This window comes from Stegodyphus dumicola, chromosome X1 (assembly GCF_044657685.1).
Source record: "Stegodyphus dumicola isolate Sdum_Otavi_A_Nest chromosome X1, ASM4465768v1".
NCBI classification, from domain to species: Eukaryota; Metazoa; Arthropoda; class Arachnida; order Araneae; family Eresidae; genus Stegodyphus; species Stegodyphus dumicola.
The window spans coordinates 15,314,685-15,386,773 of NC_140780.1; positions in this window are offsets into that span (position 1 = coordinate 15,314,685).

A 72,089-nucleotide genomic window follows, 5' to 3' on the forward strand; every position below is an offset into this window, starting at 1 on the left:
AAGTTCAACAGTTAGGAAGGAAATTTTTGCCCTGACCATTGCACGTAGTATGGAGATCTTGGGTGACCTCCATTTGTGCTTGATTTCTCAGTAATTTATATATAAAGGCTCTTTTATTGTATAATTTCTTTTAATACCATTAATTATTGCTCTTGTTTATTTCAGTTTTTTGTGTTACTTTTTATTAAGAAACTAAGAAAAACTGCATCCTTTCTCTCTCTTTTTTTATTTAATATTTTTTAATGGCATTGCAGGGATGAAACAAATAAAAATTGGAAAGGAAAAAAAAATTAGAAACTTAGATAATTGAGAGAAAGATTGAAAAATTTAAACTTAATATTAGGGGACTCAAATATCATGTAAAATAAATGTGGGAAATGAGCCAATGTGCTGCCTAAAGTGTATGGTATTTTTTAAAGAAAAAGAACACGAATTCATTAGATTAAGAACGACGAAGATTTTTAGTCAGTAAATTCAAAAAGATATCTTTGAATTGGTAGATTTTGAAAATATCAGTCATCATAAATTATTTTTGAATTGGTAGATTTTGAAAATATCTGTCTTCATAAGTTTAATTTAGAAAGTGAATAACAGAATTTTTTTAAGGCTTATGAATCACTTTTGCAGTACTTTTTGTAGATCGAGGCTTTCATTATGCAGTTATTGTTTTTATGTTTGTGTTTTCTGTGATTAGTGAAATATTAAATTAGATGAATTAAAGATTTCATGACAAGCAATGTACATAAATGTCATCCCAATTTATGGCTTAATTCAGTACTTAATATTGAAAATTTTTTGTCTGTTGCTTATCAGTAATTAATCTATAATGTATATTTAACTAAAAGTACTAATAACTTTTGCCGAAGTAGTGGGCGAATCATTAAGACAACTGAATACTGGGATTTCGAGGGGAATTTGAATCTTAGGCAAATGGAGGGACAGGTCTGGCTTCTATGTGAAATATGAGTGTGAGTCAATTTCCATATTAATCATTCATAAAGGCATATCAGAATAATTTGCAACAGTTTCAAGTTTTCTGTTCAATCTTCATATTGATGTAAATGGAGTATAATTTCTTAAAAAACAAGTGCACTTTAGATATTCTTATTCCAATACATATCTTAATCCATGTTCTACCGTTACTCAGAAAACAGATTCATGTACATTGTCATTGAGCAAAATTAGTAATATATTTGTGTTATGTACTTTTCCTTATATATATATTGATGAAAACAGGTTCATCACAAAACTGTAATTTTTGTAAAGAAAAAATTATGAAATAATTTTTCAAATTTCTGAAATGTATTTAAATATAAGTCCATTTGAGATTTGACAAGTTAGCAATGCAATTGAGATGAACTGAGAAAATAAGACTCTCAGATTTCTTTTTTTATCATGAAATAGATCATCTTTAAGACACAATAATACGCGGAATAAATACTAATTCAGAAGTCAAACAACAAAAATCAGCGTTATCTTTTCAAAGTTTTCGCAGTAATTAAGACACTATAACACGCCGAATAAATACTAATTGAGAAGTCAAACAACAAAAATCAGCGTTATATTTTCAAAGTTTTTGCAGTAAATAAGACACAATAACACGCCGAATAAATTTTAATTCAGAAGTGAAGCAACAGAAATCAGCATTATTTTCAAAATTTTCGCAGTAATTAAGATACAATAACACGCCGAATAAATACTGATTCAGAAGTCAAACAAGAGAAATCGTTATATTTTCAAAATTTTCGCAAAAATAAATTTTAAAAATATAACGCTGATTTTTGTTGTTGACTTCTGAATTAGATCATCTTTCCCAAAATATCATCATTGATCCTTATTGACACATATTTCTCGTATGTGATAATTAATTTAATCCATTTGGATTTTTTCAAAATTTTCGCAAAAATAAATTTTAAAAATATACTAATTCAGAAGTACTGCTTTTGATGTATAATCCATGTGGACTTTTAAAGTTGTAAATTATAAAGAATGTTCTCTAATTTAATTTAATAGCCCTAATGTTAAAGAAATTTCATAAAATTAAAAATGGCAAAAGTTTCGTAAAATTAAAAAGCAAAAATTTCATAAAAATATATTGATGAAAATAGGTTCATCACAAAACTGCAATTTTTGTCAAGAAAAAATTATGAAATAATTTTTCAAATTTCTGAAATGTATTTAAATATAAGTCCATTTGAGATTTGACAAGTTAGCAATGCAATTGAGATGAACTGAGAAAATAAGACTCTCAGATTTCTTTTTTTATCATGAAATAGATCATCTTTAAGACACAATAATACGCGGAATAAATACTAATTCAGAAGTCAAACAACAAAAATCAGCGTTATCTTTTCAAAGTTTTCGCAGTAATTAAGACACTATAACACGCCAAATAAATACTAATTGAGAAGTCAAACAACAAAAATCAGCGTTATATTTTCAAAGTTTTTGCAGTAAATAAGACACAATAACACGCCAAATAAATTTTAATTCAGAAGTGAAGCAACAGAAATCAGCGTTATTTTCAAAATTTTCGCAGTAATTAAGATACAATAACACGCCGAATAAATACTGATTCAGAAGTCAAACAAGAGAAATCGTTATATTTTCAAAATTTTCGCAAAAATAAATTTTAAAAATATAACGCTGATTTTTGTTGTTGACTTCTGAATTAGATCATCTTTCCCAAAATATCATCATTGATCCTTATTGACACATATTTCTCGTATGTGATAATTAATTTAATCCATTTGGATTTTAAGTACTGCTTTTGATGTATAATCCATGTGGACTTTTAAAGTTGTAAATTATAAAGAATGTTCTCTAATTTAATTTAATAGCCCTAATGTTAAAGAAATTTCATAAAATTAAAAATGGCAAAAGTTTCGTAAAATTAAAAAGCAAAAATTTCATAAAAATATATTGATGAAAATAGGTTCATCACAAAACTGCAATTTTTGTCAAGAAAAAATTATGAAATAATTTTTCAAATTTCTGAGATGTATTTAATTATAAGTGCAATTGAGTTTTGACAAGTTAGCAATGCAATTGAGATGAACTGAGAAAATAAGGCTCTCAGATTTCGTTTTTTATCATAAAATACATCATCTTTCCCAAAATATCATCATTGACCCTTATTGACACATATTTCTCGTATGTGATAATTATTAACATAGTTTATTTCATGCGGGTTCAAGGTTATGAAACGTAAAAACACTGCTTTATAATCCATTTGGACTTTTAAAGTTGTAAATTACTAAAAATGTTCACAGATTTAAATTATCCATAAATTCATTTTCCTGTAGCAAAATAGCCCTAGTTAAAAGAAATCTAGTAACCTAGTTAACCTAGTAACAGGTAAGAGGGAAATTTTTAGGTAGGAGGGAAAGGATGTGTATGAAGTAAGATCACTAAGAAACTTTAGTTATTTATAAACTGTAAGTACATAAGTTGGAAATCGTCATTCCAACAACAATAGAATGACAATTTTAAAATAGAGGAATACAAGTACTCACGAGTTTCAGTTAGAAATTCCTCATTAAGGCTGCCTCCAAGAAAATTGGTAGGCCTTGAATTCTGTGTCATAATTACAGTTTAACTGATAGAATAAGGATCTCAGATGCATTTTTTTTTTCATGTGAAAATCGATTTCAAGACGCAGGTATGCTCATCATTGATCCTTATCTACATATACTGTGTGTGTATATAGTTCATGTGAGCTCCTTCGTGATTGGTTATTTCATTTATTAAACCAACTTAAAGTTGAACAGATAGGAAGGAAATTTTTGCCCTGACTATTGCGCGTATCGTGGAGATCTTGGGCGACCTCCATTTGTGCTGGATTTCTCAGTAATTTACATATAAAGCCTCTTTAATTTAATTGTATGATTTCTTTTAATACCATTAATTATTGCTCTTGTTTCTTTCAGTTTTTTCTGTTACTTTTTATTCAGTTAAGAAACTAAGAAAAACTGCATCCTTCCTGTATTTGTCTTTATTTAATATTTTTAATGGCATTGCAGGGATGAAACAAATAGAAATTGGAAAGAAAAAAAATTATAATAATAATTTTAAAATCGAGGAATACAAGTACTCACTAGTTTCTTTTAGAAATTCCTCTGTGTGTTGTGAAAAAATTATGAAGTAATTTTTCAAATTTCTGAGATGTATTTAAATATAAGTCCAATTGAGATTTGACAAGTTAGCAATGCAATTGAGATGAACTGAGAAAATAAGACTCTCAGATTTCTTTTTTATCATGAAAAAATCTTCTTTAAGACACAATAATACGCTTAATAAATACTAATTCAGAAGTCAAACAACAAAAATCAGCGTTATATTTTCAAAATTTTCGCAGTAATTAAGACACAATAACACGTCGAATAAATAGTAACTGAGAAGTCAAACAACAAAAATCAGCGTTTTATTTTCAAAGTTTTTGCAGTAATTAAGACACAATAACACGCTGAATAAATACTAATTCAGAAGTGAAACAACAGAAATCAGCGTTATTTTCAAAATTTTCGCAGTAATTAAGACACAATATCACGCCGAATAAATACTGATTCAGAAGTCAAACAACAGAAATCAACGTTAACGCTGATTTCTGTTGTTTGACTTCTGAATTAGATCAACTTTCCCAAAATATCATCATTGATCCTTATTGACACATATTTGTCGTATGTGATAATTAATTTAATCCATTTGGATTTTAAGTACTGCTTTTGATGTATAATCCATGTGGACTTTTAAAGTTGTAAATTATAAAGAATGTTCACAAATTTAATTTACTAGCCCTAATGTTAAAGAAATTTCATAAAATTAAAAATGGCAAAAGTTTCGTAAAATTAAAAAGCAAAAATTTCATAAAAATATATTGATGAAAATAGGTTCATCACAAAACTGCAATTTTTGTCAAGAAAAAATTATGAAATAATTTTTCAAATTTCTGAGATGTATTTAATTATAAGTGCAATTGAGTTTTGACAAGTTAGCAATGCAATTGAGATGAACTGAGAAAATAAGGCTCTCAGATTTCGTTTTTTATCATAAAATACATCATCTTTCCCAAAATATCATCATTGACCCTTATTGACACATATTTCTCGTATGTGATAATTATTAACATAGTTTATTTCATGCGGGTTCAAGGTTATGAAACGTAAAAACACTGCTTTATAATCCATTTGGACTTTTAAAGTTGTAAATTACTAAAAATGTTCACACATTTAAATTATCCATAAATTCATTTTCCTGTAGCAAAATAGCCCTAGTGTTAAAGAAATCTAGTAACCTAGTTAACCTAGTAACAGGTAAGAGGGAAATTTTTAGGTAGGAGGGAAAGGATGTGGTTGAAGTAAGATCACTAACGAACTTTAGTTATTTATAAACTGTAAGTACATAAGTTGGAAATCTTCATTCCAACAACAATAGAATGACAAATTTAAAATAGAGGAATACAAGTACTCGCGAGTTTCAGTTAGAAATTCTTCTTTAAGCCTGCCTCCAAGAAAATTGGTAGGCCTTGAATTCTGTGTCATAATTACAGTTTAACTGATAGAATAAGGATCTCAGATGCATTTTTGTTTTCATGTGAAAATCGATTTCAAAACTCAGGTATGCTCATCATTGATCCTTATCTACATATACTGTGTGTGTATATAGTTAATGTGAGCTCCTTCGTGATTGGTTATTTCATTTATTAAACCAACTTAAAGTTGAACAGATAGGAAGGAAATTTTTGCCCTGACTATTGCACGTATCGTGGAGATCTTGGGCGACCTCCATTTGTGCTGGATTTCTCAGTAATTTATATATAAAGCCTCTTTAATTGTATGATTTCTTTTAATACCATTAATTATTGCTCTTGTTTCTTTCAGTTTTTTCTGTTACTTTTTATTCAGTTAAGAAACTAAGAAAAACTGCATCCTTCCTGTATTTGTCTTTATTTAATATTTTTTAATGACATTGCAGGGATGAAACAAATAGAAATTGGAAAGAAAAAAAATTATAATAATAATTTTAAAATCAAGGAATGCAAGTATTCACTAGTTTCTTTTAGAAATTCCTCTGTGTGTTGTAATTACACTTTAACTGATAGAATAAGGATCTCAGATGCAGTTTTATTTTCATCACAAATTCTTAAATCGTAACCACAGGGTGCTCATCATTGATCCTTATCTGCATATACTGTTTGTGCATACTTCGTGTGAGCTCCTTCATGATTCATCATTTATTTCTTTTATTAAACCAGCTTAAAGTTCAACAGTTAGGAAGGAAATTTTTGCCCTGACCATTGCACGTAGTATGGAGATCTTGGGTGACCTCCATTTGTGCTTGATTTCTCAGTAATTTATATATAAAGGCTCTTTTATTGTATAATTTCTTTTAATACCATTAATTATTGCTCTTGTTTATTTCAGTTTTTTGTGTTACTTTTTATTAAGAAACTAAGAAAAACTGCATCCTTTCTCTCTCTTTTTTTATTTAATATTTTTTAATGGCATTGCAGGGATGAAACAAATAAAAATTGGAAAGGAAAAAAAAATTAGAAACTTAGATAATTGAGAGAAAGATTGAAAAATTTAAACTTAATATTAGGGGACTCAAATATCATGTAAAATAAATGTGGGAAATGAGCCAATGTGCTGCCTAAAGTGTATGGTATTTTTTAAAGAAAAAGAACACGAATTCATTAGATTAAGAACGACGAAGATTTTTAGTCAGTAAATTCAAAAAGATATCTTTGAATTGGTAGATTTTGAAAATATCAGTCATCATAAATTATTTTTGAATTGGTAGATTTTGAAAATATCTGTCTTCATAAGTTTAATTTAGAAAGTGAATAACAGAATTTTTTTAAGGCTTATGAATCACTTTTGCAGTACTTTTTGTAGATCGAGGCTTTCATTATGCAGTTATTGTTTTTATGTTTGTGTTTTCTGTGATTAGTGAAATATTAAATTAGATGAATTAAAGATTTCATGACAAGCAATGTACATAAATGTCATCCCAATTTATGGCTTAATTCAGTACTTAATATTGAAAATTTTTTGTCTGTTGCTTATCAGTAATTAATCTATAATGTATATTTAACTAAAAGTACTAATAACTTTTGCCGAAGTAGTGGGCGAATCATTAAGACAACTGAATACTGGGATTTCGAGGGGAATTTGAATCTTAGGCAAATGGAGGGACAGGTCTGGCTTCTATGTGAAATATGAGTGTGAGTCAATTTCCATATTAATCATTCATAAAGGCATATCAGAATAATTTGCAACAGTTTCAAGTTTTCTGTTCAATCTTCATATTGATGTAAATGGAGTATAATTTCTTAAAAAACAAGTGCACTTTAGATATTCTTATTCCAATACATATCTTAATCCATGTTCTACCGTTACTCAGAAAACAGATTCATGTACATTGTCATTGAGCAAAATTAGTAATATATTTGTGTTATGTACTTTTCCTTATATATATATTGATGAAAACAGGTTCATCACAAAACTGTAATTTTTGTAAAGAAAAAATTATGAAATAATTTTTCAAATTTCTGAAATGTATTTAAATATAAGTCCATTTGAGATTTGACAAGTTAGCAATGCAATTGAGATGAACTGAGAAAATAAGACTCTCAGATTTCTTTTTTTATCATGAAATAGATCATCTTTAAGACACAATAATACGCGGAATAAATACTAATTCAGAAGTCAAACAACAAAAATCAGCGTTATCTTTTCAAAGTTTTCGCAGTAATTAAGACACTATAACACGCCGAATAAATACTAATTGAGAAGTCAAACAACAAAAATCAGCGTTATATTTTCAAAGTTTTTGCAGTAAATAAGACACAATAACACGCCGAATAAATTTTAATTCAGAAGTGAAGCAACAGAAATCAGCATTATTTTCAAAATTTTCGCAGTAATTAAGATACAATAACACGCCGAATAAATACTGATTCAGAAGTCAAACAAGAGAAATCGTTATATTTTCAAAATTTTCGCAAAAATAAATTTTAAAAATATAACGCTGATTTTTGTTGTTGACTTCTGAATTAGATCATCTTTCCCAAAATATCATCATTGATCCTTATTGACACATATTTCTCGTATGTGATAATTAATTTAATCCATTTGGATTTTTTCAAAATTTTCGCAAAAATAAATTTTAAAAATATACTAATTCAGAAGTACTGCTTTTGATGTATAATCCATGTGGACTTTTAAAGTTGTAAATTATAAAGAATGTTCTCTAATTTAATTTAATAGCCCTAATGTTAAAGAAATTTCATAAAATTAAAAATGGCAAAAGTTTCGTAAAATTAAAAAGCAAAAATTTCATAAAAATATATTGATGAAAATAGGTTCATCACAAAACTGCAATTTTTGTCAAGAAAAAATTATGAAATAATTTTTCAAATTTCTGAAATGTATTTAAATATAAGTCCATTTGAGATTTGACAAGTTAGCAATGCAATTGAGATGAACTGAGAAAATAAGACTCTCAGATTTCTTTTTTTATCATGAAATAGATCATCTTTAAGACACAATAATACGCGGAATAAATACTAATTCAGAAGTCAAACAACAAAAATCAGCGTTATCTTTTCAAAGTTTTCGCAGTAATTAAGACACTATAACACGCCAAATAAATACTAATTGAGAAGTCAAACAACAAAAATCAGCGTTATATTTTCAAAGTTTTTGCAGTAAATAAGACACAATAACACGCCAAATAAATTTTAATTCAGAAGTGAAGCAACAGAAATCAGCGTTATTTTCAAAATTTTCGCAGTAATTAAGATACAATAACACGCCGAATAAATACTGATTCAGAAGTCAAACAAGAGAAATCGTTATATTTTCAAAATTTTCGCAAAAATAAATTTTAAAAATATAACGCTGATTTTTGTTGTTGACTTCTGAATTAGATCATCTTTCCCAAAATATCATCATTGATCCTTATTGACACATATTTCTCGTATGTGATAATTAATTTAATCCATTTGGATTTTAAGTACTGCTTTTGATGTATAATCCATGTGGACTTTTAAAGTTGTAAATTATAAAGAATGTTCTCTAATTTAATTTAATAGCCCTAATGTTAAAGAAATTTCATAAAATTAAAAATGGCAAAAGTTTCGTAAAATTAAAAAGCAAAAATTTCATAAAAATATATTGATGAAAATAGGTTCATCACAAAACTGCAATTTTTGTCAAGAAAAAATTATGAAATAATTTTTCAAATTTCTGAGATGTATTTAATTATAAGTGCAATTGAGTTTTGACAAGTTAGCAATGCAATTGAGATGAACTGAGAAAATAAGGCTCTCAGATTTCGTTTTTTATCATAAAATACATCATCTTTCCCAAAATATCATCATTGACCCTTATTGACACATATTTCTCGTATGTGATAATTATTAACATAGTTTATTTCATGCGGGTTCAAGGTTATGAAACGTAAAAACACTGCTTTATAATCCATTTGGACTTTTAAAGTTGTAAATTACTAAAAATGTTCACAGATTTAAATTATCCATAAATTCATTTTCCTGTAGCAAAATAGCCCTAGTTAAAAGAAATCTAGTAACCTAGTTAACCTAGTAACAGGTAAGAGGGAAATTTTTAGGTAGGAGGGAAAGGATGTGTATGAAGTAAGATCACTAAGAAACTTTAGTTATTTATAAACTGTAAGTACATAAGTTGGAAATCGTCATTCCAACAACAATAGAATGACAATTTTAAAATAGAGGAATACAAGTACTCACGAGTTTCAGTTAGAAATTCCTCATTAAGGCTGCCTCCAAGAAAATTGGTAGGCCTTGAATTCTGTGTCATAATTACAGTTTAACTGATAGAATAAGGATCTCAGATGCATTTTTTTTTTCATGTGAAAATCGATTTCAAGACGCAGGTATGCTCATCATTGATCCTTATCTACATATACTGTGTGTGTATATAGTTCATGTGAGCTCCTTCGTGATTGGTTATTTCATTTATTAAACCAACTTAAAGTTGAACAGATAGGAAGGAAATTTTTGCCCTGACTATTGCGCGTATCGTGGAGATCTTGGGCGACCTCCATTTGTGCTGGATTTCTCAGTAATTTACATATAAAGCCTCTTTAATTTAATTGTATGATTTCTTTTAATACCATTAATTATTGCTCTTGTTTCTTTCAGTTTTTTCTGTTACTTTTTATTCAGTTAAGAAACTAAGAAAAACTGCATCCTTCCTGTATTTGTCTTTATTTAATATTTTTAATGGCATTGCAGGGATGAAACAAATAGAAATTGGAAAGAAAAAAAATTATAATAATAATTTTAAAATCGAGGAATACAAGTACTCACTAGTTTCTTTTAGAAATTCCTCTGTGTGTTGTGAAAAAATTATGAAGTAATTTTTCAAATTTCTGAGATGTATTTAAATATAAGTCCAATTGAGATTTGACAAGTTAGCAATGCAATTGAGATGAACTGAGAAAATAAGACTCTCAGATTTCTTTTTTATCATGAAAAAATCTTCTTTAAGACACAATAATACGCTTAATAAATACTAATTCAGAAGTCAAACAACAAAAATCAGCGTTATATTTTCAAAATTTTCGCAGTAATTAAGACACAATAACACGTCGAATAAATAGTAACTGAGAAGTCAAACAACAAAAATCAGCGTTTTATTTTCAAAGTTTTTGCAGTAATTAAGACACAATAACACGCTGAATAAATACTAATTCAGAAGTGAAACAACAGAAATCAGCGTTATTTTCAAAATTTTCGCAGTAATTAAGACACAATATCACGCCGAATAAATACTGATTCAGAAGTCAAACAACAGAAATCAACGTTAACGCTGATTTCTGTTGTTTGACTTCTGAATTAGATCAACTTTCCCAAAATATCATCATTGATCCTTATTGACACATATTTGTCGTATGTGATAATTAATTTAATCCATTTGGATTTTAAGTACTGCTTTTGATGTATAATCCATGTGGACTTTTAAAGTTGTAAATTATAAAGAATGTTCACAAATTTAATTTACTAGCCCTAATGTTAAAGAAATTTCATAAAATTAAAAATGGCAAAAGTTTCGTAAAATTAAAAAGCAAAAATTTCATAAAAATATATTGATGAAAATAGGTTCATCACAAAACTGCAATTTTTGTCAAGAAAAAATTATGAAATAATTTTTCAAATTTCTGAGATGTATTTAATTATAAGTGCAATTGAGTTTTGACAAGTTAGCAATGCAATTGAGATGAACTGAGAAAATAAGGCTCTCAGATTTCGTTTTTTATCATAAAATACATCATCTTTCCCAAAATATCATCATTGACCCTTATTGACACATATTTCTCGTATGTGATAATTATTAACATAGTTTATTTCATGCGGGTTCAAGGTTATGAAACGTAAAAACACTGCTTTATAATCCATTTGGACTTTTAAAGTTGTAAATTACTAAAAATGTTCACACATTTAAATTATCCATAAATTCATTTTCCTGTAGCAAAATAGCCCTAGTGTTAAAGAAATCTAGTAACCTAGTTAACCTAGTAACAGGTAAGAGGGAAATTTTTAGGTAGGAGGGAAAGGATGTGGTTGAAGTAAGATCACTAACGAACTTTAGTTATTTATAAACTGTAAGTACATAAGTTGGAAATCTTCATTCCAACAACAATAGAATGACAAATTTAAAATAGAGGAATACAAGTACTCGCGAGTTTCAGTTAGAAATTCTTCTTTAAGCCTGCCTCCAAGAAAATTGGTAGGCCTTGAATTCTGTGTCATAATTACAGTTTAACTGATAGAATAAGGATCTCAGATGCATTTTTGTTTTCATGTGAAAATCGATTTCAAAACTCAGGTATGCTCATCATTGATCCTTATCTACATATACTGTGTGTGTATATAGTTAATGTGAGCTCCTTCGTGATTGGTTATTTCATTTATTAAACCAACTTAAAGTTGAACAGATAGGAAGGAAATTTTTGCCCTGACTATTGCACGTATCGTGGAGATCTTGGGCGACCTCCATTTGTGCTGGATTTCTCAGTAATTTATATATAAAGCCTCTTTAATTGTATGATTTCTTTTAATACCATTAATTATTGCTCTTGTTTCTTTCAGTTTTTTCTGTTACTTTTTATTCAGTTAAGAAACTAAGAAAAACTGCATCCTTCCTGTATTTGTCTTTATTTAATATTTTTTAATGACATTGCAGGGATGAAACAAATAGAAATTGGAAAGAAAAAAAATTATAATAATAATTTTAAAATCAAGGAATGCAAGTATTCACTAGTTTCTTTTAGAAATTCCTCTGTGTGTTGTAATTACACTTTAACTGATAGAATAAGGATCTCAGATGCAGTTTTATTTTCATCACAAATTCTTAAATCGTAACCACAGGGTGCTCATCATTGATCCTTATCTGCATATACTGTTTGTGCATACTTCGTGTGAGCTCCTTCATGATTCATCATTTATTTCTTTTATTAAACCAGCTTAAAGTTCAACAGTTAGGAAGGAAATTTTTGCCCTGACCATTGCACGTAGTATGGAGATCTTGGGTGACCTCCATTTGTGCTTGATTTCTCAGTAATTTATATATAAAGGCTCTTTTATTGTATAATTTCTTTTAATACCATTAATTATTGCTCTTGTTTATTTCAGTTTTTTGTGTTACTTTTTATTAAGAAACTAAGAAAAACTGCATCCTTTCTCTCTCTTTTTTTATTTAATATTTTTTAATGGCATTGCAGGGATGAAACAAATAAAAATTGGAAAGGAAAAAAAAATTAGAAACTTAGATAATTGAGAGAAAGATTGAAAAATTTAAACTCAATATTAGGGGACTCAAATATCATGTAAAATAAATGTGGGAAATGAGCCAATGTGCTGCCTAAAGTGTATGGTATTTTTTAAAGAAAAAGAACACGAATTCATTAGATTAAGAATGACGAAGATTTTTAGTCAGTAAATTCAAAAAGATATCTTTGAGTTGGTAGATTTTGAAAATATCAGTCTTCATAAATTATCTTTGAATTGGTAGATTTTGAAAATATCAGTCTTCATAAGTTTAATTTAGAAAGTGAATAACAGAATTTTTTTAAGGCTTATGATTCACTTTTGCAGTACTTTTTGTAGATCGAGGCTTTCATTATGCAGTTATTGTTTTTATGTTTGTGTTTTCTGTGATTAGTGAAATATTAAATTAGATGAATTAAGATTTCATGACAAGCAATGTACATAAATGTCATCCCAATTTATGGCTTAATTCAGTACTTAATATTGAAAATTTTTTGTCTGTTGCTTATCAGTAATTAATCTATAATGTATATTTAACTAGGAGTAAGTCAAACAACAAAAATCAGCGTTATATTTTCAAAGTTTTTGCAGTAAATAAGACACAATAACACGCCGAATAAATTTTAATTCAAAAGTGAAGCAACAGAAATCAGCGTTATTTCAAAATTTTCGCAGTAATTAAGACACACTAACACACCGAATGAATACTCATTCAGAAGTCAAACAAGAGAAATCAACGTTATAAACGCTGATTTTTGTTGTTTGACTTCTGAATTAGATCATCTTTCCCAAAATATCATCATTGATCCTTATTGATACATATTTCTCGTATGTGATAAATTAATTTAATCCATTTGGATTTTAAGTACTGCTTTTGATGTATAATGCATGTGGACTTTTAAAGTTGTAAATTATAAAGAATGTTCACAAATTTAATTTAATAGCCCTAGTTAAGACACAGTAACACGGCGAACAATTACCAATTCAGAAGTCAAACAACAAAAATCAGCGTTATATTTACAAAATTTTCACAGGACTAGTTTCGATGGTTTTACCGAACCACCATCTTCAGCTGCAAAACCGTAAATGAACAAGATAGGAAATAATGATTAGATAAGATAAGAAAGCCTGGACAAGAATAAGCAAGTGGCGCCATCTGTTGGTAAAACCAGAACTAAAACATTTGTTTAAAGGCCGAAGGCAAATTTGGATTGGAATTAGGATCGTTAACTAGAACAGAAAGATTTTTATGAATGTGAAATGCCTCTAGAAAATCCAGTTCTCCAATGGAAGATGTTTTTTGAATAATTTTGGCAGCAGAAAAACTGAAAGTGTGGTTTTCGGACCAACAATGTTGAGCAACAGAAGACTTCTGTGTTTCCTTTTTTCTAACATATGCCTCATGTTCCTTGACGCGAAATTTTAAGGCTCTCTTAGTTTGGCCAATGTAAATTGAACCACACTGGCAAGGAATCCTATAAATACCCCAGGAATTCATATCCGGAATGGGGTCCTTGAGTATGGAACTCGGAATTTTATTGATGGGAGAATAAACAACCCGAAAGTTAAATTTCTGCAAAATATGTGCAACTTTATAGCTAATTGATGGAAAGAAGGGAATGAAAACAGAATTTTTATAATCTCCTAAAACAAGATTGTGCCTTTTAGTGTGTTGAGATGAGAATTTTTTAACTGCTTGATTAATAATGTTGGGTGGAAAGCCCCTGTCAATAGCTATTGCTTTTAAATACTATAGTTCTTCATCAAGGGCTAGTTTGGAGGAGCAAACTTGAAGAGCACGGAAAACATAGGAATAAAATGAAGCTAACTTTTGTTTAGTCGGATGACATGATTTAAAGTGTGGTGGAAGGCAAACCGATGAAGGTTTATGGTAAACCGTAGTACTGAAGTTGGATGTGTTACGTGTGACCAGAATGTCGAGAAACGGAAGAGAATTGCAAGTCTCAAGTTCAAAAGTGAACTGAATAGCAGGATCAATAGAATTCATTGTTGAAAGAACTTTATTTAAATCATCTTTATTACCTTCAAACAGAGTAAAAGTATCGTCTACGTAGCGGAACCATGCCGAGAAGTTTAAAGTTTCAAACAATTTTGATTCATAATAATGCATGTAGATATCAGCCAGGATGGGACTGAGGGGGCTTCCCATGGCTAATCCCTCAGTTTGCTTGTAATATTTATTTTGGAAAACAAAATGTGTTTGTTTCAAACAGAGTTGAGTGAGAGAAATTAGCTCATCAATTTCGATGCAAGAGAAATGAAATTCGCGAAGTCTGGTTTCTAGACATCTTAATGCACCCTCCACTGGGACATTGGCGAATAATGATTTTACATCAAAAGAAACCATGAGTAAATTACTAGGAGAAATGTTTTTAACTTTTTTTACAAACTCTATTGAATTTTTTATGGTGTAAATGTTATTGTCTAATAGAGTTGAAAATCTAGAAACTAAATATTTAGCTAATGGATTTGAGGCAGTACCTAAATTTGATACAATAGGGCGGAAAGGAATACCACTTTTATGAATTTTGGGAAGAGCATATAATCTGGCACAATTCGCAACAGATGGGATAAGTGAATGTTTTAAGTTGGCTGAAATGATTTGTGAAGATTTGATCGCAGTTTTTATTTTTGACAAATCCGAAGGTGAAGGATCTTTAGGGATCTGATTATATGGTCCTTCGTTTAAGAGTTTAATGACACCATCGATGTAAGTGTTCCTATCCATGACGACTATCTGGCCACCTTTGTCGGCCTTTGAAATAATAATATCCGGGTTAGAATGAATTTCACGCAATGTAGCTCTTTCTCTCGCAGTTAGATTTGGTTTCAAAGGTTTATTATTGAATTTCACATTATGAGCGATAAGATGCCTAATCATTTCTTTCTGTGAATCTGAAACTTTACTGAACTTGAAAGCTTTTTCGATAGGAGCTAAAATCTTTGGAATCGAGGGTTTACGGGTTTGTGAGAAGTTAAAATTATATTTTAGAATTCTCTCTTGTTCTTCTGAAAGACTAACATTAGAAATATTAACTATTGGCTTGATGTTTACAACGGGAAGATATTTTGAACTACTTGAACTGGAAGATTGTAAAAGAAGTTTTTCGAATTTAACTGCAAGGGTGTTTTTATGACGGTTAACTGCATTCTCCGTTCTAGACCAAGACTTTTGTTCAAGGGCAGTGAATTTTGGATATGATTTAGCGAGTTCCAGATGAAGTTTATAGAGTTCACGTTCAATTTTGGACAATTGTTGACGTGTATCCCTTATGACGGACCGAAGTAAGGCAAGCTTGCAATTTAACAGAATTCTTGAAACGCGACTCGAAGATTTTTGATTAGATTTGATTTGAATAAAATTGGGGATCAATTTTCTACATTTACATTTAAGTAAAAAGTCAAGATGATTCAGGAATTTTTGCCGTTTCAGGCGTAATTTAGTGAAACGATTAACGGATGAAGGCATGATAAACAATACAGAAAATCAAACTAAATTAACTAAACAATAATAAAGCACACACAAAACAGCAGAAAAATCCCTCACTGAAATTAATAGAAAACAAAACGTTTGTAAGCAAAATGCATGAAATCAGACAAGCAAAGCACAATATCCAAATATACAAAATATAAACATAACTTGAAAATTGCAAAAAAGTACTTACCGAAACTCATGCAATCACAAAATGGCGGCCACACCACTGATTTTTGTTGTTTGACTTCTGAATTGGTAATAGCCCTAGTGTTAAAGAAATTTCATAAAATTAAAAATGGCAAAAGTTTCGTAAAATTAAAAAGCAAAAATTTCATAAAAATATATTGATGAAAATAGGTTCATCACAAAACTGCAATTTTTGTCAAGAAAAAATTATGAATAATTTTTCAAATTTCTGAGATGTATTTAAATATAAGTGCAATTGAGATTTGACAAGTTAGCAATGCAATTGAGATGAACTGAGAAAATAAGGCTCGCAGATTTCGTTTTTTATCATAAAATACATCATCTTTCCCAAAATATCATCATTGACCCTTATTGACACATATTTCTCGTATGTGATAATTATTAACATAGTTTATTTCATGCGTGTTCAAGGTTATGAAACGTAAAAACACTGCTTTATAATCCATTTGGACTTTTAAAGTTGTAAATTACTAAAAATGTTCACAGATTTAAATTATCCATAAATTCATTTTCCTGTAGCAAAATAGCCCTAGTGTTAAAGAAATCTAGTAACCTAGTTAACCTAGTAACAGGTAAGAGGGAAATTTTTAGGTAGGAGGGAAAGGATGTGTATGAAGTAAGATCACTAACAAACTTTAGTTACTGTAAGTACATAAGTTGGAAATCTTCATTCCAACAACAATAGAATGACAAATTTAAAATAGAGGAATACAAGTACTCGCGAGTTTCAGTTAGAAATTCCTCTTTAAGCCTGCCTCCAAGAAAATTGGTAGGCCTTGAATTCTGTGTCATAATTACAGTTTAACTGATAGAATAAGGATCTCAGATGCATTTTTGTTTTCATGTGAAAATCGATTTCAAAACGCAGGTATGCTCATCATTGATCCTTATCTACATATACTGTGTGTGTATATAGTTCATGTGAGCTGCTTCGTGATTGGTTATTTCATTTATTAAACCAACTTTTGAACAGATAGGAAGGAAATTTTTGCCCTGACTATTGCACGTATCGTTGAGATCTTGGGCGACCTCCATTTGTGCTGGATTTCTCAGTAATTTATATATAAAGCCTCTTTAATTGTATGATTTCTTTTAATACCATTAATTATTGCTCTTGTTTCTTTCAGTTTTTTCTGTTACTTTTTATTCAGTTAAGAAACTAAGAAAAACTGCATCCTTCCTGTATTTGTCTTTATTTAATATTTTTTAATGGCATTGCAGGGATGAAACAAATAGAAATTGGAAAGAAAAAAAAATTATAATAATAATTTTAAAATCAAGGAATGCAAGTATTCACTAGTTTCTTTTAGAAATTCCTCTGTGTGTTGTAATTACACTTTAACTGATAGAATAAGGATCTCAGATGCAGTTTTATTTTCATCACAAATTCTTAAATCATAACCACAGGATGCTCATCATTGATCCTTATCTGCATATACTGTTTGTGCATACTTTGTGTGAGCTCCTTCATGATTCATCATTTCTTTTATTAAACCAGCTTAAAGTTCAACAGTTAGGAAGGAAATTTTTGCCCTGACCATTGCACGTAGTATGGAGATCTTGGGTGACCTCCATTTGTGCTTGATTTCTCAGTAATTTATATATAAAGGCTCTTTTATTGTATAATTTCTTTTAATACCATTAATTATTGCTCTTGTTTATTTCAGTTTTTTGTGTTACTTTTTATTAAGAAACTAAGAAAAACTGCATCCTTTCTCTTTCCTTTTTAGTTTTAATATTTTTTAATGGCATTGCAGGGATAAAACAAATAAAAATTGGAAAGGAAAAAAAAATTAGAAACTTAGATAATTGAGAGAAAGATTGAAAAATTTAAACTCAATATTAGGGGACTCAAATATCATGTAAAATAAATGTGGGAAATGAGCCAATGTGCTGCCTAAAGTGTATGGTATTTTTTAAAGAAAAAGAACACGAATTCATTAGATTAAGAATGACGAAGATTTTTAGTCAGTAAATTCAAAAAGATATCTTTGAATTGGTAGATTTTGAAAATATCAGTCATCATAAATTATCTTTGAATTGGTAGATTTTGAAAATATCAGTCTTCATAAGTTTAATTTAGAAAGTGAATAACAGAATTTTTTTAAGGCTTATGAATCATTTTTGCAGTACTTTTTGTAGATCGAGGCTTTCATTATGCAGTTATTGTTTTTATGTTTGTGTTTTCTGTGATTAGTGAAATATTAAATTAGATGAATTAAGATTTCATGACAAGCAATGTACATAAATGTCATCCCAATTTATGGCTTAATTCAGTACTTAATATTGAAAATTTTTTGTCTGTTGCTTATCAGTAATTAATCTATAATGTATATTTAACTAGGAGTAAGTCAAACAACAAAAATCAGCGTTATATTTTCAAAGTTTTTGCAGTAAATAAGACACAATAATACGCCGAATAAATTTTAATTCAGAAGTGAAGCAACAGAAATCAGCGTTATTTCAAAATTTTCGCAGTAATTAAGACACAATAACACGCCGAATGAATACTGATTCAGAGGTCAAACAAGAGAAATCAACGTTATAAACGCTGATTTTTGTTGTTTGACTTCTGAATTAGATCATCTTTCCCAAAATATCATCATTGATCCTTATTGATACATATTTCTCGTATGTGATAATTAATTTAATCCATTTGGATTTTAAGTACTGCTTTTGATGTATAATGCATGTGGACTTTTAAAGTTGTAAATTAAAAAGAATGTTCACAAATTTAATTTAATAGCCCTATTGTTAAAGAAATTTCATAAAATTAAAAATGGCAAAAGTTTTGTAAAATTAAAAAGCAAAAATTTCATAAAAATATATTGATGAAAATAGGTTCATCACAAAACTGCAATTTTTGTCAAGAAAAAATTATGAATAATTTTTCAAATTTCTGAGATGTATTTAAATATAAGTGCAATTGAGATTTGACAAGTTAGCAATGCAATTGAGATGAACTGAGAAAATAAGGCTCGCAGATTTCGTTTTTTATCATAAAATACATCATCTTTCCCAAAATATCATCATTGACCCTTATTGACACATATTTCTCGTATGTGATAATTATTAACATAGTTTATTTCATGCGTGTTCAAGGTTATGAAACGTAAAAACACTGCTTTATAATCCATTTGGACTTTTAAAGTTGTAAATTACTAAAAATGTTCACAGATTTAAATTATCCATAAATTCATTTTCCTGTAGCAAAATAGCCCTAGTGTTTGGTTATTTCATTTATTAAACCAACTTAAAGTTGAACAGATAGGAAGGAAATTTTTGCCCTGACTATTGCACGTATCGTGGAGATCTTGGGCGACCTCCATTTGTGCTGGATTTCTCAGTAATTTATATATAAAGCCTTTTTAATTGTATGATTTCTTTTAATACCATTAATTATTGCTCTTGTTTCTTTCAGTTTTTTCTGTTACTTTTTATTCAGTTAAGAAAGTAAGAAAAACTGCATCCTTCCTGTATTTGTCTTTATTTAATATTTTTTAATGGCATTGCAGGGATGAAACAAATAGAAATTGGAAAGAAAAAAAAATTATAATAATAATTTTAAAATCAAGGAATGCAAGTATTCACTAGTTTCTTTTAGAAATTCCTCTGTGTGTTGTAATTACACTTTAACTGATAGAATAAGGATCTCAGATGCAGTTTTATTTTCATCACAAATTCTTAAATCATAACCACAGGATGCTCATCATTGATCCTTATCTGCATATACTGTTTGTGCATACTTTGTGTGAGCTCCTTCATGATTCATCATTTCTTTTATTAAACCAGCTTAAAGTTCAACAGTTAGGAAGGAAATTTTTGCCCTGACCATTGCACGTAGTATGGAGATCTTGGGTGACCTCCATTTGTGCTTGATTTCTCAGTAATTTATATATAAAGGCTCTTTTATTGTATAATTTCTTTTAATACCATTAATTATTGCTCTTGTTTATTTCAGTTTTTTGTGTTACTTTTTATTAAGAAACTAAGAAAAACTGCATCCTTTCTCTCTCTTTTTTTATTTAATATTTTTTAATGGCATTGCAGGGATGAAACAAATAAAAATTGGAAAGGAAAAAAAAATTAGAAACTTAGATAATTGAGAGAAAGATTGAAAAATTTAAACTTAATATTAGGGGACTCAAATATCATGTAAAATAAATGTGGGAAATGAGCCAATGTGCTGCCTAAAGTGTATGGTATTTTTTAAAGAAAAAGAACACGGATTCATTAGATTAAGAACGACGAAGATTTTTAGTCAGTAAATTCAAAAAGATATCTTTGAATTGGTAGATTTTGAAAATATCAGTCATCATAAATTATTTTTGAATTGGTAGATTTTGAAAATATCTGTCTTCATAAGTTTAATTTAGAAAGTGAATAACAGAATTTTTTTAAGGCTTATGAATCACTTTTGCAGTACTTTTTGTAGATCGAGGCTTTCATTATGCAGTTATTGTTTTTATGTTTGTGTTTTCTGTGATTAGTGAAATATTAAATTAGATGAATTAAAGATTTCATGACAAGCAATGTACATAAATGTCATCCCAATTTATGGCTTAATTCAGTACTTAATATTGAAAATTTTTTGTCTGTTGCTTATCAGTAATTAATCTATAATGTATATTTAACTAAAAGTACTAATAACTTTTGCCGAAGTAGTGGGCGAATCATTAAGACAACTGAATACTGGGATTTCGAGGGGAATTTGAATCTTAGGCAAATGGAGGGACAGGTCTGGCTTCTATGTGAAATATGAGTGTGAGTCAATTTCCATATTAATCATTCATAAAGGCATATCAGAATAATTTGCAACAGTTTCAAGTTTTCTGTTCAATCTTCATATTGATGTAAATGGAGTATAATTTCTTAAAAAACAAGTGCACTTTAGATATTCTTATTCCAATACATATCTTAATCCATGTTCTACCGTTACTCAGAAAACAGATTCATGTACATTGTCATTGAGCAAAATTAGTAATATATTTGTGTTATGTACTTTTCCTTATATATATATTGATGAAAACAGGTTCATCACAAAACTGTAATTTTTGTAAAGAAAAAATTATGAAATAATTTTTCAAATTTCTGAAATGTATTTAAATATAAGTCCATTTGAGATTTGACAAGTTAGCAATGCAATTGAGATGAACTGAGAAAATAAGACTCTCAGATTTCTTTTTTTATCATGAAATAGATCATCTTTAAGACACAATAATACGCGGAATAAATACTAATTCAGAAGTCAAACAACAAAAATCAGCGTTATCTTTTCAAAGTTTTCGCAGTAATTAAGACACTATAACACGCCGAATAAATACTAATTGAGAAGTCAAACAACAAAAATCAGCGTTATATTTTCAAAGTTTTTGCAGTAAATAAGACACAATAACACGCCGAATAAATTTTAATTCAGAAGTGAAGCAACAGAAATCAGCATTATTTTCAAAATTTTCGCAGTAATTAAGATACAATAACACGCCGAATAAATACTGATTCAGAAGTCAAACAAGAGAAATCGTTATATTTTCAAAATTTTCGCAAAAATAAATTTTAAAAATATAACGCTGATTTTTGTTGTTGACTTCTGAATTAGATCATCTTTCCCAAAATATCATCATTGATCCTTATTGACACATATTTCTCGTATGTGATAATTAATTTAATCCATTTGGATTTTTTCAAAATTTTCGCAAAAATAAATTTTAAAAATATACTAATTCAGAAGTACTGCTTTTGATGTATAATCCATGTGGACTTTTAAAGTTGTAAATTATAAAGAATGTTCTCTAATTTAATTTAATAGCCCTAATGTTAAAGAAATTTCATAAAATTAAAAATGGCAAAAGTTTCGTAAAATTAAAAAGCAAAAATTTCATAAAAATATATTGATGAAAATAGGTTCATCACAAAACTGCAATTTTTGTCAAGAAAAAATTATGAAATAATTTTTCAAATTTCTGAAATGTATTTAAATATAAGTCCATTTGAGATTTGACAAGTTAGCAATGCAATTGAGATGAACTGAGAAAATAAGACTCTCAGATTTCTTTTTTTATCATGAAATAGATCATCTTTAAGACACAATAATACGCGGAATAAATACTAATTCAGAAGTCAAACAACAAAAATCAGCGTTATCTTTTCAAAGTTTTCGCAGTAATTAAGACACTATAACACGCCAAATAAATACTAATTGAGAAGTCAAACAACAAAAATCAGCGTTATATTTTCAAAGTTTTTGCAGTAAATAAGACACAATAACACGCCAAATAAATTTTAATTCAGAAGTGAAGCAACAGAAATCAGCGTTATTTTCAAAATTTTCGCAGTAATTAAGATACAATAACACGCCGAATAAATACTGATTCAGAAGTCAAACAAGAGAAATCGTTATATTTTCAAAATTTTCGCAAAAATAAATTTTAAAAATATAACGCTGATTTTTGTTGTTGACTTCTGAATTAGATCATCTTTCCCAAAATATCATCATTGATCCTTATTGACACATATTTCTCGTATGTGATAATTAATTTAATCCATTTGGATTTTAAGTACTGCTTTTGATGTATAATCCATGTGGACTTTTAAAGTTGTAAATTATAAAGAATGTTCTCTAATTTAATTTAATAGCCCTAATGTTAAAGAAATTTCATAAAATTAAAAATGGCAAAAGTTTCGTAAAATTAAAAAGCAAAAATTTCATAAAAATATATTGATGAAAATAGGTTCATCACAAAACTGCAATTTTTGTCAAGAAAAAATTATGAAATAATTTTTCAAATTTCTGAGATGTATTTAATTATAAGTGCAATTGAGTTTTGACAAGTTAGCAATGCAATTGAGATGAACTGAGAAAATAAGGCTCTCAGATTTCGTTTTTTATCATAAAATACATCATCTTTCCCAAAATATCATCATTGACCCTTATTGACACATATTTCTCGTATGTGATAATTATTAACATAGTTTATTTCATGCGGGTTCAAGGTTATGAAACGTAAAAACACTGCTTTATAATCCATTTGGACTTTTAAAGTTGTAAATTACTAAAAATGTTCACAGATTTAAATTATCCATAAATTCATTTTCCTGTAGCAAAATAGCCCTAGTTAAAAGAAATCTAGTAACCTAGTTAACCTAGTAACAGGTAAGAGGGAAATTTTTAGGTAGGAGGGAAAGGATGTGTATGAAGTAAGATCACTAAGAAACTTTAGTTATTTATAAACTGTAAGTACATAAGTTGGAAATCGTCATTCCAACAACAATAGAATGACAATTTTAAAATAGAGGAATACAAGTACTCACGAGTTTCAGTTAGAAATTCCTCATTAAGGCTGCCTCCAAGAAAATTGGTAGGCCTTGAATTCTGTGTCATAATTACAGTTTAACTGATAGAATAAGGATCTCAGATGCATTTTTTTTTTCATGTGAAAATCGATTTCAAGACGCAGGTATGCTCATCATTGATCCTTATCTACATATACTGTGTGTGTATATAGTTCATGTGAGCTCCTTCGTGATTGGTTATTTCATTTATTAAACCAACTTAAAGTTGAACAGATAGGAAGGAAATTTTTGCCCTGACTATTGCGCGTATCGTGGAGATCTTGGGCGACCTCCATTTGTGCTGGATTTCTCAGTAATTTACATATAAAGCCTCTTTAATTTAATTGTATGATTTCTTTTAATACCATTAATTATTGCTCTTGTTTCTTTCAGTTTTTTCTGTTACTTTTTATTCAGTTAAGAAACTAAGAAAAACTGCATCCTTCCTGTATTTGTCTTTATTTAATATTTTTAATGGCATTGCAGGGATGAAACAAATAGAAATTGGAAAGAAAAAAAATTATAATAATAATTTTAAAATCGAGGAATACAAGTACTCACTAGTTTCTTTTAGAAATTCCTCTGTGTGTTGTGAAAAAATTATGAAGTAATTTTTCAAATTTCTGAGATGTATTTAAATATAAGTCCAATTGAGATTTGACAAGTTAGCAATGCAATTGAGATGAACTGAGAAAATAAGACTCTCAGATTTCTTTTTTATCATGAAAAAATCTTCTTTAAGACACAATAATACGCTTAATAAATACTAATTCAGAAGTCAAACAACAAAAATCAGCGTTATATTTTCAAAATTTTCGCAGTAATTAAGACACAATAACACGTCGAATAAATAGTAACTGAGAAGTCAAACAACAAAAATCAGCGTTTTATTTTCAAAGTTTTTGCAGTAATTAAGACACAATAACACGCTGAATAAATACTAATTCAGAAGTGAAACAACAGAAATCAGCGTTATTTTCAAAATTTTCGCAGTAATTAAGACACAATATCACGCCGAATAAATACTGATTCAGAAGTCAAACAACAGAAATCAACGTTAACGCTGATTTCTGTTGTTTGACTTCTGAATTAGATCAACTTTCCCAAAATATCATCATTGATCCTTATTGACACATATTTGTCGTATGTGATAATTAATTTAATCCATTTGGATTTTAAGTACTGCTTTTGATGTATAATCCATGTGGACTTTTAAAGTTGTAAATTATAAAGAATGTTCACAAATTTAATTTACTAGCCCTAATGTTAAAGAAATTTCATAAAATTAAAAATGGCAAAAGTTTCGTAAAATTAAAAAGCAAAAATTTCATAAAAATATATTGATGAAAATAGGTTCATCACAAAACTGCAATTTTTGTCAAGAAAAAATTATGAAATAATTTTTCAAATTTCTGAGATGTATTTAATTATAAGTGCAATTGAGTTTTGACAAGTTAGCAATGCAATTGAGATGAACTGAGAAAATAAGGCTCTCAGATTTCGTTTTTTATCATAAAATACATCATCTTTCCCAAAATATCATCATTGACCCTTATTGACACATATTTCTCGTATGTGATAATTATTAACATAGTTTATTTCATGCGGGTTCAAGGTTATGAAACGTAAAAACACTGCTTTATAATCCATTTGGACTTTTAAAGTTGTAAATTACTAAAAATGTTCACACATTTAAATTATCCATAAATTCATTTTCCTGTAGCAAAATAGCCCTAGTGTTAAAGAAATCTAGTAACCTAGTTAACCTAGTAACAGGTAAGAGGGAAATTTTTAGGTAGGAGGGAAAGGATGTGGTTGAAGTAAGATCACTAACGAACTTTAGTTATTTATAAACTGTAAGTACATAAGTTGGAAATCTTCATTCCAACAACAATAGAATGACAAATTTAAAATAGAGGAATACAAGTACTCGCGAGTTTCAGTTAGAAATTCTTCTTTAAGCCTGCCTCCAAGAAAATTGGTAGGCCTTGAATTCTGTGTCATAATTACAGTTTAACTGATAGAATAAGGATCTCAGATGCATTTTTGTTTTCATGTGAAAATCGATTTCAAAACTCAGGTATGCTCATCATTGATCCTTATCTACATATACTGTGTGTGTATATAGTTAATGTGAGCTCCTTCGTGATTGGTTATTTCATTTATTAAACCAACTTAAAGTTGAACAGATAGGAAGGAAATTTTTGCCCTGACTATTGCACGTATCGTGGAGATCTTGGGCGACCTCCATTTGTGCTGGATTTCTCAGTAATTTATATATAAAGCCTCTTTAATTGTATGATTTCTTTTAATACCATTAATTATTGCTCTTGTTTCTTTCAGTTTTTTCTGTTACTTTTTATTCAGTTAAGAAACTAAGAAAAACTGCATCCTTCCTGTATTTGTCTTTATTTAATATTTTTTAATGACATTGCAGGGATGAAACAAATAGAAATTGGAAAGAAAAAAAATTATAATAATAATTTTAAAATCAAGGAATGCAAGTATTCACTAGTTTCTTTTAGAAATTCCTCTGTGTGTTGTAATTACACTTTAACTGATAGAATAAGGATCTCAGATGCAGTTTTATTTTCATCACAAATTCTTAAATCGTAACCACAGGGTGCTCATCATTGATCCTTATCTGCATATACTGTTTGTGCATACTTCGTGTGAGCTCCTTCATGATTCATCATTTATTTCTTTTATTAAACCAGCTTAAAGTTCAACAGTTAGGAAGGAAATTTTTGCCCTGACCATTGCACGTAGTATGGAGATCTTGGGTGACCTCCATTTGTGCTTGATTTCTCAGTAATTTATATATAAAGGCTCTTTTATTGTATAATTTCTTTTAATACCATTAATTATTGCTCTTGTTTATTTCAGTTTTTTGTGTTACTTTTTATTAAGAAACTAAGAAAAACTGCATCCTTTCTCTCTCTTTTTTTATTTAATATTTTTTAATGGCATTGCAGGGATGAAACAAATAAAAATTGGAAAGGAAAAAAAAATTAGAAACTTAGATAATTGAGAGAAAGATTGAAAAATTTAAACTCAATATTAGGGGACTCAAATATCATGTAAAATAAATGTGGGAAATGAGCCAATGTGCTGCCTAAAGTGTATGGTATTTTTTAAAGAAAAAGAACACGAATTCATTAGATTAAGAATGACGAAGATTTTTAGTCAGTAAATTCAAAAAGATATCTTTGAGTTGGTAGATTTTGAAAATATCAGTCTTCATAAATTATCTTTGAATTGGTAGATTTTGAAAATATCAGTCTTCATAAGTTTAATTTAGAAAGTGAATAACAGAATTTTTTTAAGGCTTATGATTCACTTTTGCAGTACTTTTTGTAGATCGAGGCTTTCATTATGCAGTTATTGTTTTTATGTTTGTGTTTTCTGTGATTAGTGAAATATTAAATTAGATGAATTAAGATTTCATGACAAGCAATGTACATAAATGTCATCCCAATTTATGGCTTAATTCAGTACTTAATATTGAAAATTTTTTGTCTGTTGCTTATCAGTAATTAATCTATAATGTATATTTAACTAGGAGTAAGTCAAACAACAAAAATCAGCGTTATATTTTCAAAGTTTTTGCAGTAAATAAGACACAATAACACGCCGAATAAATTTTAATTCAAAAGTGAAGCAACAGAAATCAGCGTTATTTCAAAATTTTCGCAGTAATTAAGACACACTAACACACCGAATGAATACTCATTCAGAAGTCAAACAAGAGAAATCAACGTTATAAACGCTGATTTTTGTTGTTTGACTTCTGAATTAGATCATCTTTCCCAAAATATCATCATTGATCCTTATTGATACATATTTCTCGTATGTGATAAATTAATTTAATCCATTTGGATTTTAAGTACTGCTTTTGATGTATAATGCATGTGGACTTTTAAAGTTGTAAATTATAAAGAATGTTCACAAATTTAATTTAATAGCCCTAGTTAAGACACAGTAACACGGCGAACAATTACCAATTCAGAAGTCAAACAACAAAAATCAGCGTTATATTTACAAAATTTTCACAGGACTAGTTTCGATGGTTTTACCGAACCACCATCTTCAGCTGCAAAACCGTAAATGAACAAGATAGGAAATAATGATTAGATAAGATAAGAAAGCCTGGACAAGAATAAGCAAGTGGCGCCATCTGTTGGTAAAACCAGAACTAAAACATTTGTTTAAAGGCCGAAGGCAAATTTGGATTGGAATTAGGATCGTTAACTAGAACAGAAAGATTTTTATGAATGTGAAATGCCTCTAGAAAATCCAGTTCTCCAATGGAAGATGTTTTTTGAATAATTTTGGCAGCAGAAAAACTGAAAGTGTGGTTTTCGGACCAACAATGTTGAGCAACAGAAGACTTCTGTGTTTCCTTTTTTCTAACATATGCCTCATGTTCCTTGACGCGAAATTTTAAGGCTCTCTTAGTTTGGCCAATGTAAATTGAACCACACTGGCAAGGAATCCTATAAATACCCCAGGAATTCATATCCGGAATGGGGTCCTTGAGTATGGAACTCGGAATTTTATTGATGGGAGAATAAACAACCCGAAAGTTAAATTTCTGCAAAATATGTGCAACTTTATAGCTAATTGATGGAAAGAAGGGAATGAAAACAGAATTTTTATAATCTCCTAAAACAAGATTGTGCCTTTTAGTGTGTTGAGATGAGAATTTTTTAACTGCTTGATTAATAATGTTGGGTGGAAAGCCCCTGTCAATAGCTATTGCTTTTAAATACTATAGTTCTTCATCAAGGGCTAGTTTGGAGGAGCAAACTTGAAGAGCACGGAAAACATAGGAATAAAATGAAGCTAACTTTTGTTTAGTCGGATGACATGATTTAAAGTGTGGTGGAAGGCAAACCGATGAAGGTTTATGGTAAACCGTAGTACTGAAGTTGGATGTGTTACGTGTGACCAGAATGTCGAGAAACGGAAGAGAATTGCAAGTCTCAAGTTCAAAAGTGAACTGAATAGCAGGATCAATAGAATTCATTGTTGAAAGAACTTTATTTAAATCATCTTTATTACCTTCAAACAGAGTAAAAGTATCGTCTACGTAGCGGAACCATGCCGAGAAGTTTAAAGTTTCAAACAATTTTGATTCATAATAATGCATGTAGATATCAGCCAGGATGGGACTGAGGGGGCTTCCCATGGCTAATCCCTCAGTTTGCTTGTAATATTTATTTTGGAAAACAAAATGTGTTTGTTTCAAACAGAGTTGAGTGAGAGAAATTAGCTCATCAATTTCGATGCAAGAGAAATGAAATTCGCGAAGTCTGGTTTCTAGACATCTTAATGCACCCTCCACTGGGACATTGGCGAATAATGATTTTACATCAAAAGAAACCATGAGTAAATTACTAGGAGAAATGTTTTTAACTTTTTTTACAAACTCTATTGAATTTTTTATGGTGTAAATGTTATTGTCTAATAGAGTTGAAAATCTAGAAACTAAATATTTAGCTAATGGATTTGAGGCAGTACCTAAATTTGATACAATAGGGCGGAAAGGAATACCACTTTTATGAATTTTGGGAAGAGCATATAATCTGGCACAATTCGCAACAGATGGGATAAGTGAATGTTTTAAGTTGGCTGAAATGATTTGTGAAGATTTGATCGCAGTTTTTATTTTTGACAAATCCGAAGGTGAAGGATCTTTAGGGATCTGATTATATGGTCCTTCGTTTAAGAGTTTAATGACACCATCGATGTAAGTGTTCCTATCCATGACGACTATCTGGCCACCTTTGTCGGCCTTTGAAATAATAATATCCGGGTTAGAATGAATTTCACGCAATGTAGCTCTTTCTCTCGCAGTTAGATTTGGTTTCAAAGGTTTATTATTGAATTTCACATTATGAGCGATAAGATGCCTAATCATTTCTTTCTGTGAATCTGAAACTTTACTGAACTTGAAAGCTTTTTCGATAGGAGCTAAAATCTTTGGAATCGAGGGTTTACGGGTTTGTGAGAAGTTAAAATTATATTTTAGAATTCTCTCTTGTTCTTCTGAAAGACTAACATTAGAAATATTAACTATTGGCTTGATGTTTACAACGGGAAGATATTTTGAACTACTTGAACTGGAAGATTGTAAAAGAAGTTTTTCGAATTTAACTGCAAGGGTGTTTTTATGACGGTTAACTGCATTCTCCGTTCTAGACCAAGACTTTTGTTCAAGGGCAGTGAATTTTGGATATGATTTAGCGAGTTCCAGATGAAGTTTATAGAGTTCACGTTCAATTTTGGACAATTGTTGACGTGTATCCCTTATGACGGACCGAAGTAAGGCAAGCTTGCAATTTAACAGAATTCTTGAAACGCGACTCGAAGATTTTTGATTAGATTTGATTTGAATAAAATTGGGGATCAATTTTCTACATTTACATTTAAGTAAAAAGTCAAGATGATTCAGGAATTTTTGCCGTTTCAGGCGTAATTTAGTGAAACGATTAACGGATGAAGGCATGATAAACAATACAGAAAATCAAACTAAATTAACTAAACAATAATAAAGCACACACAAAACAGCAGAAAAATCCCTCACTGAAATTAATAGAAAACAAAACGTTTGTAAGCAAAATGCATGAAATCAGACAAGCAAAGCACAATATCCAAATATACAAAATATAAACATAACTTGAAAATTGCAAAAAAGTACTTACCGAAACTCATGCAATCACAAAATGGCGGCCACACCACTGATTTTTGTTGTTTGACTTCTGAATTGGTAATAGCCCTAGTGTTAAAGAAATTTCATAAAATTAAAAATGGCAAAAGTTTCGTAAAATTAAAAAGCAAAAATTTCATAAAAATATATTGATGAAAATAGGTTCATCACAAAACTGCAATTTTTGTCAAGAAAAAATTATGAATAATTTTTCAAATTTCTGAGATGTATTTAAATATAAGTGCAATTGAGATTTGACAAGTTAGCAATGCAATTGAGATGAACTGAGAAAATAAGGCTCGCAGATTTCGTTTTTTATCATAAAATACATCATCTTTCCCAAAATATCATCATTGACCCTTATTGACACATATTTCTCGTATGTGATAATTATTAACATAGTTTATTTCATGCGTGTTCAAGGTTATGAAACGTAAAAACACTGCTTTATAATCCATTTGGACTTTTAAAGTTGTAAATTACTAAAAATGTTCACAGATTTAAATTATCCATAAATTCATTTTCCTGTAGCAAAATAGCCCTAGTGTTAAAGAAATCTAGTAACCTAGTTAACCTAGTAACAGGTAAGAGGGAAATTTTTAGGTAGGAGGGAAAGGATGTGTATGAAGTAAGATCACTAACAAACTTTAGTTACTGTAAGTACATAAGTTGGAAATCTTCATTCCAACAACAATAGAATGACAAATTTAAAATAGAGGAATACAAGTACTCGCGAGTTTCAGTTAGAAATTCCTCTTTAAGCCTGCCTCCAAGAAAATTGGTAGGCCTTGAATTCTGTGTCATAATTACAGTTTAACTGATAGAATAAGGATCTCAGATGCATTTTTGTTTTCATGTGAAAATCGATTTCAAAACGCAGGTATGCTCATCATTGATCCTTATCTACATATACTGTGTGTGTATATAGTTCATGTGAGCTGCTTCGTGATTGGTTATTTCATTTATTAAACCAACTTTTGAACAGATAGGAAGGAAATTTTTGCCCTGACTATTGCACGTATCGTTGAGATCTTGGGCGACCTCCATTTGTGCTGGATTTCTCAGTAATTTATATATAAAGCCTCTTTAATTGTATGATTTCTTTTAATACCATTAATTATTGCTCTTGTTTATTTCAGTTTTTTCTGTTACTTTTTATTCAGTTAAGAAACTAAGAAAAACTGCATCCTTCCTGTATTTGTCTTTATTTAATATTTTTTAATGACATTGCAGGGATGAAACAAATAGAAATTGGAAAGAAAAAAAATTATAATAATAATTTTAAAATCAAGGAATGCAAGTATTCACTAGTTTCTTTTAGAAATTCCTCTGTGTGTTGTAATTACACTTTAACTGATAGAATAAGGATCTCAGATGCAGTTTTATTTTCATCACAAATTCTTAAATCGTAACCACAGGGTGCTCATCATTGATCCTTATCTGCATATACTGTTTGTGCATACTTCGTGTGAGCTCCTTCATGATTCATCATTTATTTCTTTTATTAAACCAGCTTAAAGTTCAACAGTTAGGAAGGAAATTTTTGCCCTGACCATTGCACGTAGTATGGAGATCTTGGGTGACCTCCATTTGTGCTTGATTTCTCAGTAATTTATATATAAAGGCTCTTTTATTGTATAATTTCTTTTAATACCATTAATTATTGCTCTTGTTTATTTCAGTTTTTTGTGTTACTTTTTATTAAGAAACTAAGAAAAACTGCATCCTTTCTCTCTCTTTTTTTATTTAATATTTTTTAATGGCATTGCAGGGATGAAACAAATAAAAATTGGAAAGGAAAAAAAAATTAGAAACTTAGATAATTGAGAGAAAGATTGAAAAATTTAAACTCAATATTAGGGGACTCAAATATCATGTAAAATAAATGTGGGAAATGAGCCAATGTGCTGCCTAAAGTGTATGGTATTTTTTAAAGAAAAAGAACACGAATTCATTAGATTAAGAATGACGAAGATTTTTAGTCAGTAAATTCAAAAAGATATCTTTGAGTTGGTAGATTTTGAAAATATCAGTCTTCATAAATTATCTTTGAATTGGTAGATTTTGAAAATATCAGTCTTCATAAGTTTAATTTAGAAAGTGAATAACAGAATTTTTTTAAGGCTTATGATTCACTTTTGCAGTACTTTTTGTAGATCGAGGCTTTCATTATGCAGTTATTGTTTTTATGTTTGTGTTTTCTGTGATTAGTGAAATATTAAATTAGATGAATTAAGATTTCATGACAAGCAATGTACATAAATGTCATCCCAATTTATGGCTTAATTCAGTACTTAATATTGAAAATTTTTTGTCTGTTGCTTATCAGTAATTAATCTATAATGTATATTTAACTAGGAGTAAGTCAAACAACAAAAATCAGCGTTATATTTTCAAAGTTTTTGCAGTAAATAAGACACAATAACACGCCGAATAAATTTTAATTCAAAAGTGAAGCAACAGAAATCAGCGTTATTTCAAAATTTTCGCAGTAATTAAGACACACTAACACACCGAATGAATACTCATTCAGAAGTCAAACAAGAGAAATCAACGTTATAAACGCTGATTTTTGTTGTTTGACTTCTGAATTAGATCATCTTTCCCAAAATATCATCATTGATCCTTATTGATACATATTTCTCATATGTGATAAATTAATTTAATCCATTTGGATTTTAAGTACTGCTTTTGATGTATAATGCATGTGGACTTTTAAAGTTGTAAATTATAAAGAATGTTCACAAATTTAATTTAATAGCCCTAGTTAAGACACAGTAACACGGCGAACAATTACCAATTCAGAAGTCAAACAACAAAAATCAGCGTTATATTTACAAAATTTTCACAGGACTAGTTTCGATGGTTTTACCGAACCACCATCTTCAGCTGCAAAACCGTAAATGAACAAGATAGGAAATAATGATTAGATAAGATAAGAAAGCCTGGACAAGAATAAGCAAGTGGCGCCATCTGTTGGTAAAACCAGAACTAAAACATTTGTTTAAAGGCCGAAGGCAAATTTGGATTGGAATTAGGATCGTTAACTAGAACAGAAAGATTTTTATGAATGTGAAATGCCTCTAGAAAATCCAGTTCTCCAATGGAAGATGTTTTTTGAATAATTTTGGCAGCAGAAAAACTGAAAGTGTGGTTTTCGGACCAACAATGTTGAGCAACAGAAGACTTCTGTGTTTCCTTTTTTCTAACATATGCCTCATGTTCCTTGACGCGAAATTTTAAGGCTCTCTTAGTTTGGCCAATGTAAATTGAACCACACTGGCAAGGAATCCTATAAATACCCCAGGAATTCATATCCGGAATGGGGTCCTTGAGTATGGAACTCGGAATTTTATTGATGGGAGAATAAACAACCCGAAAGTTAAATTTCTGCAAAATATGTGCAACTTTATAGCTAATTGATGGAAAGAAGGGAATGAAAACAGAATTTTTATAATCTCCTAAAACAAGATTGTGCCTTTTAGTGTGTTGAGATGAGAATTTTTTAACTGCTTGATTAATAATGTTGGGTGGAAAGCCCCTGTCAATAGCTATTGCTTTTAAATACTATAGTTCTTCATCAAGGGCTAGTTTGGAGGAGCAAACTTGAAGAGCACGGAAAACATAGGAATAAAATGAAGCTAACTTTTGTTTAGTCGGATGACATGATTTAAAGTGTGGTGGAAGGCAAACCGATGAAGGTTTATGGTAAACCGTAGTACTGAAGTTGGATGTGTTACGTGTGACCAGAATGTCGAGAAACGGAAGAGAATTGCAAGTCTCAAGTTCAAAAGTGAACTGAATAGCAGGATCAATAGAATTCATTGTTGAAAGAACTTTATTTAAATCATCTTTATTACCTTCAAACAGAGTAAAAGTATCGTCTACGTAGCGGAACCATGCCGAGAAGTTTAAAGTTTCAAACAATTTTGATTCATAATAATGCATGTAGATATCAGCCAGGATGGGACTGAGGGGGCTTCCCATGGCTAATCCCTCAGTTTGCTTGTAATATTTATTTTGGAAAACAAAATGTGTTTGTTTCAAACAGAGTTGAGTGAGAGAAATTAGCTCATCAATTTCGATGCAAGAGAAATGAAATTCGCGAAGTCTGGTTTCTAGACATCTTAATGCACCCTCCACTGGGACATTGGCGAATAATGATTTTACATCAAAAGAAACCATGAGTAAATTACTAGGAGAAATGTTTTTAACTTTTTTTACAAACTCTATTGAATTTTTTATGGTGTAAATGTTATTGTCTAATAGAGTTGAAAATCTAGAAACTAAATATTTAGCTAATGGATTTGAGGCAGTACCTAAATTTGATACAATAGGGCGGAAAGGAATACCACTTTTATGAATTTTGGGAAGAGCATATAATCTGGCACAATTCGCAACAGATGGGATAAGTGAATGTTTTAAGTTGGCTGAAATGATTTGTGAAGATTTGATCGCAGTTTTTATTTTTGACAAATCCGAAGGTGAAGGATCTTTAGGGATCTGATTATATGGTCCTTCGTTTAAGAGTTTAATGACACCATCGATGTAAGTGTTCCTATCCATGACGACTATCTGGCCACCTTTGTCGGCCTTTGAAATAATAATATCCGGGTTAGAATGAATTTCACGCAATGTAGCTCTTTCTCTCGCAGTTAGATTTGGTTTCAAAGGTTTATTATTGAATTTCACATTATGAGCGATAAGATGCCTAATCATTTCTTTCTGTGAATCTGAAACTTTACTGAACTTGAAAGCTTTTTCGATAGGAGCTAAAATCTTTGGAATCGAGGGTTTACGGGTTTGTGAGAAGTTAAAATTATATTTTAGAATTCTCTCTTGTTCTTCTGAAAGACTAACATTAGAAATATTAACTATTGGCTTGATGTTTACAACGGGAAGATATTTTGAACTACTTGAACTGGAAGATTGTAAAAGAAGTTTTTCGAATTTAACTGCAAGGGTGTTTTTATGACGGTTAACTGCATTCTCCGTTCTAGACCAAGACTTTTGTTCAAGGGCAGTGAATTTTGGATATGATTTAGCGAGTTCCAGATGAAGTTTATAGAGTTCACGTTCAATTTTGGACAATTGTTGACGTGTATCCCTTATGACGGACCGAAGTAAGGCAAGCTTGCAATTTAACAGAATTCTTGAAACGCGACTCGAAGATTTTTGATTAGATTTGATTTGAATAAAATTGGGGATCAATTTTCTACATTTACATTTAAGTAAAAAGTCAAGATGATTCAGGAATTTTTGCCGTTTCAGGCGTAATTTAGTGAAACGATTAACGGATGAAGGCATGATAAACAATACAGAAAATCAAACTAAATTAACTAAACAATAATAAAGCACACACAAAACAGCAGAAAAATCCCTCACTGAAATTAATAGAAAACAAAACGTTTGTAAGCAAAATGCATGAAATCAGACAAGCAAAGCACAATATCCAAATATACAAAATATAAACATAACTTGAAAATTGCAAAAAAGTACTTACCGAAACTCATGCAATCACAAAATGGCGGCCACACCACTGATTTTTGTTGTTTGACTTCTGAATTGGTAATAGCCCTAGTGTTAAAGAAATTTCATAAAATTAAAAATGGCAAAAGTTTCGTAAAATTAAAAAGCAAAAATTTCATAAAAATATATTGATGAAAATAGGTTCATCACAAAACTGCAATTTTTGTCAAGAAAAAATTATGAATAATTTTTCAAATTTCTGAGATGTATTTAAATATAAGTGCAATTGAGATTTGACAAGTTAGCAATGCAATTGAGATGAACTGAGAAAATAAGGCTCGCAGATTTCGTTTTTTATCATAAAATACATCATCTTTCCCAAAATATCATCATTGACCCTTATTGACACATATTTCTCGTATGTGATAATTATTAACATAGTTTATTTCATGCGTGTTCAAGGTTATGAAACGTAAAAACACTGCTTTATAATCCATTTGGACTTTTAAAGTTGTAAATTACTAAAAATGTTCACAGATTTAAATTATCCATAAATTCATTTTCCTGTAGCAAAATAGCCCTAGTGTTAAAGAAATCTAGTAACCTAGTTAACCTAGTAACAGGTAAGAGGGAAATTTTTAGGTAGGAGGGAAAGGATGTGTATGAAGTAAGATCACTAACAAACTTTAGTTACTGTAAGTACATAAGTTGGAAATCTTCATTCCAACAACAATAGAATGACAAATTTAAAATAGAGGAATACAAGTACTCGCGAGTTTCAGTTAGAAATTCCTCTTTAAGCCTGCCTCCAAGAAAATTGGTAGGCCTTGAATTCTGTGTCATAATTACAGTTTAACTGATAGAATAAGGATCTCAGATGCATTTTTGTTTTCATGTGAAAATCGATTTCAAAACGCAGGTATGCTCATCATTGATCCTTATCTACATATACTGTGTGTGTATATAGTTCATGTGAGCTGCTTCGTGATTGGTTATTTCATTTATTAAACCAACTTTTGAACAGATAGGAAGGAAATTTTTGCCCTGACTATTGCACGTATCGTTGAGATCTTGGGCGACCTCCATTTGTGCTGGATTTCTCAGTAATTTATATATAAAGCCTCTTTAATTGTATGATTTCTTTTAATACCATTAATTATTGCTCTTGTTTATTTCAGTTTTTTCTGTTACTTTTTATTCAGTTAAGAAACTAAGAAAAACTGCATCCTTCCTGTATTTGTCTTTATTTAATATTTTTTAATGGCATTGCAGGGATGAAACAAATAAAAATTGGAAAGAAAAAAAATTATAATAATAGTTTTAAAATCAAGGAATGCAAGTATTCACTAGTTTCTTTTAGAAATTCCTCTGTGTGTTGTAATTACACTTTAACTGATAGAATAAGGATCTCAGATGCAGTTTTATTTTCATCACAAATTCTTAAATCGTAACCACAGGGTGCTCATCATTGATCCTTATCTGCATATACTGTTTGTGCATACTTCATGTGAGCTCCTTCATGATTCATCATTTCTTTTATTAAACCAGCTTAAAGTTCAACAGTTAGGAAGGAAATTTTTGCCCTGACCATTGCACGTAGTATGGACATCTTGGGTGACCTCCATTTGTGCTTGATTTCTCAGTAATTTATTTATAAAGGCTCTTTTATTGTATAATTTCTTTTAATACCATTAATTATTGCTCTTGTTTATTTCAGTTTTTTGTGTTACTTTTTATTAAGAAACTAAGAAAAACTGCATCCTTTCTCTCTCTTTTTTTATTTAATATTTTTTAATGGCATTGCAGGGATGAAACAAATAAAAATTGGAAAGGAAAAAAAAAATTAGAAACTCAGATAATTGAGAGAAAGATTGAAAAATTTAAACTCAATATTAGGGGCTCAAATATCATGTAAAATAAATGTGGGAAATGAGCCAATGTGCTGCCTAAAGTGTATGGTATTTTTTAAAGAAAAAGAACACTAATTCATTAGATTAAGAATGACGAAGATTTTTAGTCAGTAAATTCAAAAAGATATCTTTGAATTGGTAGATTTTGAAAATATCAGTCATCATAAATTATCTTTGAATTGGTAGATTTTGAAAATATCAGTCTTCATAAGTTTAATTTAGAAAGTGAATAACAGAATTTTTTTAAGGCTTATGAATCACTTTTGCAGTACTTTTTGTAGATCGAGGCTTTCATTATGCAGTTATTGTTTTTATGTTTGTGTTTTCTGTGATTAGTGAAATATTAAATTAGATGAATTAAGATTTCATGACAAGCAATGTACATAAATGTCATCCCAATTTATGGCTTAATTCAGTACTTAATATTGAAAATTTTTTGTCTGTTGCTTATCAGTAATTAATCTATAATGTATATTTAACTAGGAGTAAGTCAAACAACAAAAATCAGCGTTATATTTTCAAAGTTTTTGCAGTAAATAAGACACAATAACACGCCGAATAAATTTTAATTCAGAAGTGAAGCAACAGAAATCAGCGTTATTTCAAAATTTTCGCAGTAATTAAGACACACTAACACGCCGAATGAATACTCATTCAGAAGTCAAACAAGAGAAATCAACGTTATAAACGCTGATTTTTGTTGTTTGACTTCTGAATTAGATCATCTTTCTCAAAATATCATCATTGATCCTTATTGATACATATTTCTCGTATGTGATAATTAATTTAATCCATTTGGATTTTAAGTACTGCTTTTGATGTATAATGCATGTGGACTTTTAAAGTTGTAAATTATAAAGAATGTTCACAAATTTAATTTAATAGCCCTAGTGTTAAAAAAATTTCATAAAATTAAAAATGGCAAAAGTTTCGTAAAATTAAAAAGCAAAAATTTCATAAAAATATATTGATGAAAATAGGTTCATCACAAAACTGCAATTTTTGTCAAGAAAAAATTATGAATAATTTTTCAAATTTCTGAGATGTATTTAAATATAAATGCAATTGAGATTTGACAAGTTAGCAATGCAATTGAGATGAACTGAGAAAATAAGGCTCGCAGATTTCGTTTTTTATCATAAAATACATCATCTTTCCCAAAATATCATCATTGACCCTTATTGACACATATTTCTCGTATGTGATAATTATTAACATAGTTTATTTCATGCGTGTTCAAGGTTATGAAACGTAAAAACACTGCTTTATAATCCATTTGGACTTTTAAAGTTGTAAATTACTAAAAATGTTCACAGATTTAAATTATCCATAAATTCATTTTCCTGTAGCAAAATAGCCCTAGTGTTAAAGAAATCTAGTAACCTAGTTAACCTAGTAACAGGTAAGAGGGAAATTTTTAGGTAGGAGGGAAAGGATGTGTATGAAGTAAGATCACTAACAAACTTTAGTTACTGTAAGTACATAAGTTGGAAATCTTCATTCCAACAACAATAGAATGACAAATTTAAAATAGAGGAATACAAGTACTCGCGAGTTTCAGTTAGAAATTCCTCTTTAAGCCTGCCTCCAAGAAAATTGGTAGGCCTTGAATTCTGTGTCATAATTACAGTTTAACTGATAGAATAAGGATCTCAGATGCATTTTTGTTTTCATGTGAAAATCGATTTCAAAACTCAGGTATGCTCATCATTGATCCTTATCTACATATACTGTGTGTGTATATAGTTCATGTGAGCTCCTTCGTGATTGGTTATTTCATTTATTAAACCAACTTAAAGTTGAACAGATAGGAAGGAAATTTTTGCCCTGACTATTGCACGTATCGTGGAGATCTTGGGCGACCTCCATTTGTGCTGGATTTCTCAGTAATTTATATATAAAGCCTCTTTAATTGTATGATTTCTTTTAATACCATTAATTATTGCTCTTGTTTCTTTCAGTTTTTTCTGTTACTTTTTATTCAGTTAAGAAACTAAGAAAAACTGCATCCTTCCTGTATTTGTCTTTATTTAATATTTTTTAATGGCATTGCAGGGATGAAACAAATAGAAATTGGAAAGAAAAAAAAATTATAATAATAATTTTAAAATCAAGGAATGCAAGTATTCACTAGTTTCTTTTAGAAATTCCTCTGTGTGTTGTAATTACACTTTAACTGATAGAATAAGGATCTCAGATGCAGTTTTATTTTCATCACAAATTCTTAAATCATAACCACAGGGTGCTCATCATTGATCCTTATCTGCATATACTGTTTGTGCATACTTCGTGTGAGCTCCTTCATGATTCATCATTTATTTCTTTTATTAAACCAGCTTAAAGTTCAACAGTTAGGAAGGAAATTTTTGCCCTGACCATTGCACGTAGTATGGAGATCTTGGGTGACCTCCATTTGTGCTTGATTTCTCAGTAATTTATATATAAAGGCTCTTTTATTGTATAATTTCTTTTAATACCATTAATTATTGCTCTTGTTTATTTCAGTTTTTTGTGTTACTTTTTATTAAGAAACTAAGAAAAACTGCATCCTTTCTCTCTCTTTTTTTATTTAATATTTTTTAATGGCATTGCAGGGATGAAACAAATAAAAATTGGAAAGGAAAAAAAAATTAGAAACTTAGATAATTGAGAGAAAGATTGAAAAATTTAAACTCAATATTAGGGGACTCAAATATCATGTAAAATAAATGTGGGAAATGAGCCAATGTGCTGCCTAAAGTGTATGGTATTTTTTAAAGAAAAAGAACACGAATTCATTAGATTAAGAATGACGAAGATTTTTAGTCAGTAAATTCAAAAAGATATCTTTGAATTGGTAGATTTTGAAAATATCAGTCTTCATAAATTATCTTTGAATTGGTAGATTTTGAAAATATCAGTCTTCATAAGTTTAATTTAGAAAGTGAATAACAGAATTTTTTTAAGGCTTATGAATCACTTTTGCAGTACTTTTTGTAGATCGAGGCTTTCATTATGCAGTTATTGTTTTTATGTTTGTGTTTTCTGTGATTAGTGAAATATTAAATTAGATGAATTAAGATTTCATGACAAGCAATGTACATAAATGTCATCCCAATTTATGGCTTAATTCAGTACTTAATATTGAAAATTTTTTGTCTGTTGCTTATCAGTAATTAATCTATAATGTATATTTAACTAGGAGTAAGTCAAACAACAAAAATCAGCGTTATATTTTCAAAGTTTTTGCAGTAAATAAGACACAATAACACGCCGAATAAATTTTAATTCAGAAGTGAAGCAACAGAAATCAGCGTTATTTCAAAATTTTCGCAGTAATTAAGACACACTAACACGCCGAATGAATACTCATTCAGAAGTCAAACAAGAGAAATCAACGTTATAAACGCTGATTTTTGTTGTTTGACTTCTGAATTAGATCATCTTTCTCAAAATATCATCATTGATCCTTATTGATACATATTTCTCGTATGTGATAATTAATTTAATCCATTTGGATTTTAAGTACTGCTTTTGATGTATAATGCATGTGGACTTTTAAAGTTGTAAATTATAAAGAATGTTCACAAATTTAATTTAATAGCCCTAGTTAAGACACAGTAACACGGCGAACAATTACCAATTCAGAAGTCAAACAACAAAAATCAGCGTTATATTTACAAAATTTTCACAGGACTAGTTTCGATGGTTTTACCGAACCACCATCTTCAGCTGCAAAACCGTAAATGAACAAGATAGGAAATAATGATTAGATAAGATAAGAAAGCCTGGACAAGAATAAGCAAGTGGCGCCATCTGTTGGTAAAACCAGAACTAAAACATTTGTTTAAAGGCCGAAGGCAAATTTGGATTGGAATTAGGATCGTTAACTAGAACAGAAAGATTTTTATGAATGTGAAATGCCTCTAGAAAATCCAGTTCTCCAATGGAAGATGTTTTTTGAATAATTTTGGCAGCAGAAAAACTGAAAGTGTGGTTTTCGGACCAACAATGTTGAGCAACAGAAGACTTCTGTGTTTCCTTTTTTCTAACATATGCCTCATGTTCCTTGACGCGAAATTTTAAGGCTCTCTTAGTTTGGCCAATGTAAATTGAACCACACTGGCAAGGAATCCTATAAATACCCCAGGAATTCATATCCGGAATGGGGTCCTTGAGTATGGAACTCGGAATTTTATTGATGGGAGAATAAACAACCCGAAAGTTAAATTTCTGCAAAATATGTGCAACTTTATAGCTAATTGATGGAAAGAAGGGAATGAAAACAGAATTTTTATAATCTCCTAAAACAAGATTGTGCCTTTTAGTGTGTTGAGATGAGAATTTTTTAACTGCTTGATTAATAATGTTGGGTGGAAAGCCCCTGTCAATAGCTATTGCTTTTAAATACTATAGTTCTTCATCAAGGGCTAGTTTGGAGGAGCAAACTTGAAGAGCACGGAAAACATAGGAATAAAATGAAGCTAACTTTTGTTTAGTCGGATGACATGATTTAAAGTGTGGTGGAAGGCAAACCGATGAAGGTTTATGGTAAACCGTAGTACTGAAGTTGGATGTGTTACGTGTGACCAGAATGTCGAGAAACGGAAGAGAATTGCAAGTCTCAAGTTCAAAAGTGAACTGAATAGCAGGATCAATAGAATTCATTGTTGAAAGAACTTTATTTAAATCATCTTTATTACCTTCAAACAGAGTAAAAGTATCGTCTACGTAGCGGAACCATGCCGGGAAGTTTAAAGTTTCAAACAATTTTGATTCATAATAATGCATGTAGATATCAGCCAGGATGGGACTGAGGGGGCTTCCCATGGCTAATCCCTCAGTTTGCTTGTAATATTTATTTTGGAAAACAAAATGTGTTTGTTTCAAACAGAGTTGAGTGAGAGAAATTAGCTCATCAATTTCGATGCAAGAGAAATGAAATTCGCGAAGTCTGGTTTCTAGACATCTTAATGCACCCTCCACTGGGACATTGGTGAATAATGATTTTACATCAAAAGAAACCATGAGTAAATTACTAGGAGAAATGTTTTTAACTTTTTTTACAAACTCTATTGAATTTTTTATGGTGTAAATGTTATTGTCTAATAGAGTTGAAAATCTAGAAACTAAATATTTAGCTAATGGATTTGAGGCAGTACCTAAATTTGATACAATAGGGCGGAAAGGAATACCACTTTTATGAATTTTGGGAAGAGCATATAATCTGGCACAATTCGCAACAGATGGGATAAGTGAATGTTTTAAGTTGGCTGAAATGATTTGTGAAGATTTGATCGCAGTTTTTATTTTTGACAAATCCGAAGGTGAAGGATCTTTAGGGATCTGATTATATGGTCCTTCGTTTAAGAGTTTAATGACACCATCGATGTAAGTGTTCCTATCCATGACGACTATCTGGCCACCTTTGTCGGCCTTTGAAATAATAATATCCGGGTTAGAATGAATTTCACGCAATGTAGCTCTTTCTCTCGCAGTTAGATTTGGTTTCAAAGGTTTATTATTGAATTTCACATTATGAGCGATAAGATGCCTAATCATTTCTTTCTGTGAATCTGAAACTTTACTGAACTTGAAAGCTTTTTCGATAGGAGCTAAAATCTTTGGAATCGAGGGTTTACGGGTTTGTGAGAAGTTAAAATTATATTTTAGAATTCTCTCTTGTTCTTCTGAAAGACTAACATTAGAAATATTAACTATTGGCTTGATGTTTACAACGGGAAGATATTTTGAACTACTTGAACTGGAAGATTGTAAAAGAAGTTTTTCGAATTTAACTGCAAGGGTGTTTTTATGACGGTTAACTGCATTCTCCGTTCTAGACCAAGACTTTTGTTCAAGGGCAGTGAATTTTGGATATGATTTAGCGAGTTCCAGATGAAGTTTATAGAGTTCACGTTCAATTTTGGACAATTGTTGACGTGTATGCCTTATGACGGACCGAAGTAAGGCAAGCTTGCAATTTAACAGAATTCTTGAAACGCGACTCGAAGATTTTTGATTAGATTTGATTTGAATAAAATTGGGGATCAATTTTCTACATTTACATTTAAGTAAAAAGTCAAGATGATTCAGGAATTTTTGCCGTTTCAGGCGTAATTTAGTGAAACGATTAACGGATGAAGGCATGATAAACAATACAGAAAATCAAACTAAATTAACTAAACAATAATAAAGCACACACAAAACAGCAGAAAAATCCCTCACTGAAATTAATAGAAAACAAAACGTTTGTAAGCAAAATGCATGAAATCAGACAAGCAAAGCACAATATCCAAATATACAAAATATAAACATAACTTGAAAATTGCAAAAAAGTACTTACCGAAACTCATGCAATCACAAAATGGCGGCCACACCACTGATTTTTGTTGTTTGACTTCTGAATTGGTAATAGCCCTAGTGTTAAAGAAATTTCATAAAATTAAAAAGCAAAAATTTCATAAAAATATATTGATGAAAATAGGTTCATCACAAAACTGCAATTTTTGTCAAGAAAAAATTATGAATAATTTTTCAAATTTCTGAGATGTATTTAAATATAAGTGCAATTGAGATTTGACAAGTTAGCAATGCAATTGAGATGAACTGAGAAAATAAGGCTCGCAGATTTTGTTTTTTATCATAAAATACATCATCTTTCCCAAAATATCATCATTGACCCTTATTGACACATATTTCTCGTATGTGATAATTATTAACATAGTTTATTTCATGAGTGTTCAAGGTTATGAAACGTAAAAACACTGCTTTATAATCCATTTGGACTTTTAAAGTTGTAAATTACTAAAAATGTTCACAGATTTAAATTATCCATAAATTCATTTTCCTGTAGCAAAATAGCCCTAGTGTTAAAGAAATCTAGTAACCTAGTTAACCTAGTAACAGGTAAGAGGGAAATTTTTAGGTAGGAGGGAAAGGATGTGTATGAAGTAAGATCACTAACAAACTTTAGTTACTGTAAGTACATAAGTTGGAAATCTTCATTCCAACAACAATAGAATGACAAATTTAAAATAGAGGAATACAAGTACTCGCGAGTTTCAGTTAGAAATTCCTCTTTAAGCCTGCCTCCAAGAAAATTGGTAGGCCTTGAATTCTGTGTCATAATTACAGTTTAACTGATAGAATAAGGATCTCAGATGCATTTTTGTTTTCATGTGAAAATCGATTTCAAAACGCAGGTATGCTCATCATTGATCCTTATCTACATATACTGTGTGTGTATATAGTTCATGTGAGCTGCTTCGTGATTGGTTATTTCATTTATTAAACCAACTTTTGAACAGATAGGAAGGAAATTTTTGCCCTGACTATTGCACGTATCGTTGAGATCTTGGGCGACCTCCATTTGTGCTGGATTTCTCAGTAATTTATATATAAAGCCTCTTTAATTGTATGATTTCTTTTAATACCATTAATTATTGCTCTTGTTTATTTCAGTTTTTTCTGTTACTTTTTATTCAGTTAAGAAACTAAGAAAAACTGCATCCTTCCTGTATTTGTCTTTATTTAATATTTTTTAATGGCATTGCAGGGATGAAACAAATAGAAATTGGAAAGAAAAAAAATTATAATAATAATTTTAAAATCAAGGAATGCAAGTATTCACTAGTTTCTTTTAGAAATTCCTCTGTGTGTTGTAATTACACTTTAACTGATAGAATAAGGATCTCAGATGCAGTTTTATTTTCATCACAAATTCTTAAATCATAACCACAGGGTGCTCATCATTGATCCTTATCTGCATATACTGTTTGTGCATACTTCGTGTGAGCTCCTTCATGATTCATCATTTATTTCTTTTATTAAACCAGCTTAAAGTTCAACAGTTAGGAAGGAAATTTTTGCCCTGACCATTGCACGTAGTATGGAGATCTTGGGTGACCTCCATTTGTGCTTGATTTCTCAGTAATTTATATATAAAGGCTCTTTTATTGTATAATTTCTTTTAATACCATTAATTATTGCTCTTGTTTATTTCAGTTTTTTGTGTTACTTTTTATTAAGAAACTAAGAAAAACTGCATCCTTTCTCTCTCTTTTTTTATTTAATATTTTTTAATGGCATTGCAGGGATGAAACAAATAAAAATTGGAAAGGAAAAAAAAATTAGAAACTTAGATAATTGAGAGAAAGATTGAAAAATTTAAACTCAATATTAGGGGACTCAAATATCATGTAAAATAAATGTGGGAAATGAGCCAATGTGCTGCCTAAAGTGTATGGTATTTTTTAAAGAAAAAGAACACGAATTCATTAGATTAAGAATGACGAAGATTTTTAGTCAGTAAATTCAAAAAGATATCTTTGAATTGGTAGATTTTGAAAATATCAGTCTTCATAAATTATCTTTGAATTGGTAGATTTTGAAAATATCAGTCTTCATAAGTTTAATTTAGAAAGTGAATAACAGAATTTTTTTAAGGCTTATGAATCACTTTTGCAGTACTTTTTGTAGATCGAGGCTTTCATTATGCAGTTATTGTTTTTATGTTTGTGTTTTCTGTGATTAGTGAAATATTAAATTAGATGAATTAAGATTTCATGACAAGCAATGTACATAAATGTCATCCCAATTTATGGCTTAATTCAGTACTTAATATTGAAAATTTTTTGTCTGTTGCTTATCAGTAATTAATCTATAATGTATATTTAACTAGGAGTAAGTCAAACAACAAAAATCAGCGTTACATTTTCAAAGTTTTTGCAGTAAATAAGACACAATAACATGCCGAGTAAATTTTAATTCAAAAGTGAAGCAACAGAAATCAGCGTTATTTCAAAATTTTCGCAGAAATTAAGACACAATAACACGCCGAATGAATACTGATTCAGAAGTCAAACAAGAGAAATCAACGTTATAAATGCTGATTTTTGTTGTTTGACTTCTGAATTAGATCATCTTTCCCAAAATATCATCATTGATCCTTATTGATACATATTTCTCGTATGTGATAATTAATTTAATCCATTTGGATTTTAAGTACTGCTTTTGATGTATAATGCGTGTGGACTTTTAAAGTTGTAAATTATAAAGAATGTTCACAAATTTAATTTAATAGCCCTAGTTAAGACACAGTAACACGGCGAACAATTACCAATTCAGAAGTCAAACAACAAAAATCAGCATTATATTTACAAAATTTTCACAGGACTAGTTTCGATGGTTTTACCGAACCACCATCTTCAGCTGCAAAACCGTAAATGAACAAGATAGGAAATAATGATTAGATAAGATAAGAAAGCCTGGACAAGAATAAGCAAGTGGCGCCATCTGTTGGTAAAACCAGAACTAAAACATTTGTTTAAAGGCCGAAGGCAAATTTGGATTGGAATTAGGATCGTTAACTAGAACAGAAAGATTTTTATGAATGTGAAATGCCTCTAGAAAATCCAGTTCTCCAATGGAAGATGTTTTTTGAATAATTTTGGCAGCAGAAAAACTGAAAGTGTGGTTTTCGGACCAACAATGTTGAGCAACAGAAGACTTCTGTGTTTCCTTTTTTCTAACATATGCCTCATGTTCCTTGACGCGAAATTTTAAGGCTCTCTTAGTTTGGCCAATGTAAATTGAACCACACTGGCAAGGAATCCTATAAATACCCCAGGAATTCATATCCGGAATGGGGTCCTTGAGTATGGAACTCGGAATTTTATTGATGGGAGAATAAACAACCCGAAAGTTAAATTTCTGCAAAATATGTGCAACTTTATAGCTAATTGATGGAAAGAAGGGAATGAAAACAGAATTTTTATAATCTCCTAAAACAAGATTGTGCCTTTTAGTGTGTTGAGATGAGAATTTTTTAACTGCTTGATTAATAATGTTGGGTGGAAAGCCCCTGTCAATAGCTATTGCTTTTAAATACTTTAGTTCTTCATCAAGGGCTAGTTTGGAGGAGCAAACTTGAAGAGCACGGAAAACATAGGAATAAAATGAAGCTAACTTTTGTTTAGTCGGATGACATGATTTAAAGTGTGGTGGAAGGCAAACCGATGAAGGTTTATGGTAAACCGTAGTACTGAAGTTGGATGTGTTATGTGTGACCAGAATGTCGAGAAACGGAAGAGAATTGCAAGTCTCAAGTTCAAAAGTGAACTGAATAGCAGGATCAATAGAATTCATTGTTGAAAGAACTTTATTTAAATCATCTTTATTACCTTCAAACAGAGTAAAAGTATCGTCTACGTAGCGGAACCATGCCGGGAAGTTTAAAGTTTCAAACAATTTTGATTCATAATAATGCATGTAGATATCAGCCAGGATGGGACTGAGGGGGCTTCCCATGCCTAATCCCTCAGTTTGCTTGTAATATTTATTTTGGAAAACAAAATGTGTTTGTTTCAAACAGAGCTGAGTGAGAGAAATTAGCTCATCAATTTCGATGCAAGAGAAATGAAATTCGCGAAGTCTGGTTTCTAGACATCTTAATGCACCCTCCACTGGGACATTGGTGAATAATGATTTTACATCAAAAGAAACCATGAGTAAATTACTAGGAGAAATGTTTTTAACTTTTTTTACAAACTCTATTGAATTTTTTATGGTGTAAATGTTATTGTCTAATAGAGTTGAAAATCTAGAAACTAAATATTTAGCTAATGGATTTGAGGCAGTACCTAAATTTGATACAATAGGGCGGAAAGGAATACCACTTTTATGAATTTTGGGAAGAGCATATAATCTGGCACAATTCGCAACAGATGGGATAAGTGAATGTTTTAAGTTGGCTGAAATGATTTGTGAAGATTTGATCGCAGTTTTTATTTTTGACAAATCCGAAGGTGAAGGATCTTTAGGGATCTGATTATATGGTCCTTCGTTTAAGAGTTTAATGACACCATCGATGTAAGTGTTCCTATCCATGACGACTATCTGGCCACCTTTGTCGGCCTTTGAAATAATAATATCCGGGTTAGAATGAATTTCACGCAATGTAGCTCTTTCTCTCGCAGTTAGATTTGGTTTCAAAGGTTTATTATTGAATTTCACATTATGAGCGATAAGATGCCTAATCATTTCTTTCTGTGAATCTGAAACTTTACTGAACTTGAAAGCTTTTTCGATAGGAGCTAAAATCTTTGGAATCGAGGGTTTACGGGTTTGTGAGAAGTTAAAATTATATTTTAGAATTCTCTCTTGTTCTTCTGAAAGACTAACATTAGAAATATTAACTATTGGCTTGATGTTTACAACGGGAAGATATTTTGAACTACTTGAACTGGAAGATTGTAAAAGAAGTTTTTCGAATTTAACTGCAAGGGTGTTTTTATGACGGTTAACTGCATTCTCCGTTCTAGACCAAGACTTTTGTTCAAGGGCAGTGAATTTTGGATATGATTTAGCGAGTTCCAGATGAAGTTTATAGAGTTCACGTTCAATTTTGGACAATTGTTGACGTGTATCCCTTATGACGGACCGAAGTAAGGCAAGCTTGCAATTTAACAGAATTCTTGAAACGCGACTCGAAGATTTTTGATTAGATTTGATTTGAATAAAATTGGGGATCAATTTTCTACATTTACATTTAAGTAAAAAGTCAAGATGATTCAGGAATTTTTGCCGTTTCAAGCGTAATTTAGTGAAACGATTAACGGATGAAGGCATGATAAACAATACAGAAAATCAAACTAAATTAACTAAACAATAATAAAGCACACACAAAACAGCAGAAAAATCCCTCACTGAAATTAATAGAAAACAAAACGTTTGTAAGCAAAATGCATGAAATCAGACAAGCAAAGCACAATATCCAAATATACAAAATATAAACATAACTTGAAAATTGCAAAAAAGTACTTACCGAAACTCATGCAATCACAAAATGGCGGCCACACCACTGATTTTTGTTGTTTGACTTCTGAATTGGTAATAGCCCTAGTGTTAAAGAAATTTCATAAAATTAAAAAGCAAAAATTTCATAAAAATATATTGATGAAAATAGGTTCATCACAAAACTGCAATTTTTGTCAAGAAAAAATTATGAATAATTTTTCAAATTTCTGAGATGTATTTAAATATAAGTGCAATTGAGATTTGACAAGTTAGCAATGCAATTGAGATGAACTGAGAAAATAAGGCTCGCAGATTTTGTTTTTTATCATAAAATACATCATCTTTCCCAAAATATCATCATTGACCCTTATTGACACATATTTCTCGTATGTGATAATTATTAACATAGTTTATTTCATGCGTGTTCAAGGTTATGAAACGTAAAAACACTGCTTTATAATCCATTTGGACTTTTAAAGTTGTAAATTACTAAAAATGTTCACAGATTTAAATTATCCATAAATTCATTTTCCTGTAGCAAAATAGCCCTAGTGTTAAAGAAATCTAGTAACCTAGTTAACCTAGTAACAGGTAAGAGGGAAATTTTTAGGTAGGAGGGAAAGGATGTGTATGAAGTAAGATCACTAACAAACTTTAGTTACTGTAAGTACATAAGTTGGAAATCTTCATTCCAACAACAATAGAATGACAAATTTAAAATAGAGGAATACAAGTACTCGCGAGTTTCAGTTAGAAATTCCTCTTTAAGCCTGCCTCCAAGAAAATTGGTAGGCCTTGAATTCTGTGTCATAATTACAGTTTAACTGATAGAATAAGGATCTCAGATGCATTTTTGTTTTCATGTGAAAATCGATTTCAAAACGCAGGTATGCTCATCATTGATCCTTATCTACATATACTGTGTGTGTATATAGTTCATGTGAGCTGCTTCGTGATTGGTTATTTCATTTATTAAACCAACTTTTGAACAGATAGGAAGGAAATTTTTGCCCTGACTATTGCACGTATCGTTGAGATCTTGGGCGACCTCCATTTGTGCTGGATTTCTCAGTAATTTATATATAAAGCCTCTTTAATTGTATGATTTCTTTTAATACCATTAATTATTGCTCTTGTTTATTTCAGTTTTTTCTGTTACTTTTTATTCAGTTAAGAAACTAAGAAAAACTGCATCCTTCCTGTATTTGTCTTTATTTAATATTTTTTAATGGCATTGCAGGGATGAAACAAATAGAAATTGGAAAGAAAAAAAATTATAATAATAATTTTAAAATCAAGGAATGCAAGTATTCACTAGTTTCTTTTAGAAATTCCTCTGTGTGTTGTAATTACACTTTAACTGATAGAATAAGGATCTCAGATGCAGTTTTATTTTCATCACAAATTCTTAAATCATAACCACAGGGTGCTCATCATTGATCCTTATCTGCATATACTGTTTGTGCATACTTCGTGTGAGCTCCTTCATGATTCATCATTTATTTCTTTTATTAAACCAGCTTAAAGTTCAACAGTTAGGAAGGAAATTTTTGCCCTGACCATTGCACGTAGTATGGAGATCTTGGGTGACCTCCATTTGTGCTTGATTTCTCAGTAATTTATATATAAAGGCTCTTTTATTGTATAATTTCTTTTAATACCATTAATTATTGCTCTTGTTTATTTCAGTTTTTTGTGTTACTTTTTATTAAGAAACTAAGAAAAACTGCATCCTTTCTCTCTCTTTTTTTATTTAATATTTTTTAATGGCATTGCAGGGATGAAACAAATAAAAATTGGAAAGGAAAAAAAAATTAGAAACTTAGATAATTGAGAGAAAGATTGAAAAATTTAAACTCAATATTAGGGGACTCAAATATCATGTAAAATAAATGTGGGAAATGAGCCAATGTGCTGCCTAAAGTGTATGGTATTTTTTAAAGAAAAAGAACACGAATTCATTAGATTAAGAATGACGAAGATTTTTAGTCAGTAAATTCAAAAAGATATCTTTGAATTGGTAGATTTTGAAAATATCAGTCTTCATAAATTATCTTTGAATTGGTAGATTTTGAAAATATCAGTCTTCATAAGTTTAATTTAGAAAGTGAATAACAGAATTTTTTTAAGGCTTATGAATCACTTTTGCAGTACTTTTTGTAGATCGAGGCTTTCATTATGCAGTTATTGTTTTTATGTTTGTGTTTTCTGTGATTAGTGAAATATTAAATTAGATGAATTAAGATTTCATGACAAGCAATGTACATAAATGTCATCCCAATTTATGGCTTAATTCAGTACTTAATATTGAAAATTTTTTGTCTGTTGCTTATCAGTAATTAATCTATAATGTATATTTAACTAGGAGTAAGTCAAACAACAAAAATCAGCGTTACATTTTCAAAGTTTTTGCAGTAAATAAGACACAATAACACGCCGAGTAAATTTTAATTCAAAAGTGAAGCAACAGAAATCAGCGTTATTTCAAAATTTTCGCAGAAATTAAGACACAATAACACGCCGAATGAATACTGATTCAGAAGTCAAACAAGAGAAATCAACGTTATAAATGCTGATTTTTGTTGTTTGACTTCTGAATTAGATCATCTTTCCCAAAATATCATCATTGATCCTTATTGATACATATTTCTCGTATGTGATAATTAATTTAATCCATTTGGATTTTAAGTACTGCTTTTGATGTATAATGCGTGTGGACTTTTAAAGTTGTAAATTATAAAGAATGTTCACAAATTTAATTTAATAGCCCTAGTTAAGACACAGTAACACGGCGAACAATTACCAATTCAGAAGTCAAACAACAAAAATCAGCATTATATTTACAAAATTTTCACAGGACTAGTTTCGATGGTTTTACCGAACCACCATCTTCAGCTGCAAAACCGTAAATGAACAAGATAGGAAATAATGATTAGATAAGATAAGAAAGCCTGGACAAGAATAAGCAAGTGGCGCCATCTGTTGGTAAAACCAGAACTAAAACATTTGTTTAAAGGCCGAAGGCAAATTTGGATTGGAATTAGGATCGTTAACTAGAACAGAAAGATTTTTATGAATGTGAAATGCCTCTAGAAAATCCAGTTCTCCAATGGAAGATGTTTTTTGAATAATTTTGGCAGCAGAAAAACTGAAAGTGTGGTTTTCGGACCAACAATGTTGAGCAACAGAAGACTTCTGTGTTTCCTTTTTTCTAACATATGCCTCATGTTCCTTGACGCGAAATTTTAAGGCTCTCTTAGTTTGGCCAATGTAAATTGAACCACACTGGCAAGGAATCCTATAAATACCCCAGGAATTCATATCCGGAATGGGGTCCTTGAGTATGGAACTCGGAATTTTATTGATGGGAGAATAAACAACCCGAAAGTTAAATTTCTGCAAAATATGTGCAACTTTATAGCTAATTGATGGAAAGAAGGGAATGAAAACAGAATTTTTATAATCTCCTAAAACAAGATTGTGCCTTTTAGTGTGTTGAGATGAGAATTTTTTAACTGCTTGATTAATAATGTTGGGTGGAAAGCCCCTGTCAATAGCTATTGCTTTTAAATACTATAGTTCTTCATCAAGGGCTAGTTTGGAGGAGCAAACTTGAAGAGCACGGAAAACATAGGAATAAAATGAAGCTAACTTTTGTTTAGTCGGATGACATGATTTAAAGTGTGGTGGAAGGCAAACCGATGAAGGTTTATGGTAAACCGTAGTACTGAAGTTGGATGTGTTACGTGTGACCAGAATGTCGAGAAACGGAAGAGAATTGCAAGTCTCAAGTTCAAAAGTGAACTGAATAGCAGGATCAATAGAATTCATTGTTGAAAGAACTTTATTTAAATCATCTTTATTACCTTCAAACAGAGTAAAAGTATCGTCTACGTAGCGGAACCATGCCGGGAAGTTTAAAGTTTCAAACAATTTTGATTCATAATAATGCATGTAGATATCAGCCAGGATGGGACTGAGGGGGCTTCCCATGCCTAATCCCTCAGTTTGCTTGTAATATTTATTTTGGAAAACAAAATGTGTTTGTTTCAAACAGAGCTGAGTGAGAGAAATTAGCTCATCAATTTCGATGCAAGAGAAATGAAATTCGCGAAGTCTGGTTTCTAGACATCTTAATGCACCCTCCACTGGGACATTGGTGAATAATGATTTTACATCAAAAGAAACCATGAGTAAATTACTAGGAGAAATGTTTTTAACTTTTTTTACAAACTCTATTGAATTTTTTATGGTGTAAATGTTATTGTCTAATAGAGTTGAAAATCTAGAAACTAAATATTTAGCTAATGGATTTGAGGCAGTACCTAAATTTGATACAATAGGGCGGAAAGGAATACCACTTTTATGAATTTTGGGAAGAGCATATAATCTGGCACAATTCGCAACAGATGGGATAAGTGAATGTTTTAAGTTGGCTGAAATGATTTGTGAAGATTTGATCGCAGTTTTTATTTTTGACAAATCCGAAGGTGAAGGATCTTTAGGGATCTGATTATATGGTCCTTCGTTTAAGAGTTTAATGACACCATCGATGTAAGTGTTCCTATCCATGACGACTATCTGGCCACCTTTGTCGGCCTTTGAAATAATAATATCCGGGTTAGAATGAATTTCACGCAATGTAGCTCTTTCTCTCGCAGTTAGATTTGGTTTCAAAGGTTTATTATTGAATTTCACATTATGAGCGATAAGATGCCTAATCATTTCTTTCTGTGAATCTGAAACTTTACTGAACTTGAAAGCTTTTTCGATAGGAGCTAAAATCTTTGGAATCGAGGGTTTACGGGTTTGTGAGAAGTTAAAATTATATTTTAGAATTCTCTCTTGTTCTTCTGAAAGACTAACATTAGAAATATTAACTATTGGCTTGATGTTTACAACGGGAAGATATTTTGAACTACTTGAACTGGAAGATTGTAAAAGAAGTTTTTCGAATTTAACTGCAAGGGTGTTTTTATGATGGTTAACTGCATTCTCCGTTCTAGACCAAGACTTTTGTTCAAGGGCAGTGAATTTTGGATATGATTTAGCGAGTTCCAGATGAAGTTTATAGAGTTCACGTTCAATTTTGGACAATTGTTGACGTGTATGCCTTATGACGGACCGAAGTAAGGCAAGCTTGCAATTTAACAGAATTCTTGAAACGCGACTCGAAGATTTTTGATTAGATTTGATTTGAATAAAATTGGGGATCAATTTTCTACATTTACATTTAAGTAAAAAGTCAAGATGATTCAGGAATTTTTGCCGTTTCAGGCGTAATTTAGTGAAACGATTAACGGATGAAGGCATGATAAACAATACAGAAAATCAAACTAAATTAACTAAACAATAATAAAGCACACACAAAACAGCAGAAAAATCCCTCACTGAAATTAATAGAAAACAAAACGTTTGTAAGCAAAATGCATGAAATCAGACAAGCAAAGCACAATATCCAAATATACAAAATATAAACATAACTTGAAAATTGCAAAAAAGTACTTACCGAAACTCATGCAATCACAAAATGGCGGCCACACCACTGATTTTTGTTGTTTGACTTCTGAATTGGTAATAGCCCTAGTGTTAAAGAAATTTCATAAAATTAAAAAGCAAAAATTTCATAAAAATATATTGATGAAAATAGGTTCATCACAAAACTGCAATTTTTGTCAAGAAAAAATTATGAATAATTTTTCAAATTTCTGAGATGTATTTAAATATAAGTGCAATTGAGATTTGACAAGTTAGCAATGCAATTGAGATGAACTGAGAAAATAAGGCTCGCAGATTTTGTTTTTTATCATAAAATACATCATCTTTCCCAAAATATCATCATTGACCCTTATTGACACATATTTCTCGTATGTGATAATTATTAACATAGTTTATTTCATGCGTGTTCAAGGTTATGAAACGTAAAAACACTGCTTTATAATCCATTTGGACTTTTAAAGTTGTAAATTACTAAAAATGTTCACAGATTTAAATTATCCATAAATTCATTTTCCTGTAGCAAAATAGCCCTAGTGTTAAAGAAATCTAGTAACCTAGTTAACCTAGTAACAGGTAAGAGGGAAATTTTTAGGTAGGAGGGAAAGGATGTGTATGAAGTTAAGATCACTAACAAACTTTAGTTACTGTAAGTACATAAGTTGGAAATCTTCATTCCAACAACAATAGAATGACAAATTTAAAATAGAGGAATACAAGTACTCGCGAGTTTCAGTTAGAAATTCCTCTTTAAGCCTGCCTCCAAGAAAATTGGTAGGCCTTGAATTCTGTGTCATAATTACAGTTTAACTGATAGAATAAGGATCTCAGATGCATTTTTGTTTTCATGTGAAAATCGATTTCAAAACGCAGGTATGCTCATCATTGATCCTTATCTACATATACTGTGTGTGTATATAGTTCATGTGAGCTGCTTCGTGATTGGTTATTTCATTTATTAAACCAACTTTTGAACAGATAGGAAGGAAATTTTTGCCCTGACTATTGCACGTATCGTTGAGATCTTGGGCGACCTCCATTTGTGCTGGATTTCTCAGTAATTTATATATAAAGCCTCTTTAATTGTATGATTTCTTTTAATACCATTAATTATTGCTCTTGTTTATTTCAGTTTTTTCTGTTACTTTTTATTCAGTTAAGAAACTAAGAAAAACTGCATCCTTCCTGTATTTGTCTTTATTTAATATTTTTTAATGGCATTGCAGGGATGAAACAAATAGAAATTGGAAAGAAAAAAAATTATAATAATAATTTTAAAATCAAGGAATGCAAGTATTCACTAGTTTCTTTTAGAAATTCCTCTGTGTGTTGTAATTACACTTTAACTGATAGAATAAGGATCTCAGATGCAGTTTTATTTTCATCACAAATTCTTAAATCATAACCACAGGGTGCTCATCATTGATCCTTATCTGCATATACTGTTTGTGCATACTTCGTGTGAGCTCCTTCATGATTCATCATTTATTTCTTTTATTAAACCAGCTTAAAGTTCAACAGTTAGGAAGGAAATTTTTGCCCTGACCATTGCACGTAGTATGGAGATCTTGGGTGACCTCCATTTGTGCTTGATTTCTCAGTAATTTATATATAAAGGCTCTTTTATTGTATAATTTCTTTTAATACCATTAATTATTGCTCTTGTTTATTTCAGTTTTTTGTGTTACTTTTTATTAAGAAACTAAGAAAAACTGCATCCTTTCTCTCTCTTTTTTTATTTAATATTTTTTAATGGCATTGCAGGGATGAAACAAATAAAAATTGGAAAGGAAAAAAAAATTAGAAACTTAGATAATTGAGAGAAAGATTGAAAAATTTAAACTCAATATTAGGGGACTCAAATATCATGTAAAATAAATGTGGGAAATGAGCCAATGTGCTGCCTAAAGTGTATGGTATTTTTTAAAGAAAAAGAACACGAATTCATTAGATTAAGAATGACGAAGATTTTTAGTCAGTAAATTCAAAAAGATATCTTTGAATTGGTAGATTTTGAAAATATCAGTCTTCATAAATTATCTTTGAATTGGTAGATTTTGAAAATATCAGTCTTCATAAGTTTAATTTAGAAAGTGAATAACAGAATTTTTTTAAGGCTTATGAATCACTTTTGCAGTACTTTTTGTAGATCGAGGCTTTCATTATGCAGTTATTGTTTTTATGTTTGTGTTTTCTGTGATTAGTGAAATATTAAATTAGATGAATTAAGATTTCATGACAAGCAATGTACATAAATGTCATCCCAATTTATGGCTTAATTCAGTACTTAATATTGAAAATTTTTTGTCTGTTGCTTATCAGTAATTAATCTATAATGTATATTTAACTAGGAGTAAGTCAAACAACAAAAATCAGCGTTACATTTTCAAAGTTTTTGCAGTAAATAAGACACAATAACACGCCGAGTAAATTTTAATTCAAAAGTGAAGCAACAGAAATCAGCGTTATTTCAAAATTTTCGCAGAAATTAAGACACAATAACACGCCGAATGAATACTGATTCAGAAGTCAAACAAGAGAAATCAACGTTATAAATGCTGATTTTTGTTGTTTGACTTCTGAATTAGATCATCTTTCCCAAAATATCATCATTGATCCTTATTGATACATATTTCTCGTATGTGATAATTAATTTAATCCATTTGGATTTTAAGTACTGCTTTTGATGTATAATGCGTGTGGACTTTTAAAGTTGTAAATTATAAAGAATGTTCACAAATTTAATTTAATAGCCCTAGTTAAGACACAGTAACACGGCGAACAATTACCAATTCAGAAGTCAAACAACAAAAATCAGCATTATATTTACAAAATTTTCACAGGACTAGTTTCGATGGTTTTACCGAACCACCATCTTCAGCTGCAAAACCGTAAATGAACAAGATAGGAAATAATGATTAGATAAGATAAGAAAGCCTGGACAAGAATAAGCAAGTGGCGCCATCTGTTGGTAAAACCAGAACTAAAACATTTGTTTAAAGGCCGAAGGCAAATTTGGATTGGAATTAGGATCGTTAACTAGAACAGAAAGATTTTTATGAATGTGAAATGCCTCTAGAAAATCCAGTTCTCCAATGGAAGATGTTTTTTGAATAATTTTGGCAGCAGAAAAACTGAAAGTGTGGTTTTCGGACCAACAATGTTGAGCAACAGAAGACTTCTGTGTTTCCTTTTTTCTAACATATGCCTCATGTTCCTTGACGCGAAATTTTAAGGCTCTCTTAGTTTGGCCAATGTAAATTGAACCACACTGGCAAGGAATCCTATAAATACCCCAGGAATTCATATCCGGAATGGGGTCCTTGAGTATGGAACTCGGAATTTTATTGATGGGAGAATAAACAACCCGAAAGTTAAATTTCTGCAAAATATGTGCAACTTTATAGCTAATTGATGGAAAGAAGGGAATGAAAACAGAATTTTTATAATCTCCTAAAACAAGATTGTGCCTTTTAGTGTGTTGAGATGAGAATTTTTTAACTGCCTGATTAATAATGTTGGGTGGAAAGCCCCTGTCAATAGCTATTGCTTTTAAATACTTTAGTTCTTCATCAAGGGCTAGTTTGGAGGAGCAAACTTGAAGAGCACGGAAAACATAGGAATAAAATGAAGCTAACTTTTGTTTAGTCGGATGACATGATTTAAAGTGTGGTGGAAGGCAAACCGATGAAGGTTTATGGTAAACCGTAGTACTGAAGTTGGATGTGTTACGTGTGACCAGAATGTCGAGAAACGGAAGAGAATTGCAAGTCTCAAGTTCAAAAGTGAACTGAATAGCAGGATCAATAGAATTCATTGTTGAAAGAACTTTATTTAAATCATCTTTATTACCTTCAAACAGAGTAAAAGTATCGTCTACGTAGCGGAACCATGCCGGGAAGTTTAAAGTTTCAAACAATTTTGATTCATAATAATGCATGTAGATATCAGCCAGGATGGGACTGAGGGGGCTTCCCATGCCTAATCCCTCAGTTTGCTTGTAATATTTATTTTGGAAAACAAAATGTGTTTGTTTCAAACAGAGCTGAGTGAGAGAAATTAGCTCATCAATTTCGATGCAAGAGAAATGAAATTCGCGAAGTCTGGTTTCTAGACATCTTAATGCACCCTCCACTGGGACATTGGTGAATAATGATTTTACATCAAAAGAAACCATGAGTAAATTACTAGGAGAAATGTTTTTAACTTTTTTTACAAACTCTATTGAATTTTTTATGGTGTAAATGTTATTGTCTAATAGAGTTGAAAATCTAGAAACTAAATATTTAGCTAATGGATTTGAGGCAGTACCTAAATTTGATACAATAGGGCGGAAAGGAATACCACTTTTATGAATTTTGGGAAGAGCATATAATCTGGCACAATTCGCAACAGATGGGATAAGTGAATGTTTTAAGTTGGCTGAAATGATTTGTGAAGATTTGATCGCAGTTTTTATTTTTGACAAATCCGAAGGTGAAGGATCTTTAGGGATCTGATTATATGGTCCTTCGTTTAAGAGTTTAATGACACCATCGATGTAAGTGTTCCTATCCATGACGACTATCTGGCCACCTTTGTCGGCCTTTGAAATAATAATATCCGGGTTAGAATGAATTTCACGCAATGTAGCTCTTTCTCTCGCAGTTAGATTTGGTTTCAAAGGTTTATTATTGAATTTCACATTATGAGCGATAAGATGCCTAATCATTTCTTTCTGTGAATCTGAAACTTTACTGAACTTGAAAGCTTTTTCGATAGGAGCTAAAATCTTTGGAATCGAGGGTTTACGGGTTTGTGAGAAGTTAAAATTATATTTTAGAATTCTCTCTTGTTCTTCTGAAAGACTAACATTAGAAATATTAACTATTGGCTTGATGTTTACAACGGGAAGATATTTTGAACTACTTGAACTGGAAGATTGTAAAAGAAGTTTTTCGAATTTAACTGCAAGGGTGTTTTTATGACGGTTAACTGCATTCTCCGTTCTAGACCAAGACTTTTGTTCAAGGGCAGTGAATTTTGGATATGATTTAGCGAGTTCCAGATGAAGTTTATAGAGTTCACGTTCAATTTTGGACAATTGTTGACGTGTATCCCTTATGACGGACCGAAGTAAGGCAAGCTTGCAATTTAACAGAATTCTTGAAACGCGACTCGAAGATTTTTGATTAGATTTGATTTGAATAAAATTGGGGATCAATTTTCTACATTTACATTTAAGTAAAAAGTCAAGATGATTCAGGAATTTTTGCCGTTTCAAGCGTAATTTAGTGAAACGATTAACGGATGAAGGCATGATAAACAATACAGAAAATCAAACTAAATTAACTAAACAATAATAAAGCACACACAAAACAGCAGAAAAATCCCTCACTGAAATTAATAGAAAACAAAACGTTTGTAAGCAAAATGCATGAAATCAGACAAGCAAAGCACAATATCCAAATATACAAAATATAAACATAACTTGAAAATTGCAAAAAAGTACTTACCGAAACTCATGCAATCACAAAATGGCGGCCACACCACTGATTTTTGTTGTTTGACTTCTGAATTGGTAATAGCCCTAGTGTTAAAGAAATTTCATAAAATTAAAAATGGCAAAAGTTTCGTAAAATTAAAAAGCAAAAATTTCATAAAAATATATTGATGAAAATAGGTTCATCACAAAACTGCAATTTTTGTCGAGAAAAAATTATGAATAATTTTTCAAATTTCTGAGATGTATTTAAATATAAGTGCAATTGAGATTTGACAAGTTAGCAATGCAATTGAGATGAACTGAGAAAATAAGGCTCTCAGATTTCGTTTTTTATCATAAAATACATCATCTTTCCCAAAATATCATCATTGACCCTTATTGACACATATTACTCGTATGTGATAATTATTAACATAGTTTATTTCATGCGTGTTCAAGGTTATGAAACGTAAAAACACTGCTTTATAATCCATTTGGACTTTTAAAGTTGAAAATTACTAAAAATGTTCACAGATTTAAATTATCCATAAATTCATTTTCCTGTAGCAAAATAGCCCTAGTGTTAAAGAAATCTAGTAACCTAGTTAACCTAGTAACAGGTAAGAGGGAAATTTTTAGGTAGGAGGGAAAGGATGTGGTTGAAGTAAGATCACTAACGAACTTTAGTTATTTATAAACTGTAAGTACATAAGTTGGAAATCTTCATTCCAACAACAATAGAATGACAAATTTAAAATAGAGGAATACAAGTACTCGCGAGTTTCAGTTAGAAATTCCTCTTTAAGCCTGCCTCCAAGAAAATTGGTAGGCCTTGAATTCTGTGTCATAATTACAGTTTAACTGATAGAATAAGGATCTCAGATGCATTTTTGTTTTCATGTGAAAATCGATTTCAAATAACAGGTCTGCTCATCATTGATCCTTATCTACATATACTGTGTGTGTATATAGTTCATGTGAGCTCCTTCGTGATTGGTTATTTCATTTATTAAACCAACTTAAAGTTGAACAGATAGGAAGGAAATTTTTGCCCTGACTATTGCACGTATCGTGGAGATCTTGGGCGACCTCCATTTGTGCTGGATTTCTCAGTAATTTATATATAAAGCCTCTTTAATTGTATGATTTCTTTTAATACCATTAATTATTGCTCTTGTTTCTTTCAGTTTTTTCTGTTACTTTTTATTCAGTTAAGAAACTAAGATAAACTGCATCCTTCCTGTATTTGTCTTTAATTAATATTTTTTAATGGCATTGCAGGGATGAAACAAATAGAAATTGGAAAGAAAAAAAAATTATAATAATAATTTTAAAATCAAGGAATGCAAGTATTCACTAGTTTCTTCTAGAAATTCCTCTGTGTGTTGTAATTACACTTTAACTGATAGAATAAGGATCTCAGATGCATTTTTGTTTTCATGTGAAAATCGATTTCAAATAACAGGTCTGCTCATCATTGATCCTTATCTACATATACTGTGTGTCTATATAGTTCATGTGAGCTCCTTCGTGATTGGTTATTTCATTTATTAAACCAACTTAAAGTTGAACAGATAGGAAGGAAATTTTTGCCCTGACTATTGCACGTATCGTGGAGATCTTGGGCGACCTCCATTTGTGCTGGATTTCTCAGTAATTTATATATAAAGCCTCTTTAATTGTATGATTTCTTTTAATACCATTAATTATTGCTCTTGTTTCTTTCAGTTTTTTCTGTTACTTTTTATTCAGTTAAGAAACTAAGATAAACTGCATCCTTCCTGTATTTGTCTTTAATTAATATTTTTTAATGGCATTGCAGGGATGAAACAAATAGAAATTGGAAAGAAAAAAAAATTATAATAATAATTTTAAAATCAAGGAATGCAAGTATTCACTAGTTTCTTCTAGAAATTCCTCTGTGTGTTGTAATTACACTTTAACTGATAGAATAAGGATCTCAGATGCAGTTTTATTTTCATCACAAATTCTTAAATCATAACCACAGGGTGCTCATCATTGATCCTTATCTGCATATACTGTTTGTGCATACTTCGTGTGAGCTCCTTCATGATTCATCATTTCTTTTATTAAACCAGCTTAAAGTTCAACAGTTAGGAAGGAAATTTTTGCCCTGAAAATTGCACGTAGTATGGAGATCTTGGGTGACCTCCATTTGTGCTTGATTTCTCAGTAATTTATATATAAAGGCTCTTTTATTGTATAATTTCTTTTAATACCATTAATTATTGCTCTTGTTTATTTCAGTTTTTTGTGTTACTTTTTATTAAGAAACTAAGAAAAACTGCATCCTTTCTCTCTCTTTTTTTATTTAATATTTTTTAATGGCATTGCAGGGATGAAACAAATAAAAATTGGAAAGGAAAAAAAAATTAGAAACTTAGATAATTGAGAGAAAGATTGAAAAATTTAAACTTAATATTAGGGGACTCAAATATCATGTAAAATAAATGTGGGAAATGAGCCAATGTGCTGCCTAAAGTGTATGGTATTTTTTAAAGAAAAAGAACACGAATTCATTAGATTAAGAATGACGAAGATTTTTAGTCAGCAAATTCAAAAATATATCTTTGAATTGGTAGATTTTGAAAATATCAGTCTTCATAAGTTTAATTTAGGAAGTGAATAACAGAATTTTTTTAAGGCTTATGAATCACTTTTGCAGTACTTTTTGTAGATCGAGGCTTTCATTATGCAGTTATTGTTTTTATGTTTGTGTTTTCTGTGATTAGTGAAATATTAAATTAGATGAATTAAGATTTCATGACAAGCAATGTACATAAATGTCATCCCAATTTATGGCTTAATTCAGTACTTAATATTGAAAATTTTTTGTCTGTTGCTTATCAGTAATTAATCTATAATGTATATTTAACTAGGAGTAAGTCAAACAACAAAAATCAGCGTTATATTTTCAAAGTTTTTGCAGTAAATAAGACACAATAACACGCCGAATAAATTTTAATTCAAAAGTGAAGCAACAGAAATCAGCGTTATTTCAAAATTTTCGCAGTAATTAAGACACACTAACACGCCGAATGAATACTCATTCAGAAGTCAAACAAGAGAAATCAATGTTATAAATGCTGATTTTTGTTGTTTGACTTCTGAATTAGATCATCTTTCCCAAAATATCATCATTGATCCTTATTGATACATATTTCTCGTATGTGATAATTAATTTAATCCATTTGGATTTTAAGTACTGCTTTTGATGTATAATGCATGTGGACTTTTAAAGTTGTAAATTATAAAGAATGTTCACAAATTTAATTTAATAGCCCTAGTTAAGACACAGTAACACGGCGAACAATTACCAATTCAGAAGTCAAACAACAAAAATCAGCGTTATATTTACAAAATTTTCACAGGACTAGTTTCGATGGTTTTACCGAACCACCATCTTCAGCTGCAAAACCGTAAATGAACAAGATAGGAAATAATGATTAGATAAGATAAGAAAGCCTGGACAAGAATAAGCAAGTGGCGCCATCTGTTGGTAAAACCAGAACTAAAACATTTGTTTAAAGGCCGAAGGCAAATTTGGATTGGAATTAGGATCGTTAACTAGAACAGAAAGATTTTTATGAATGTGAAATGCCTCTAGAAAATCCAGTTCTCCAATGGAAGATGTTTTTTGAATAATTTTGGCAGCAGAAAAACTGAAAGTGTGGTTTTCGGACCAACAATGTTGAGCAACAGAAGACTTCTGTGTTTCCTTTTTTCTAACATATGCCTCATGTTCCTTGACGCGAAATTTTAAGGCTCTCTTAGTTTGGCCAATGTAAATTAAACCACACTGGCAAGGAATCCTATAAATACCCCAGGAATTCATATCCGGAATGGGGTCCTTGAGTATGGAACTCGGAATTTTATTGATGGGAGAATAAACAACCCGAAAGTTAAATTTCTGCAAAATATGTGCAACTTTATAGCTAATTGATGGAAAGAAGGGAATGAAAACAGAATTTTTATAATCTCCTAAAACAAGATTGTGCCTTTTAGTGTGTTGAGATGAGAATTTTTTAACTGCTTGATTAATAATGTTGGGTGGAAAGCCCCTGTCAATAGCTATTGCTTTTAAATACTTTAGTTCTTCATCAAGGGCTAGTTTGGAGGAGCAAACTTGAAGAGCACGGAAAACATAGGAATAAAATGAAGCTAACTTTTGTTTAGTCGGATGACATGATTTAAAGTGTGGTGGAAGGCAAACCGATGAAGGTTTATGGTAAACCGTAGTACTGAAGTTGGATGTGTTACGTGTGACCAGAATGTCGAGAAACGGAAGAGAATTGCAAGTCTCAAGTTCAAAAGTGAACTGAATAGCAGGATCAATAGAATTCATTGTTGAAAGAACTTTATTTAAATCATCTTTATTACCTTCAAACAGAGTAAAAGTATCGTCTACGTAGCGGAACCATGCCGGGAAGTTTAAAGTTTCAAACAATTTTGATTCATAATAATGCATGTAGATATCAGCCAGGATGGGACTGAGGGGGCTTCCCATGGCTAATCCCTCAGTTTGCTTGTAATATTTATTTTGGAAAACAAAATGTGTTTGTTTCAAACAGAGTTGAGTGAGAGAAATTAGCTCATCAATTTCGATGCAAGAGAAATGAAATTCGCGAAGTCTGGTTTCTAGACATCTTAATGCACCCTCCACTGGGACATTGGTGAATAATGATTTTACATCAAAAGAAACCATGAGTAAATTACTAGGAGAAATGTTTTTAACTTTTTTTACAAACTCTATTGAATTTTTTATGGTGTAAATGTTATTGTCTAATAGAGTTGAAAATCTAGAAACTAAATATTTAGCTAATGGATTTGAGGCAGTACCTAAATTTGATACAATAGGGCGGAAAGGAATACCACTTTTATGAATTTTGGGAAGAGCATATAATCTGGCACAATTCGCAACAGATGGGATAAGTGAATGTTTTAAGTTGGCTGAAATGATTTGTGAAGATTTGATCGCAGTTTTTATTTTTGACAAATCCGAAGGTGAAGGATCTTTAGGGATCTGATTATATGGTCCTTCGTTTAAGAGTTTAATGACACCATCGATGTAAGTGTTCCTATCCATGACGACTATCTGGCCACCTTTGTCGGCCTTTGAAATAATAATATCCGGGTTAGAATGAATTTCACGCAATGTAGCTCTTTCTCTCGCAGTTAGATTTGGTTTCAAAGGTTTATTATTGAATTTCACATTATGAGCGATAAGATGCCTAATCATTTCTTTCTGTGAATCTGAAACTTTACTGAACTTGAAAGCTTTTTCGATAGGAGCTAAAATCTTTGGAATCGAGGGTTTACGGGTTTGTGAGAAGTTAAAATTATATTTTAGAATTCTCTCTTGTTCTTCTGAAAGACTAACATTAGAAATATTAACTATTGGCTTGATGTTTACAACGGGAAGATATTTTGAACTACTTGAACTGGAAGATTGTAAAAGAAGTTTTTCGAATTTAACTGCAAGGGTGTTTTTATGACGGTTAACTGCATTCTCCGTTCTAGACCAAGACTTTTGTTCAAGGGCAGTGAATTTTGGATATGATTTAGCGAGTTCCAGATGAAGTTTATAGAGTTCACGTTCAATTTTGGACAATTGTTGACGTGTATCCCTTATGACGGACCGAAGTAAGGCAAGCTTGCAATTTAACAGAATTCTTGAAACGCGACTCGAAGATTTTTGATTAGATTTGATTTGAATAAAATTGGGGATCAATTTTCTACATTTACATTTAAGTAAAAAGTCAAGATGATTCAGGAATTTTTGCCGTTTCAAGCGTAATTTAGTGAAACGATTAACGGATGAAGGCATGATAAACAATACAGAAAATCAAACTAAATTAACTAAACAATAATAAAGCACACACAAAACAGCAGAAAAATCCCTCACTGAAATTAATAGAAAACAAAACGTTTGTAAGCAAAATGCATGAAATCAGACAAGCAAAGCACAATATCCAAATATACAAAATATAAACATAACTTGAAAATTGCAAAAAAGTACTTACCGAAACTCATGCAATCACAAAATGGCGGCCACACCACTGATTTTTGTTGTTTGACTTCTGAATTGGTAATAGCCCTAGTGTTAAAGAAATTTCATAAAATTAAAAATGGCAAAAGTTTCGTAAAATTAAAAAGCAAAAATTTCATAAAAATATATTGATGAAAATAGGTTCATCACAAAACTGCAATTTTTGTCGAGAAAAAATTATGAATAATTTTTCAAATTTCTGAGATGTATTTAAATATAAGTGCAATTGAGATTTGACAAGTTAGCAATGCAATTGAGATGAACTGAGAAAATAAGGCTCTCAGATTTCGTTTTTTATCATAAAATACATCATCTTTCCCAAAATATCATCATTGACCCTTATTGACACATATTACTCGTATGTGATAATTATTAACATAGTTTATTTCATGCGTGTTCAAGGTTATGAAACGTAAAAACACTGCTTTATAATCCATTTGGACTTTTAAAGTTGAAAATTACTAAAAATGTTCACAGATTTAAATTATCCATAAATTCATTTTCCTGTAGCAAAATAGCCCTAGTGTTAAAGAAATCTAGTAACCTAGTTAACCTAGTAACAGGTAAGAGGGAAATTTTTAGGTAGGAGGGAAAGGATGTGGTTGAAGTAAGATCACTAACGAACTTTAGTTATTTATAAACTGTAAGTACATAAGTTGGAAATCTTCATTCCAACAACAATAGAATGACAAATTTAAAATAGAGGAATACAAGTACTCGCGAGTTTCAGTTAGAAATTCCTCTTTAAGCCTGCCTCCAAGAAAATTGGTAGGCCTTGAATTCTGTGTCATAATTACAGTTTAACTGATAGAATAAGGATCTCAGATGCATTTTTGTTTTCATGTGAAAATCGATTTCAAATAACAGGTCTGCTCATCATTGATCCTTATCTACATATACTGTGTGTGTATATAGTTCATGTGAGCTCCTTCGTGATTGGTTATTTCATTTATTAAACCAACTTAAAGTTGAACAGATAGGAAGGAAATTTTTGCCCTGACTATTGCACGTATCGTGGAGATCTTGGGCGACCTCCATTTGTGCTGGATTTCTCAGTAATTTATATATAAAGCCTCTTTAATTGTATGATTTCTTTTAATACCATTAATTATTGCTCTTGTTTCTTTCAGTTTTTTCTGTTACTTTTTATTCAGTTAAGAAACTAAGATAAACTGCATCCTTCCTGTATTTGTCTTTAATTAATATTTTTTAATGGCATTGCAGGGATGAAACAAATAGAAATTGGAAAGAAAAAAAAATTATAATAATAATTTTAAAATCAAGGAATGCAAGTATTCACTAGTTTCTTTTAGAAATTCCTCTGTGTGTTGTAATTACACTTTAACTGATAGAATAAGGATCTCAGATGCAGTTTTATTTTCATCACAAATTCTTAAATCATAACCACAGGGTGCTCATCATTGATCCTTATCTGCATATACTGTTTGTGCATACTTCGTGTGAGCTCCTTCATGATTCATCATTTCTTTTATTAAACCAGCTTAAAGTTCAACAGTTAGGAAGGAAATTTTTGCCCTGAAAATTGCACGTAGTATGGAGATCTTGGGTGACCTCCATTTGTGCTTGATTTCTCAGTAATTTATATATAAAGGCTCTTTTATTGTATAATTTCTTTTAATACCATTAATTATTGCTCTTGTTTATTTCAGTTTTTTGTGTTACTTTTTATTAAGAAACTAAGAAAAACTGCATCCTTTCTCTCTCTTTTTTTATTTAATATTTTTTAATGGCATTGCAGGGATAAAACAAATAAAAATTGGAAAGGAAAAAAAAATTAGAAACTTAGATAATTGAGAGAAAGATTGAAAAATTTAAACTCAATATTAGGGGACTCAAATATCATGTAAAATAAATGTGGGAAATGAGCCAATGTGCTGCCTAAAGTGTATGGTGTTTTTTAAAGAAAAAGAACACGAATTCATTAGATTAAGAATGACGAAGATTTTTAGTCAGTAAATTCAAAACGATATGTTTGAATTGGTAGATTTTGAAAATATCAGTCTTCATAAATTATCTTTGAATTGGTAGATTTTGAAAATATCAGTCTTCATAAGTTTAATTTAGAAAGTGAATAACAGAATTTTTTTAAGGCTTATGAATCACTTTTGCAGTACTTTTTGTAGATCGAGGCTTTCATTATGCAGTTATTGTTTTTATGTTTGTGTTTTCTGTGATTAGTGAAATATTAAATTAGATGAATTAAGATTTCATGACAAGCAATGTACATAAATGTCATCCCAATTTATGGCTTAATTCAGTACTTAATATTGAAAATTTTTTGTCTGTTGCTTATCAGTAATAAATCTATAATGTATATTTAACTAGGAGTAAGTCAAACAACAAAAATCAGCGTTATATTTTCAAAGTTTTTGCAGTAAATAAGACACAATAACACGCCAAATAAATTTTAATTCAAAAGTGAAGCAACAGAAATCAGCGTTATTTCAAAATTTTCGCAGTAATTAAGACACACTAACACGCCGAATGAATACTCATTCAGAAGTCAAACAAGAGAAATCAACGTTATAAACGCTGATTCTTGTTGTTTGACTTCTGAATTAGATCATCTTTCCCAAAATATCATCATTGATCCTTATTGATACATATTTCTCGTATGTGATAAATTAATTTAATCCATTTGGATTTTAAGTACTGCTTTTGATGTATAATGCATGTGGACTTTTAAAGTTGTAAATTATAAAGAATGTTCACAAATTTAATTTAATAGCCCTAGTTAAGACACAGTAACACGGCGAACAATTACCAATTCAGAAGTCAAACAACAAAAATCAGTGTTATATTTACAAAATTTTCACAGGACTAGTTTCGATGGTTTTACCGAACCACCATCTTCAGCTGCAAAACCGTAAATGAACAAGATAGGAAATAATGATTAGATAAGATAAGAAAGCCTGGACAAGAATAAGCAAGTGGCGCCATCTGTTGGTAAAACCAGAACTAAAACATTTGTTTAAAGGCCGAAGGCAAATTTGGATTGGAATTAGGATCGTTAACTAGAACAGAAAGATTTTTATGAATGTGAAATGCCTCTAGAAAATCCAGTTCTCCAATGGAAGATGTTTTTTGAATAATTTTGGCAGCAGAAAAACTGAAAGTGTGGTTTTCGGACCAACAATGTTGAGCAACAGAAGACTTCTGTGTTTCCTTTTTTCTAACATATGCCTCATGTTCCTTGACGCGAAATTTTAAGGCTCTCTTAGTTTGGCCAATGTAAATTGAACCACACTGGCAAGGAATCCTATAAATACCCCAGGAATTCATATCCGGAATGGGGTCCTTGAGTATGGAACTCGGAATTTTATTGATGGGAGAATAAACAACCCGAAAGTTAAATTTCTGCAAAATATGTGCAACTTTATAGCTAATTGATGGAAAGAAGGGAATGAAAACAGAATTTTTATAATCTCCTAAAACAAGATTGTGCCTTTTAGTGTGTTGAGATGAGAATTTTTTAACTGCTTGATTAATAATGTTGGGTGGAAAGCCCCTGTCAATAGCTATTGCTTTTAAATACTTTAGTTCTTCATCAAGGGCTAGTTTGGAGGAGCAAACTTGAAGAGCACGGAAAACATAGGAATAAAATGAAGCTAACTTTTGTTTAGTCGGATGACATGATTTAAAGTGTGGTGGAAGGCAAACCGATGAAGGTTTATGGTAAACCGTAGTACTGAAGTTGGATGTGTTACGTGTGACCAGAATGTCGAGAAACGGAAGAGAATTGCAAGTCTCAAGTTCAAAAGTGAACTGAATAGCAGGATCAATAGAATTCATTGTTGAAAGAACTTTATTTAAATCATCTTTATTACCTTCAAACAGAGTAAAAGTATCGTCTACGTAGCGGAACCATGCCGGGAAGTTTAAAGTTTCAAACAATTTTGATTCATAATAATGCATGTAGATATCAGCCAGGATGGGACTGAGGGGGCTTCCCATGGCTAATCCCTCAGTTTGCTTGTAATATTTATTTTGGAAAACAAAATGTGTTTGTTTCAAACAGAGTTGAGTGAGAGAAATTAGCTCATCAATTTCGATGCAAGAGAAATGAAATTCGCGAAGTCTGGTTTCTAGACATCTTAATGCACCCTCCACTGGGACATTGGTGAATAATGATTTTACATCAAAAGAAACCATGAGTAAATTACTAGGAGAAATGTTTTTAACTTTTTTTACAAACTCTATTGAATTTTTTATGGTGTAAATTTTATTGTCTAATAGAGTTGAAAATCTAGAAACTAAATATTTAGCTAATGGATTTGAGGCAGTACCTAAATTTGATACAATAGGGTGGAAAGGAATACCACTTTTATGAATTTTGGGAAGAGCATATAATCTGGCACAATTCGCAACAGATGGGATAAGTGAATGTTTTAAGTTGGCTGAAATGATTTGTGAAGATTTGATCGCAGTTTTTATTTTTGACAAATCCGAAGGTGAAGGATCTTTAGGGATCTGATTATATGGTCCTTCGTTTAAGAGTTTAATGACACCATCGATGTAAGTGTTCCTATCCATGACGACTATCTGGCCACCTTTGTCGGCCTTTGAAATAATAATATCCGGGTTAGAATGAATTTCACGCAATGTAGCTCTTTCTCTCGCAGTTAGATTTGGTTTCAAAGGTTTATTATTGAATTTCCCATTATGAGCGATAAGATGCCTAATCATTTCTTTCTGTGAATCTGAAACTTTACTGAACTTGAAAGCTTTTTCGATAGGAGCTAAAATCTTTGGAATCGAGGGTTTACGGGTTTGTGAGAAGTTAAAATTATATTTTAGAATTCTCTCTTGTTCTTCTGAAAGACTAACATTAGAAATATTAACTATTGGCTTGATGTTTACAACGGGAAGATATTTTGAACTACTTGAACTGGAAGATTGTAAAAGAAGTTTTTCGAATTTAACTGCAAGGGTGTTTTTATGACGGTTAACTGCATTCTCCGTTCTAGACCAAGACTTTTGTTCAAGGGCAGTGAATTTTGGATATGATTTAGCGAGTTCCAGATGAAGTTTATAGAGTTCACGTTCAATTTTGGACAATTGTTGACGTGTATCCCTTATGACAGACCGAAGTAAGGCAAGCTTGCAATTTAACAGAATTCTTGAAACGCGACTCGAAGATTTTTGATTAGATTTGATTTGAATAAAATTGGGGATCAATTTTCTACATTTACATTTAAGTAAAAAGTCAAGATGATTCAGGAATTTTTGCCGTTTCAGGCGTAATTTAGTGAAACGATTAACGGATGAAGGCATGATAAACAATACAGAAAATCAAACTAAATTAACTAAACAATAATAA